The 61396-nt window shown below is 40.5% G+C and overlaps 1 protein-coding gene across 1 annotated transcript; it reads right to left on the bottom strand.

Annotated features, from left to right (window-relative positions):
- Nucleotides 1-4073: 4073 nt before the first annotated feature.
- LOC132818769 (AP-1 complex subunit mu-1-like) lies at nt 4074-57351 on the bottom strand. Its single transcript, XM_060829839.1, has 12 exons — nt 57310-57351; nt 51828-51984; nt 51662-51729; nt 36247-36377; nt 31722-31869; nt 30145-30271; nt 27972-28108; nt 24590-24661; nt 16293-16451; nt 11324-11449; nt 6435-6510; nt 4074-4093 (listed from the first exon to the last, which is right to left on the bottom strand). Exons 1-12 carry the CDS (start codon nt 57349-57351, stop codon nt 4074-4076), a joined length of 1263 nt encoding a protein of 420 aa, XP_060685822.1.
- Between the last annotated feature and the right edge of the window lie 4045 nt (nt 57352-61396).

The following is a 61396-nucleotide window of genomic DNA, read 5'->3' as shown; positions in this document are numbered from 1 at the left end:
TGTGATCTATGGTCTGTCAACAGCAATTACCACATCTGGTCCTCCTAGAATTTTATACATTTTGGAGATCAAATCATAACTGCAGGGGATGCACTAAACATGCAGGAGCACTGCCAGTGATGCTACAGATAGCTGTTTACACTAACCATATCATCTTATTTCTTTGTACTTGATACTCCTTTAGGTTGTTTTTAGCAATTTAAAAGGCAATCTGTTACATCCAACAGTCCTCTATCCCTAGCATAGTGTATTTCTTAGTGCTGCAGATGTTCCTAGTTCAGCATTGAAAATAATGCAATTTTGAGGTGGTACCAGCTTTTCTTCAAATGCCAGCCTATGGGATAAGCTCAGAAGCTATCTAAAGAATAAATGCAATACTGGGTATAAGTATAGTGTTACTGTACATTTGTAATCTTTTGTAATTTAGTTCCTGTGCTCCAAGCTCTCTTGCCAGCTAATCTGAAATTAAGCCAGTCTGTTCATAAAATTGGTGTTAGGTTTGATTAAGCCATGCATTTCCAACAATGCAGTAATGGAGTTTTATCAGCTCATCCTTCACTGAAATGCTAATTCATGCCTTTATGATAGAGACTTTACTAATCTTACATACTCTCTTAGCTAGTTTCCTACATTTTCTTCTCTGTAAATGCAATTATCCAGACACTGCTGACAAGCTCTTAACTCCGAGCAAGGTTCATTCCTCTTTCAGTCCTGTGTGTGCAGATTTACATTGTGGCTCCTGGCTGAAGTGAAAGTTTGACATTAAATTCTCATCCTTGCCTTGATCTCCCCATTCTTATTCTTTTGATATTTATGCTCTATGAATTTTGGCTTTTGACACGTTCCAGTTCAACTGAATTATGATGGTACAGAATGGTCATTTAGCCTATGCCTGCCTGCTCTTGTTCTATTACATATGGCCGATCACTTGTCCTTTTCCCATAACCCTGTAGATTGCATATTGTTTTGATAGAAATACAATGTCCATTTTTTTGGGTCTGAAATTGGAATTACCTGGGTATGCTTCCTCTTCATCATTTTACTCCTTTAAAATACTTAGACATAGTAGGTCAGAGGAGAAAAAACTTTGTCAGTGAATTGGTCTCATACTTTAGTTTTATAATACTCCAGTGAAGCATCTTGGAACATTTCATTACTGAACAATAAAGTATATTTCCTTCTGGTGTAAACTGCACGATATGACCCAATGTTCAAAGAGAACAAGAAAGTTGTTAGGCACCAAGGATTCTCTTGGATAAAAGATGTCAACAGGCTACAAGCACTTGAGCATGCTTCAGGAATTTCCCAGGACAGGAGGAGACCTATGCTATGCTCTCACTGGACATCAATCAACCGCCTTAAAATGTGCTGTTTACAATCAATGGGGAGGTAGACCATTTTGGTTTCTGTAATAAAGTTATTTGGCTACAGTCCAGTTAGATATAGTAATGTCCCAATGAAGTTATCAGGACTGGTTTGGGGCTGATAATATCTGCTATATATTCACCTTGATGTGAATAGTCATATCCACTAAGAGATGATTATATTACTGAACAAGATATCTATCAGACTTTTCTGGGGTAACACAATACCAAGGACTAGTCAGTTTCTGGATGGTAGCAAGTCCACAATATTGGCTATATTTGATCGTTCTCTAGGTCATTCCAGGAGCCAACACCTTCTGAATTAGAAGCGCTATGAATTAATTAATAGCCAATGTCAAGCATGATATGTTATCTTTGAGATTGATGCCACTAACTGGTATTCTTTCTGATAGAGTTTCTTGGCCATCCAAGCACAGCTGTAAGGATTTAATAAAATCTGTACTTCCAGTTGAACATCAAGCATTGTGACAGCACAGGAACTGTCCTCCCAGCATCAGGGGACCATGGTGTGCACCTTTTGTGGTTTCATTAAAGAGATTAGAGATATGGAGGAACAAGGTCATAAAAAGATTTGAAAGCAAGGAAAATGAAAATTGCTGACCTGGTCAAGCTAGTTCAAAGTGATTGGGGTATAGGATATGTACAATACAACGAGTGAAGAACTGTTTGAGCTTGCAGCTGGCATACAAATGCAAACTGGATTCAAATGCCTTTTATGTTCTTTAAAAAAAACACTCACCATTAGGGCTTCTTCTTTGATATAAAAAGATTGTCACTGTTCTTGTGCCTGTTAGGGCACCTTGATGAAGTTATTATGAGTAGAGAGCATGGGACTGTCTACTCTCTGAGGCTATGCAGGTACCTGGGGCATTTCTTCCTTGACCAGCTGTAGAGGTGTGCCACTGATGTGCTCACCAGTTCCTGTTCCTGGCTCTATTCTAGGAAGAAATACTGGCACCTTCTTGCCAGAACTTCACTTAGTTTCACTAGTACCTGCTCAAGAGGAGTCAGTTGTGTAAAAGGGATAAAAATTGTTTAAGTTAAAAATGAGTTACCACTGGTGGTACTGGGAGAGCAGTGCAGCTCAGCACAATGAAGGTAACTGTGTTGGTTGCCAAGGAGATCTCCATATCCATACCCAAGGAGTCAAAGTTGCTTCTAACTAAATTAAGCATTTCTCCTCTTATGTGGTGAGGAACCTTATCTCCACCACCCGTTACCAGTCCTAGACCTCTCAGCCCAGTTGTGAAAATTTTTTCCTGCAATGAGATAAAGAGGGGGATTGAGTACACTTTAAGTAAATGGGAAGAGCTGTTAATGGTGATGCAGGAGAGATGGTGAGGTGAATGAGTACAGAGAACAGGCCAAATATCATTCTCATTCTTCCTGCACATTCCTTTCACCCAGGACACTGTGGTTATCTCAATTCAGGCTGGCTGAGTGTAGTACAATAGCCTCCTTTGGCAGGCTTTCAGAAAAAGAATAGCTGTCCTCTCCACCACCTCATCCACCAGGACCTTCACCATCAGTGAAGCAGGAAATCAGCTTGCCATTCTGGCCCATGTCCTTGGTAATAATGGTAAAGCAGAGTGTGAAGGCTAGCTCATGCCATACAGCATCTTAAGTATTACGGAATTGGGTTTAAATAAGGCGCCATTGCAAAGTCCTGACAATGGGGAGCACTTCTGTCTCTCCTGCCACATAACTCCACATGGAGGACGCTGAACAGGCCAGTTATATAACTGATGAGATAAAGAACATAAAAAAAAGTTGGCATGGGTCTTGGCAGACTGAGGGCTATGACTCTTATTCAAAGAAAGACTGCCAAACAATGTGATAATTCAATCCAATTCACTTATCCACAGGTTTCTCCATCTTCACATGTACCTTCAAAAATAGTTCAGTTCAGCTTAAAAATGGCTTTGAACTCTTTAGAGTTGACAAGTATTACTATTTGAAAACAAGCAGAGATATTGCACCTACCTATAGTGCCATTACCATCAACCACATTCACCTCCCCTTATCCAACTTTAAGTCATTGTCGCCATGATAGGAAAATAAAACTATCCTCCTGGGTTGCATTCATTGTGATCAAATCTCAACAGGATTCTCTTCATTGGCTAATTTAACCATTCCTTAATTCACGTCTGTGCTGTTTTCCATTCAACCCCAAGAAAATAAAACATCTACCAAATTAGGCAAGCACATTAATTAATTAGAAAGAAAACGACAGTGGAGCAACTAATTGCCAAAGCAGTCAACACAACAGAAACACATCACCTTGTAGAATGGTTTGCGTTTTTATCAAATAATTTTATTCATACAGCAAAAGCAACACTTAGAAACACTATCCTAAATAATGGTTCTGGTGCCGTAAAATAATTTAATGTTTTACAGATAAGACTAATTGTATTAGTGGCTAGTTCTAAACAAAAACACACGGCATAAAATGGATTCAAATGACTTTTCTTTAATAAAAGTGACTACCCTTACTCTTTAACTCCTGTTTTAATCCAAAATTGAAAAACAACTTCAGCTGGAATTGTGAATATACACTTCTGCCTTGAGTGAATCATTTCATGCAATTTGAGACAACTGATTTCATGTTTTATGAATTCTTATGAATGATGTTCAGAGATAAAATGCTCTCAATCCTCTGCACAAAGTGGAATTTAGAAATTGTAAACTTCAAATCCGAATTTGGAAATCTAGGGAAAAAGAGAGAAAAAAAAGGCTCATTGATACCCTCCCAATATCAGAGAGTACTTCACAATCAATAAGCTATTTTTGAAGTACAGTCATAATTATGCAAACAAATAACAACTAATTTCCATGCAGCAAGTTCCTACAAACAGTGATATTTTGTTTTACTGTTGTATGGAATGAGTGTGTCACTGGCAAGGCTAACAACCCTTAATTGCCCCTGAAGCAAATGGGGCTATTTCAGAGGGCAGTTAAACAGTCAACCACATTGTTGTGGGTCAGGTCACATCTCGGCCAGACCATAAGGATGATAGATTTCCTTCCCCAAAGCATCAGGAGTGAACCAGGTGGGTTTTTACAACATTGGTTACATAAGTCAACATTAATCAGGTTTTAAAAAAAATTGCTCAGCTTTGCTGGCATTGAGTGAACAGTACATGTTCCAGATTATAGAATGTGGAAGCAGGTCATTGGGCCTATCGAATCAACACTGACCCTCCAAAGAGCATCCCTCCCAGACCCACCCCTCTAACCTGCACTTCCCCATGGCTAACCAACCAACCAACCAGCACACCCCTGAAAATTACAGGCAATTTAACATGGCCAATCCACCTAACTTACACATCTTTGGGCTGTGGGAGGAAACTGACAGAGACACAAATTCCACACACGCAGTCACCATAGGCTGGAATCATATCTGGGTCCCTGGCACTGTGAGGCAGCAGTGCTAACCGCTGAGGATATTGGAGAACACATTTGTTTTTCTTCAGTGAATGCTGCAAAATCTTTGCTGTTCATTTGATCAAGCAAATGTTTGGCTCAGTTTAACATACTGAGGTTTTTACAAAAATTATTTCATGGAATGAGAGCATCACTGGTTAGGACATTATTTGTTATCCACCCCTATCTGCCCTTAAAAGGTGGTGGTTATCTGCCTTTTTAGTCACTATATTCCACGTATCTTTTAGTAATTAATAGGATGTGGGAATTTGAATGAACTGCTTCCTTGAACTACTGCAGTCTGGATACTGCAGATACACTCTCAGTGCTTTTTGGTAGGGAATTTCAGGACTTTGAGCAAGTGACAGTGAAAGGGAAGCAATACAGTTTGAAGTCAGGGAGACAGATGGCTTGGAGGGGAACATATAGATGGTGGCACTTCTTTGCATCTGTTATCTTTGTCCTGCTACATGGCCAAGGTCTTGGATTTGAAAGGTACTCTTTAAAGGGTGAGCTGTTGAAATGAATTTCATAGTTGCCACTGTGCTGTGGCGTGAATGGAGCAGTTGTTGAAAGTGTTAAGCTAGGAGCCAATCAAGCAGGTTCCATATCTTTGATAGCGTCGGGAAGCTTCTAGAATGTTGTTCGAATCAAGCAAGTGAAGTTATTTCATCATATTTCTGACACGGGCCTTTGAAGAAGGTGGGGAATTCAGGGATGGTAAAGCTGTTGAATGTCAAGGGAAGATGATTAGCTTTTCTCATGTTGGAGATGATTGAGATTTGGCACTTAATTCTCTCTCTTGCAGTCGAATACTTTATGCACCTTTTTTTGACTAACAGGATGGCTTGGCTTAGTGAAAAAAGACATGAAAACTATATAGTGCTGCAGTACATGGGCTAGAATGGACTGTGTAAAGTCAAGATTATCTCTTGCTTCAGATTTATCCTACCTTCCTGAGGACCGTGTGTTCTTTACAATGCACGCTACACTGACAATCAAAATCAGAAACTGAATATGCCTCATGCAAACTATGAAGTCAGATTGGGTGGCACGGTGGCTCAGTGGTTAGCACTGCTGTGTCACAGCGCCAGGGACCTGGGTTCAATTTCCAGCCTCAGGCCACTGTTTGTGTGGAGTTTGCACATTCTCCCTGTGTCTGGGTTTCCTCTGGGTGCTCCGGTTTCCTCCCACAGTCCAAAGATGTGCAGATCAGGAGAATTGGCCATGCTAAATTGCCCATACTGTTAGGTGCATTAGTCAGTGGTAAATGTAGGGGGGAATGGGTCTGGGTGGGTTACTCTTCAGAGAGTTGGTGTGGACTTGTTGGGCTAAATGGCCTGCTTCCACCACTGCAGGGAACCTAATTAGAAGTCACATGACACAAGTTTATCGCCCAACAGGTTTATTTGAAATCAAAAGCTTTCACCTGACGAGGGGTCAGTGCTTTGAAAGCTTGTGGTTTCAAATAAATCTGTTGGACTATAGCCTGGTATCATGTGACTTCTGATTTTGTCCACCCCAGTCCAATATCAGCACCTCCACATCATGGAAAATATTAAGCACAGTGCTTGCCAGAAAACATTTTCAGGAAATCATGGTTGCGAGTTTATAATAAATTATTACCTCCACTTTTTGTTAGGCTTCGAATCCAGGATATTGCCTGATAAGTGGACTTTTCAATTATTCGTACATATTTGATCTATAAAAATGAAGACATATTAAATGGGCTTTTGATATATAGTAATATGTAATACTTGAAAATATTATCAATGTTGAACAGCAGTTACAAAGAAAAATCATATTTGTATAATCACTTCCCTCTTAAATAAATCAGAATAGAACATAATCCCAACCTTCAAATTCTAGATCCTATTTCAGGAATAGAAAATTACTCTAAATATAGTTATAATCTACTGAGGGAGATTGCTAATTCTTGGATATACTTATTCTGCTCAATCAAAACAGACAGAGCTTGGAATATAGTTAGAAGTGAGTTAGAGAGAAAACAAGTAGGAGAATAAAAAAGACAAAAAAACCTTTAGGGAGTAAGAGAAGACACACCATGACCTTAATTGGATTTGGACTCAGCGCTGCACTTGAATTCATCTTTGGCTCCCTCCATCAACTTTAACTAGAACGTGGCTTTTCTAAATGTGAAGCCAAACTTGAAACTCTAACAGAAAGCTACACATGGTGAAAAGGAGACTGGAGCGAGACACTGCCCAAGTATATAGGTCAGGGAATTTGGAAGCAATGTTGGAGAATTTGGTACGGGGGGAGGAGGTGCTTTTTGAATCATGGCTCCTAAGCTTTCTTAAACAGGATAAACCAAAGCTTAAGATCAGGGGCCCAGCATTAAAAAAGTGACATCACACATAAACTACTAGTTCATTGTTTCTTGATACCTACTAATTTGACAAATTAGTGATGTGTTGTGGGAGCTAGTAGACCCCATTGTGGTTCATAGCGATCATATCTGTAACAAGTCTTGGTCATTTGAGGAATTTTAGCTCAGAGCTGATGAGCTGGAGTCTGAGCTTGGAACACATCAGGGAGGGGGAAAGTTATGTGGATGCTGTCACACCCCATACATTAAGTACCTTGAACTCAGTCAGCGGTCAGGGACGTGAGAGTGTGACAATGACTGAGGCAGATGGGAGATCTGGGAGGTAGTGCTGAAGGAGCGTTAGTCCTTGAACTTGTCTAACAGATTTGCGGTTCCTGTTCCTTTGTGGATGAGACTAGGGGTTGTAGGATGAGCAAACTGACCATAGTACCGCTGTACATGGAGCTATACAAGAGGGGGGAGAAAAAAGAAATGCTATTGTAATTGGGGAGAGTATAGTCAGAGGAATAGACAATATTTCCTGTGGCCAGGTGCTGCCTGCCTGGCGCATGCATTCAGGATATCTCATCTGGGCTGCAGGAGTATGAGGGGAAAGATCCAGTTGTCATCGTCCATGTTGATAACAATGTTATAGTGGGCAGCACGATGGCACAGTGGTTAGCACTGCTACCTCACAGCGCCAGAGACGCGGGTTCAATTCCTGCCTCAGGTGACTGACCGTGTGGAGTTTGCACGTGTCTCCCCGTGTCTGCATGGGTTTCCTCCGGGTGCTCCGGTTTCCTCCCACAATCCAAAGATGTGCAGGTCAGGTGAATTGGCCATGCTAAATTGTCCGTAGTGTTAGGTAAGGGGTAAATGTAGGGGTATGTGTGGGTTGCGCTTCGGCAGGTCGGTGTGGACTTGTTGGGCCGAAGGGCCTGTTTCCACACTAAGTAATCTAATCGAATCTAATCTAATCTAATATAGGCAGAAAGAGGAATGAGGTTCTGCTGTGGCAATAGGAGGAGCTGGACTAAATTATAAAGCAGAAGCAAAAAAGGTACCTGATTCATGGGCACATTTGCACAACGTCAACAAGATTAAAGAAGTAAATGCGTAGCTCAAAGATTGGCTTGGGAGAAACAGGTTTGAATTCAGTACTGACATCAATTGACATCAGTACTGGGGAAAGAGGAAGATGTTCCAATCGGATGGACTCCATCTGAATCATGCTGTGACCAGGGTTCTGGCAAATTACAAAACTAAGGCTGTGGATAGTGCTTTAAGTAAAAACACAGAGAATGGAAGAGGTCAGGTATCCAGCTTGGCAGATAAGGGGACAACAATGAGAAGAGAGTCAATAAACGCAGGACAGAGTGTTGTAGTTACACACAGTCTGCAACTCAAGGTAAATGAGCTTGTAGCACAGATTGAAATTGGCAGATAGGATGTTGTAGATATCACAGAGACATGGCGACAAGGGGATCAGGACAGGGAATTAAATATCCAAGGGCACACATCCTATTGATAAGACAGGAAGATGGGCAGAAAGGGGTCATCTTGTTAGTAAGAAATAAAATTGAAGCAATAATATAAAGTGGTAGCGTATCAGAATATATATATTCTGTGTATGTAGTGTTAAGGAATTACGAAGGAAGAAGGTACCCGATGGGAGTTGTGTACAGGCCTTGTATCAATAGTCAGAACGTGGCGAAGAAAATAAATCAGGAGATAGGGAAGGCATGTACAATAATCATAGGTGGACAGGTTGGTGGCAGCTCTCAAGAAAAGGAATTCATGGAATTTTTTTTGGAGCAGCTTGTGACAGAACTCATTAGGGAACAAGTAATTCTGAATTTGATGTGTAATGAGTCAGACTTGATTAGGGAACTTAAGGTAAAAGATCCCCAAGTGGGCAGTGACCATAAATATGATAGAATTTACCCTGCAGTTTGAGAGGGAGAAGTTTGAAACAGATGTAATCATAGAATCCCTACAGTGTAGAAACAGTCCACACCAACCCTCCGAAGAGTGACCCACCCAGACCCATTCCCCTATAAAGTCTGGTTGAAGATTTGTAGCTCGGGTGTCCGTTGTTGTGGTTCTGTTCGCCAAGCTGGAAGTTTTTGCTGCAAACGTTTCGTTCCCTGGCTAGGGAACATCATCAGTGCTATTGGAGCCTCCTGTGAAGCGCTGCTTTGATGTTTCTTCCGGTATTTATAGTGGTTCTACTATATATACCACTATAAATACCGGAAGAAACATCAAAGCAGCGCTTCACAGGAGGCTCCAATAGCACTGATGATGTTCCCTAGCCAGGGAACGAAACGTTTGCAGCAAAAACTTCCAGCTCGGCGAACAGAACCACAACCATTCCCCTATCCTAATACTCTACATTTCCCTTGACAAATGCACCTAACCTACACATCCCTGAACACTATAGACAATTTAGCTTGGCCATTCCACCCTAACCTGCACATCTTTGAACTGTGGGAGGAAAGAACATGCAAACTCCACACAGTCATCTGAAGTTGGAATCGAACCTGGGTCCCTGACGCTGTGAGGCAGCAGTGGTAACCACTTAGCCACTGTGGAAGGGAAGTCTCACAGGGAAGACAGTGGAGCTGCAATGGCAGTATTTCTGTGGGCAATTCGGGAGGCACAACAGAAAGTCATGCCAAGAAAGAAGAAATATGCTAAGGGAGGATAAGGCTGACAAGTGAAGTCAGAGACAAAATAAAAGCAAAAGAAAAGTATCCAATATGGTGAAGATTAGTGGAATGCCAGAGGATTGGAAAGCCTTTAAAACCAGTAGAGGATAACTAAAAATGCAATAGGTAAGACTTTGGAGTCCATTATTAAGGATGAGATTGTGCATGGAAAATATAGCTGAGCCAGCATGGCTTTGTCAAGGAGAAGTCATGCCTGATAAATCTGTTAGAATTCTTTAAGGAGGTAACAAGCAGTTTAGACAAAAGACAACTAGTGGACATAATCTATTTGGATTTCCAGAATACATTTGACAAGATGCCACACAGGAAGCTGCTAAATATGATGATATTCAGGGCAATGGTATAAACAAATTATTGGTTCACACACACAAGACAGAGTTGCAAGTAACAGGTCTTTTTCAGGATGGAAAGGCATAGTATCTGAATGTTCTTGTACAGATAGTTCTTTATAACGCAATGGTTACATTCTTGTGCGTCCCCACATTATACAAAAAATTGTGTTTTAGAAATAGTGCTTAAAGTGTTGATGGTGTAATTGCATTAGAGCCAACACATGTTTTAAAAGTTTGCGCTTTAGAAACAGTGTCCCCAATTCGTCAGTCGTGTTCCAGTGAATTCCCATTACCAGAATACATATTCTAACAGAATGACCTGCACGAGACACCTAGAGTATTCTGTATAAATTTGATCCCTGCATTCAACGAAGGATATACTGGCATCAGAGGCAGTTCAAAAAAGGTTTGCTAGGATTATTTCTGGGATGATTTGGTTGACTTACCAACAACAGCCAAACTGGTTATATCTTTAATCATTAGAGTTTAGAAAAATGATTTTGGTGAAACACATTCTGAAACAGATCAACAGGGTAGAACGTTGAGAAGATGCTTACACTGGTATGGAAATCTCAGACAAGGAGGCAGTTACAGAATAAGGGATCTAAAGCTGAGACACAAAGGAATTCCTTCTCCCAAAAGGTAGTGAAAGTATAGGATACTCTATCCAAGAGTGTTTTAGAAACAAGATCACTGGATATACTTAAAGAGGTGATAGTTAGATTTGAAGAGTTGGTAAGATAAAGGAGTTGAAGCCTAGGGCAGATCAGTCTTGATCTTGTTGAATTGAGGGCAGGGCTTGAGAAACCAAATGGCCTCCTCCTTCTTCTATTCCGTGCACTGTTACTGACGTTAATTAATATTAGATTGTACATCCCTGATGGAATGCTTTCTTTTTACAGCATTTCCAGGGTTTCACAAAGGTCTTGAACATTTACTTTCCAAACAGCATTTATTATTTCTGTCAATACTTTCAGAAATACTCCTTGATCTCAGACAGTCATCAGCTCTTTTAATAAAGACACTAAATAAGCATCAACTATGTACCTATCCAATACTCTTGGGGATTAAAAGCTATAAAAATCTCACTGTTGCTTGCATTTAACTTTGGACAAAATATACCTGCAATCCTGATGCTGCTAGGTATTGGATTTTGAACTTCACTCTGATTGGAGGTTTTGCTTCAGGTTCTTCTGCCTCGACACTCGGCAGTCCCAGATGGGCCTTCATCATAAATTCCTTTCCTCCCTGAAGCAATAATGCAAGGCAATAGTAACAATGGATAACTTGAAGGTTAATTTACAGTATGTATTTTGTGTATTAAGAAGGGCAAAGCATGGGTTTGGTTACAATTTCAACAGTTGTGACTGTGATCCTGATGTGAAGAGGTCTGGAGCACAGCAGGTCAGGCAGCATCCAAGGAACAGGAAATTCGACGTTTCGGGCATAAGCCCTTCATCAGGAATGAGGAGAGTGTGCCAGGCAGGCTAAGATAAAAGGTAGGGAGGAGGGACTTGGGGGAGGGGCAATGGAGATGCGATAGGTAGAAGGAGGTCAAGGTGAGGGTGATAGGCCGGAGTGGGGTGGGGGCGGAGAGGTCAGGAAGAAAATTGCAGGTTAGGAGGGCGGTGCTGAGTTCTAGGGAATCGACTGAGACAAGGTGGGGGGAGGGGAAATGAGGAAACTGGAGAAATCTGAGTTCATCCCTTGTGGTTGGAGGGTTCCCAGGCGGAAGATGAGGCGCTCTTCCTCCAACCGTTGTGTTGTTATGTTCTGGCGATGGAGGAGTCCAAGGACCTGCATGTCCTTGGTGGAGTGGGAGGGAGAGTTAACTCTGGGAAATGGGTGTGGATGGGTTACTCTTCAGAGGGTTGGTGTAGACTTGTTGGGCCGAAGGGCCCGTTTCCACACGGTATGGAATCTAATCTCATCTAATCTAATCAATGCTTGTTTGGTGACGCAAAGAAAATAGGTTTAATCTTGCCAAAATTTAATTTGAATCCCTCAATCTAGTTTTAAAGACTGAAAGTGCATGATGGTGTAGAACACTGGAATATGACACATGACATTGAGTGGTAAGGATGCCAGTTAAACCCTCCATCATTTAGTTCTCCTGAGTTTCCTATTGTCATCAGTTTCAGGAAAAGAGGAAATCATTCTCAGTTTGATTTTATGATCCATTAATACCTAACTCAATACCCAGAACTGACTTTGATGGTATTGTCCAGCCTTACCGGCCCTACAAAAAGGATTAGAAGATTTTCATGCATTCAGAAAAGTAGTACTATGAACAAATGTTGGAGGAATATGCATGAACAAGTTGTTTTATGTAGTAAAACAGGAATGACTGATACCACTTACTAATATACATTATTGACAGCTATGGTGGCCAGGAATTTTTAGTTAAATGCATTCAGAACAGCGCTGCCCCTTTTCAAATAACTGGCAGAATGTTTTATTTTTAAAGTTACAGTTAGGCTTTGTGACTGTTTTCTGAATCATTAAGTGCTGGGAATGAAATTATTGATGGATGGCAAAAGTCAATAGTTGAATAAATACTTTGATCATGGTTTGTTGCAGCAAGATCATTTCTCACAGAGCAATAGGGACCATCTGAGAAATAGAAGTATAAAGATTTTATGGATTTCCACAAGGACTCGGTCAATAGTGCCACAAAAGGTGACAGTAAAACTAAAGCGGTTTGCAAATTTTCACAGTAACGAAGAATTTAATTCAATGTTAGTTGACACACAAATAGAAATAGATCCTAAATCAGATCTATAACACTTCAGAAATCTAGACAAATATGGGAGGCTACATTTTGGATAGGCAAATCAGGATACAACTTATGCACTTAATGGTAGGGCCCTAGGAAAGATATTGTGAAACTTGAAAGGGTTCAGAAAAGATTTACAAGGAGGTTGCCAGGGTTGGAGGGTTTGAGCTGCAGGGAGAGGCTGAATAGGCTGGGGCTGTTTTCCCTGGAGCATCAGAGGCTGAGGGGTGACTATATAGAAGTATAGTATCCCTACAATGTGGAAACAGGGCCTTCAGCCCAACAAGTCCACACTGATCCTCCAAAGAGTAACCCACCCAGACTCATTCCCCTACCTTACAACTCCACTCCTGACTAATGCACCTAACCTACACATCCCCGAACACTATGGGCAATTTAGCATGGCCAATTCACCTAACCTGCACACTTTGGATTGTGGGAAGAAACCACAGCACCCAGAAGAAACCCATGCAGACACAGGGAGAATGTGCAAACTCCACACAGACAGTTGCTCGAGGCTGGAACTGAATCCAAGTCCCTGGCGCTGTGCTAACCACTGAGCCACCGTGCCACATGACGTTTATAAAAAACATGAGGGGCATGGATAAGGTAAATAGTCAAGGCCTTTTTCCCAAGATAGGGGACTACAAAACTAAGGGCATAGGTTTAGGGTGAGAGGGGAAAGATTTAAAAGGGACCTAAGTGGCAACCTTTTCACACAGAGGGTGAACTGCCAGTGGAAGTGGTGGAGGCTGGTGCAGTTACAACATTTAAAAGGCATCTGGATGGGTATATGAATAGGAAGGGATATGGGCCAGTGCGAGCAAATGGGACCAGATTAATTTATCTGTTGGCAAGGATGAGTTGGACAGAAGGGTCTGTTTCAATGCTGTACGTCTCTATAACACTATAACCATTATTCCTCACAATAGCCTCAACTTCAGTTTTTTTAAAACTATAGAAGTCACAAAATAGGGACCAGGTGCTTCTCTAAAAGGGAATCAAAGGAAGGCTATGCTCAAGTGGTTCTTGCTGATCGCGGGAATTATGTTGTTCTGTTTCTGAATGTCGATGTGCAAAAGGTTCTGTATAAAATTGTCCACACACAAACCTAATTGACCAGGTCTTTCACCCTTGGAGTAATGGGTTCAATTTAAAACATGCAAACAATAAGCTTTCTGTATTTAAAAATGGAAAGGATAGTTTATGTTCACATTTGCCCTAAACATTACTATAGAAACCATGTTTTTCTGACTCTCTTATGCGCACGTACAACCACCCACCAATAAAAGGTAAAAACAATGACTGCAGATGCTGGAAACCAGATTCTCGATTAGTGGTGCTGGAAGAGCACAGCAGTTCAGGCAGCATCCGAGGAGCAGTAAAATCGACATTTTGGGCAAAAGCCCTTCGTCAGGAATAAAGGCAGAGAGCCTGAAGCATGGAGAGATAAGCTAGAGGAGGGTGGGGGTGGGGAGAAAGTAGCATAGAGTACAATAGGTGAGCAGGGGAGGGGATGAAGCTGATAGGTCAGGGAGGAGAGTGGCGTGGATAGGTGGAAAGAAGATAGGCAGGTAGGACAAGTCATGGGTCCCCTGAGATGGAAGTTTGGAACTAGGGTGAGGTGAGGGAAGGGGAAATGAGGAAACTATTGAAATCCACATTGATGCCCTGGGGTTGAAGTGTTCCAAGGCGGAAGATGAGGCGTTCTTCCTCCAGGTGTCAGATGGTGAGGGAGCGGTGGTGAAGGAGGCCCAGGACCTCCATGTCCTCGGCAGAGTGGGAGGGGGAGTTGAAATGTTGGGCCACAGGACGGTGTGGTTGATTGGTGCGGGTGTCTTGGAGATGTTCCCTAAAGCGCTCTGCTAGGAGGCGCCCAGTCTCCCTAATGTAGAGGAGAATGCATCAGGAGCAACAGATACAATAAATGATATTAGTGGATGTGCAGGTAAAATTTTGATGAATGTGGAAGGCTCCTTTAGGGCCTTGGATGGAGTTGCAATTCCTGCAGTGGCAGGTGTGTAGGTGTAGGTGTGTGTAGGTGTAGGTGTGTGTGTGTGTGTGTGTGTGTGTGTGTGTGTGTGTGTGTGTGTGTGTGTGTGTGTGTGTGTGTGTGTGTGTGTATAGGGGTGTGTGTGTGTGTGTGTGTATTTGGGGGGGGTGGGGAGTGTGTGGCTGACCAGGTAGTCATGGAGGGAACGGTCTTTGCGGAAGGTGGAAAGGGGTGGGGAGGGAAACATATCCCTGGTAGTGGGATCTTTTTGGAGGTAGCGGAAATGTCAGCGGATGATCACCTCCAAAAAGACCCCACCACCGGGGATATATTTCCCTCCCCACCCCTTTCCGCCTTCCGTAAGGCCGCTCCCTCCGTGACTACCTGGTCAGGTCCACGCCCCCCTACGACCCACCCTCCCATCCTGGCACCTTCCCCTGCCACCGCAGGAATTGCAAAACCTGCACCCACACCTCCTCCCTCGCCTCCATCCAAGGCCCTAAAAGAGCCTTCCACAGCCGAAGTTTAACCTGCACATCTACCAATATCATTTATTGTATCTGTTGCTCCCAATGCGGTCTCCTCTACATTGGGGAATTGGATGACTCCTAGCAGAGCACTTTAGGGAACATCTCCGGGACACCCGCACCAATCAACCACACCGCCCTGTGGCCCAACATTTCAGCTCCCCCTCCCACTCTGTCCAGGACATGGAGGTCCTGGGCCTCCTTCACCGCCAGACGCCTGGAGGAAGAACATCTCATCTTCCGCCTCGGAACACTTCAACCCCAGGGCATAATGTGGGCTTCAACAGTTGCCTCATTTCCCCTTCCCCCACCTCTCCCTTGTTCCAAACTTCCAGCTCAGCACTGTCCCCTTGACTTGTCCTACCTGCCTATCTTCTTTTCCACCTATCCACTCCACCCTCCTCCCTGACCTATCACCTCCATCCCCTCCCCCACTCACCTATTGTACTCTATGCTACTTTCTCCCCACCCCCACCCTCCTCTAGCTTATCTCTCCACCCTTCAGGCTCTCTGGCTTTATTCCTGACGAAGGGCTTTTGCCCGAAACGTCAGTTTTACTGCTCCTCGGATGCTGCCTGAACTGCTGTGCTCTTCCAGCACCACTAGTCCAGAACCCACCAATAAAATACTAGGTTTCTTCATAAAGTTTGAAGTTTTCCTGAAATCGAGAGATAAAATTGGAAATATTTTCGTTGAAATGATTCCTCTTTAATGGCAATCATCTGTAGCCAGCTGTCAAACTGCCCCCAATAAACAGGCTTGACTATTAGACAATATATTTTATAGTGGACTTACTTGAATAGAATTTATAGACCAGATGATAACACTGTCCTCAGGTACCCATTCTATGCAACCTTTAGCTGTATTGAACTTTGGAGATGAAGCATCGCTGGGGACAGGGATGATGATGGCAACGTCTGTAGCAGTCAGACGATCTTTGAATTTTCCTTTAACCTGCAACATCATAAATATAGTCAACTGGAGAGGAACTTTCTTTCTGTGTTGTAATTGATACATTTAGGTTTGGTCCAACTTTGATTGCTCAGGTAATTCACTGACCGTCACAAACCAATAAAACTCTTTTCAATCCCTGACCTTATTAGGTTAGTTACAAAGCATAATGCATGATTTTTTAAAAAATAAAAGTGTTATAATTAAATAGTTATATATTTGTCATGTTTGGGATAGCATTTTTAAACTTAGAGTAATGCAAAGAGGATTGTATTTCAGTCAGCTTGGATGAAATAAAATAGAAATTGCTGGTGAAACTCAGCAGGTCTGTTAATGTTTCAAGTCTGGTGGTTCTTCACCTGGACTGAGTGGATCTATCAGTAATTGCAGTTTTCGTTTCAGATATTCAGCATCTGTGGTTCTTTGTTTTATTTTAGTAAGCCTGGATGGTTTGATGGTTAGTGATGAAAGGAAGGCTAATATTGTTTCACTGGGAATAGGTACATGGTACTTATGTGTTGAGACAAAGGCTGGGTCTGTGGAAACAAAGTCCCAAAAAGGTACTGGTGTTGTGCTTTTATCTTACATTACTTGTAAGCTGAAAGAGTAAAGGTCAATTATAACTGATCAATCTTCCAACTTGGATACAAGGCTAATAATGTCTTTCATGATGCCATGAAGAGTAGGCCTGAAGGAGCCATTCATAAAACTCTGTGCATAGGATTTTCCTAGAATAGCTATGCATATCAGAAATAGCTCTTTATAGTCTACCAGGATCTATCAAAGAGGGAGACGCTAGGGGCCATAAAAGTCTCAATAGTTTGCAATGCAAGAACAAGGGTGGAAGCTCACATTCAGACTGAAAAGATCAAATTTGAGGAGAGTTCAAATGTCGCTAGAAAAATGTACCTCTAGCACAAGCTAGGTTAGTCTCTGCGAAAATAAAACCTCATTGCAAAACAGTTCTAAGACCATCAGTTAGCACAATGAGAAAAGAACAAGAAAAAAATAAATTAGATGCTAAGAATCACTTCAGATTGATTCTAGGAACATTGAACATCTACATTCAGTGCAAACTAACAAGTTATTTTGAGATCTGGCTAAAACTAACATGAGCAGTATTTAATTCTTTGGTTCAAAGTATAAGTTGTCTAGTTTATCTGACAGTGGTTGGGTGTAATTTTCACCCTTGGAGTGATGGGTTCAATTTTAAATATGCTAACAATAAGCTTTCTGTATTTAAAAATGGAAAGGCTGGCTTATTGTATACATTTGCCCTAAAGGTTACTGAAGAGACCATGTCTCACTGACTCTCTTATACACACGCATGCACACACACCTACCTACCCACAAATAAAAAATAGATACGGAAAATAAAAATAATACTTCTCAAAAATGGAATCAAGTTTAGTCTCTATTGGAGCGCTGGCAGGTTGTGGCTTTATAGTTTAGTCAATGAAATTGCAGAGATATCCCAGCAGTTGCAATCTACCAGAGTTTAGATTCAGAAATAAGAATGAATATGGAATACAGAGGACAGAGAAGGTCTTTGTTTCTTTTTCAAGAGGCTTCAGAGAGGTACTTTAGCTGTCCAATTAACTGGAAGTAGCCTGATCGCTCTTTGCAGAACACCTATCTCTTTCTCATTGAAAGCTGTGTCGTGCTGTTATTTTATTTTAAAGAAAAGATGGAAGGATGGTCACTACATCATCTCATGTGGACAACCTACAAAGTCAACTTTTAGATAAAGCTTTGGAGCAATTCTTACAGTGTGTTACATGTTCTCTCATCTGCTGTGTGGTCCTTGCATCTTAATGTTTCCTATCAGTTCAACATTCTTTAAGAACATTAAAGTCAAATTGTGAGTAGCCATTGAACACTGATGTGTTTCTCTTGTCTAGAGATATCTCCTTTCGTTTCCTCGAGGGACAGTGGACTGTTTGAATCCACTAGACGAGCCAGATGATCCTAGAAATGCATTTTGAATCAGGTTTTTAAAAAATATTTAGTCCAATTTAAAACAAAAACATTAAAAATACAGATTAAGATACATAAAACATCGTGAAAACATCATCATGACAAAACAAAGATAGTGTTCTGTCAGCAGTGTTTGAGATGCTCATCATGTCTTAAAACTTGAATTCTTGACGTGCCGTTCTATTTATTTTTACAACTTATGATCACTATGGATACAGTTAGTGTCAATCCACTGGTTGAAACTCTTGTCTATGATTGCTGTCCAATTACTCCTCCTGGAAAGCAAGTCAAATTTGGAGATGTCGCCTTGGTGCTGGTGATGAAGAATGATCCCCAAAGCTATGTGCTGTAGGCAACCATTGCATATTCTTCAATAGGAATGGCAAATGGCACCTAAATGGTCAAATATAACGTAAGGCTAGGGAACAGACATAAACAGTGACAATTTAATTAAATGGCTTTTCACTTCACAGCATATTGCAACTGAAAGATCTTGGCTATAGGTACCTCCTTGAAACTAAGTGTGCAATACAATATGTAACTGCAAGAAACATAACTACTTGTTCTTTATTTTGAGCTACATTCAAAAGACAGAATACAAAATCCATGAACAAAGCTGGGCAGATACTATTTTATGTATTGATTTATTCATAAGATTTGGCCATTGTCAGCACCTATTGCCCATCACCAATTGTTTGTAAGATGATTGTGGTGAGCTGCTCTTTTAAACCAGTGGAGTATAGGTAGACTCAGACTGCTGACAGAGAAGGAATTCCAGGATTCTGACACAGAAACAATGAAAGAATGGCAGTATATTTCCACATTGGCTTGGAGGAGAATTTGCACCTGGAGGTGCTCCCTAGTATCTGCTGCCTTTGGCCTTTGAGATGATAGAGGTCACAAGTTTGGAAGGTACAGTCCAAGGAGCCTTGGTGAATTTCTGTAATGCATCTTGAAGATGGTACACACTGCTGCCACTGAGCATCACTGGTGGAGAGATTAAATGCTCCACCAGTTAATACTGGAGGTGTTAGGGAGCCAACCAAATGGGCTGTTTTGGCCTAGATGTTGCTGGCCTCCTTGAGTGTTACAGGAGCTACACGTTTATGGAAAGAGAGAGTTCCATACTCAGAGTCATAGGGACATACATCATGGAAACAGACACTTGGCCCATGCTGACCAATATCTTAAACTAATCTAGTCCCATATCACCCTTCCTATTCGTATACCATCCAAATGCCTCTTAAATGTTGAAATTGTACCAGCTTCCACCATTTCAACTGGCAGCTCATTCTGTAAATGTGCCACCCTCTGCATCAATAAGTTGCCCCTTAGGAATCTTTTAAATTTTTCCCCCCTCACCCATGCCCTCTAGTTCTGGACTCCCCCACCCCAGGGAAAACAGTGTCTATTTACCCTATCCAGGCCCCTCATGATTTTATAAACCTCTATAAGGTCACCCTTCAGCCTCTGATACTCCAGGGAAAACAGCCTCAGCATATTCAACCTCTCCCTATAATTCAAACCCTCCAACCCTGGCAACATCCTTGTAAATGGGCGGCACGGTGGTTAGCACTGCTGCCTCACAGCGCCAGAGACCCGGGATCAATTCCCGCCTCAGGCGACTCTCTGTGTGGAGATGGCCGTGTCTGCGTGGGTTTCCTCCCACAATCCAAAAGTGTACAGGTTAGGTGAATTGGCCATGCTAAACTGCCCATAGTGTTAGGTGAAGGGGTAAATGTAGGGGAATGGGTCTGGGTGGGTTGCGCTTCAGTGGGTTGGTGTGGACTTGTTGGGCCGAAGGGCCTGTTTCCACACTAAATAATCTAATCTAAATCTTTTCTGAACCCTTTCAAGTTTTGCAACATCTTTCTGATAGGAAGGAGACAAGAATTGCACACAATGTTTCAAAAGTGGCCTAACCAATGTCCTGTACAGTCTCAACATGACCTCCCAACTCCTATACTCAATACTCTGATCAATAAAGGAAAGCATACCTTCTTCACTATCCTATGTACCTGAGATTCTGCTTGCATGGAATTGTGAACCTGCACTCCATGATCTCTTTGTTCAGCAATACTCCAGGATCTTAATGTTAAGTGTATAAGTCGTGCCCTCATTTGCCTTTCCAAAATGCAGCACCTCACATTTATCTGAATTAATGTCCATCAGCCACTCCTCGGCCTCTCTGATCAAGATCACATTGTGCTCTGAGGTAACCTTCTTCGCTGTCCACAACACCTCCAATTTTGGTGTCATCTGCAAACTTACTAACTTTACTTCCTATGTTCACATTCAAATCATTTATATAAATGATGAAAAGCAGTGGACCCAGCACTAATCCTTGTGACACACCACTGGTCACAGACATCTTGTCTGAAAAGCAACCCTCCACCACCACCACCCTCTGTCTTCTACGTTTGAGCACGTTTTGTATCCAAATGGCTAGCTCTCCCTGTATTCCATGAGATCTAACCTTGTTAATCAGTCTCCCATGGGGAACCTTGCCGAACACCTTACGGAAGTCCATACAGATCACATCCACTTCGCTGCTCTTATCAATCCTCTTCATCACTTCATCAAAAAAACCTTAATCAAATTAGTGAGACATGATTTCCCATGCACAAAGCCATGCTGACTATCCCTAATCAGTCCTTGCCTTTCCAGATACATGGAAATCCTGTCCTTCAGGATTCCTTCCAACAACTTGCCCACCACTAATGTCAGGCTCACCGGTCTATAGTTCCCTGGCTTTTCCTGACCACCTTTCTTAAATAGTGGCATCATGTTAGCCAACCTCCAGTCTTCTGGCACCTCACCTGTGACTATTGATGATATAAATATCTCAGCAAGGATCCCAACAATCACTTCCCACAGAGTTCTAGGGTACACCTGATTGGGTCCTGGGGATTTATCCATCTTTATGCATTTTAAGACATCCAGCACCACCACCACCTCTAAAACAGACATTTTGAAAAATGTCATAATCTATTTCCTCATATTTCATATCTTCCATTTCCTCCTCCACAGTAAACACTGACACAAAATATTCATTTAGTAACTCCTCCATCTCCTGTGGTTCCACACATTTGTTACCTTGCTGATCTTTGCGGAGTCTTTTTCTCTTCCTAGTTACCCTTGTGTCCTTAATGCATTTATAAAATCCCTTTGGAATGTCCTTAACCCTATTTTGCCGAAGGTATCTCATGTCTTTTTTTTTGCCTTCCTGATTTCCCTCTTAAGTATACTCCTACTGCCTTTATACTCTTCTAAGGATTCACTCGATCTCTGCTATCTATACCAGACATATGCTTCCTTCTTTTCCTTGATCAAAACCTCAATTTCTCTAGTCATCCAGCATTCCCTACACCTACCAGTCTTGCCTTGCACCCTAACAGGAACATATTTTCTCTGAACTCTTGTTATCTCATTTTCAAAGGCTTCCCATTTTTCAGGCATCCCTTTACCTTAAAACATCCGTCCCGAAATCAACTTTTGAAAGTTCTTGCTTAATACTGTCAAGGTTGGCCACCCTCCAATTTAGGATTTAAACTTGGAGATCTAGTCTATACTTTTCCATCACTATTTTAAAACTATTAGAATAACGGTTGTTGGCCTCAAAATGCTCACCCACTGTCACTTCGGTCACCAGCCCTGACTTGTTTCCCAAGAATAGGTCAAGTTTTGCAGCTTCTCTAATAGGCACATCCCTCTACTGTCTCACAAAATGTTCTTGTACACACCTAACAAATCCCTCTCCACCTAAGCCCTTGACACTATGTCAGTCCAAGTTTATGTGTGGAAAGTTAAAATCCTTTACTATAACCTCCTATTATACTTATAGATAACTGAGATCTCCTTACAAATTTGTTTCTCAATTTTCCACTGACTACTGGGGGGTCTATAGGATAATCCTAATAAAGTGATCATCCCTTTTGTATTCCTCAGTTCCACCCAAATAACCTCTCTGGATGTATTCCCAGGAATATCCTCCCTAAGAACAGCTTTAATTTATCCCTTACCAAAAGTACTACTTCTTGCTTTATATCCTTTCTGTAGCATTTGTATCCTGGAACACTAAGCTGCCAATCCTGTCCATCCCTGAGCCACATATCTGTAATTGCTATGATATCCCAGTCTCATGCTCCTAACATGCCCTCAGTTCATCTGCCTTCCCTGTTAGGCCTCTTGCATTGAAATAACTGCAGTTTAATTTATTGGTCCTACCTTGTTCTCTGCTTTGGTCCTGCCAGCCCAGATTGTTTGACTTTATCTTTTTCCCAACTGTAGCAGTCTCAGACTGATCTCTTTCTTTCCTATCTCCCTCATTCCCCACTAACTGGTATAAATCCTCTAGAGTAGATCTAGCAAACCTACCTGCCAGAATATTAGTCCCCTTCCAATTCAGGTGCAATTTGTCCTTCTTGTGCAGGTCAATTTTACCCCAGAAGAGATTCTAATAATCCAAAAATGTGAACTCTTCTCTGCTACACCAGCTCCTCAGCCATGCATTCATCTGTTCTATCCTCCTGTTCCTAACCTCACTAGCTCGTAGCACTGGGAGTAATCCAGATATTACTGCCCTTGAGAACCTTCTTTTTAAATTCCTGCCTAACTTTTTATATTCTCCCTTCAGAATCTCATCCTTTTTCATTCCCATGTCTTTAGTTCCAATGACATCCTGTTGGTCCTCTCCCGTTTGAGAATATTCTGCACTCTCACTGAGGTAGCCTTGATCCTAGAACCAGGGAGGCAACACGTCATTCTGATTTCTTGCTGCCAGCCGCAGCAACGTCTGTACGTGCCCGTGACTAGAGAGTTCCCTATCACAATCGATCTCTTAGAACCTGACGTACTCCTCATTACATTAGAACCTGTCTTGGTATCACAAACATGACTGTTCATGTTACATTCCCTGGAGAGTCCATTCCCCCCCTACATTTTCCAAAACAACATTATTTGTTTGAGATGGGATTGCCACAGGGAGACTTCTGCACTACCTTCCCCCCCTCTTACCTTTCCTAGCGATAACCCATCTACCTGATAATCTGCAGCTTTTTCTCCCTTCCTAAAACTGCCATCCATCACATCCCCTAGCTCGTGCAAATTCCTCATTGCCTCTAAATGCCATTCCAACAAATCCATGTGATCTGCATGTGATAGGATTTGCAACCAAAGACACTTCCTGCAGACATGGAAACATGGTAGCATGGAAGTGTTCCTTAATTTCCTACATCTGACAAGAAGAACACATCACTCTACTAAAGGCCATCTGTGTTCCTTGACTTGTATTTTGTAGTTGATGGACAGACTTTCAAGAGCCAGATAATGAGTTACATTCTGAAAAATTTCTAGCTACTGCTCTTCTCCTGGAGCTGCAGTATTTACATAGCTGCTCAGATCAGTTCAGTCTCTGCTCAATGGTAACGCACAGGGTGTTGACAGCAGGGATTTGGTGATGATAATGGCATTAAAAGTCAAAGGGTGGCATTGCATTCCCTCTTATTGAAAATGATCATTGCCTGGCACTTAAGTGATAATTAATATCCTTGCCACACATCAGCCCAAGCTTATTGCCCAGGTATTGCTACATTTTAAGTGAATTGCTTCAGTAGTTGAGCAAATAGTGATAAAAATTGTGCTATCATCGCCATACAGTCCCACTTCTGACCTTCTGATGGACGGAAGATCATTTTGATGAATCACCTGAAGATGGTGGGTCGTTGGACACTGCTGCAGGAGTTCCTTGGGACAATGTCCCGAGATGTTTGAATATAAACTACAGCTATCTTTCTTTGAGCCAAGTATGATTTCAACTAACAGGAATTTTTCCTGCCGATTCCCACTGACTCTAGTTTTGCCATGGTTACTTGACAACATACACCATCAAATGCTGCATAGATGTCAAGGGCAGTGACATGCATATCATTGGAAGTAACGCATGTCAATTCATTTATTTCACAATTCACAATAATGTAAAGGGAATTAAGGAGAGAATAACGGTGAACAGAACTTTCTTTTAAATTAAAGAATATTTAATTATGAGTTTTCTTTTGACACCATCAGGTCTCTTTTTCTGAGCTTTATAACCATAAAAGGACTAATTAAACATTCTATTTATGCCATAAACCAAACATTCCTTTACTTTCCAATCAATTTCTTACCTTTGCTGTGATTTCTATTCTGCTGTGTGCGTATCTCTGCACATTTGCTTCAACAAACAGATATGGTTGGACCTGAACAGACATACACACATCAATACAATACATTCTCAAGCAGTTTCTTCAATTAACTAAATAGATTAAATTAAGTTAAATCGAATGCTATTTTCCTATAAATATTTGAATCTATAATGTTTGTTATATGCACATATCTTTCATTCGTTCTGTTGGAATTTTGCAACAAATTAATTGCTCTTGTAATGACCAATTCGGTTACTACAAGAGGGAGGCCTGGATTTTTGCGACCAAGGCATAGCTTACAAAAGAAAGGTCCTGACTTGCTGGGCCCACCTCGGTAGAAATGTTGCAATTTCTGCTCCAGCTGTGGGATGGAGTCAGGCCTGCTGACCCCAGAAGCTGAGCTTTGGTGGATAGAAAGATGGCTGAGTGCCAAAATGGGCTGACATCATTTACCATCTCAATTTAGTAAGACTCAAACCCAATGTATTGAAGGCAGTTAGGACCCTCTAGCCCTCACCCTCAGATCCTGTCAACTATATGCTTTATTTGTTCTGTATATAATGTGCACGGGAAAAATGGTATGGGAATCATTGGTGGGGTGGGAAGGGTCATGGGTTGGAATTGAGGGTGCGTGGGGGTAATGGAAGGGCCGTTGAATTTGCCTTTCAGACAAAAGTTCCTAAATCCAGGCTAGTGTACACAACACCTCCAAGGGGGCATGGATTATGATTGATGGAGAGGCTGATCTAGTTCCACATACATTCTAGGGCTTATGAGACGTGTACCTGCACAATGAAGCCATCTAGGCTGCAAGTGCAGAGTACAGGCTCACAACTTGAATCACTGAAAACCTGGGCATTGGCAGTGGAGGTTGCAGTCCCAGAACTGGGTTACCACTTGTAATTTTAAATTGGCTCAGAGTCAACTCCATGAAAATGCACATCCAAGGCTTTGCAGTTATGAGCTCAGACAGCATCTCAGTCAATAATATTGTTCTTGTATTACTTTTATATCAGAATAAGACCCAGTAATATGTGCTGTCATATTAATAAAATTGGATCCCAAATATTAACAGATGAGCCTTTCACCATTATGTTGAGACCAGCATTTAAATCTAAACATTCTCTTAGGTATTTGAAGTAGCAACAATCATCATTAGATTGCCACCCCATTAATCTTCCATCTGACTTGACTCATATTTATTGGCATTGGCAGGTGTGCGGAGTAGGGGGGAGGTGACAACTGGGATAGAGGATCAGTGACAGTAACTGAAAGGTCAGTTCTGGAGTTCCCAGCAGTTGGACCAGGTCCTTACCACCTAATAACCCTGGAGAACTTTTTGGGTTATTCAAGAAGGAATTCCTGACCTAATTTAAAGTATGTGAACACTGTAAAACAAGGTGATTTAACAGATCAGAAGCGGTGTACAGGGATGACCAGGTGTCGCACTCAGCTTCGCACTGAGCTTCCACTCAGCTCCTGATGCTGAACAGCCACGAAGAGGACCTTCAACACATCAGCATTTGATGATAACATAGAACATAGAACAATACAGTGCAGAAAAGGCCCTTCAGCCCTCGATGTTGTGCAAACCTGTGATCTATTCTCAGCTTGTCCCCCTACACTATCCCAAAATCATCCACGTGCTTATCTAAGGATTGTTCAAATCTCCCTAATGTGGCTGAGTTGACTACATTAGCAGGTAGGGCATTACATGCCCTCTCAGTTTACAATCTTTGAGCACAAGTAGCCACTGCAATCGTACCACATTTGTGGATGGAATTACCTGGAGGTTGGTTGGGTGCAGACCAGAGTGGAGATGGAGTGGGAGAGGGGAAAGATGGTGCAAGAGTGTGTAGGCAGGGAGGTGTTGCATCAACCCAAGATTGCAGATGGTAGGACACTTCCTTTCACTGTGTGGCAATTTCAGGGGGCTTTCTTGCCAATGTAAATGGTGTTTAATCAACTTGCAGGAGTTTTTTTTTCGAAGAGCTAATAGAAAGAGTCTACAAGGGCAATGCTGTTGATGTGACAAGAGTGGACTTCCACAAAATGCTCAATATAGTGCCACACAACAGACTTATGAGAAAAGTTATAGCTTACAAAATAAAAGGGACAGTAGCAACATGGATAAAATATTAGCTGAGTGATAAGAAATAGAGTAATGGTCAATGAATCATTTTCAGGCTGGAAGATGCTTTGTAATGGAGTTACCCTTAGTTTAGCATTGGGACATTTGGTTTTCTTGATGTATAGTAATGATCTGGATCATGGCGTGTGGGAGGCAGGTTCACAGTTTGCAGATAGTATGAAACTTCAAAGCATTATAAAGGACAGTTGTAAAACTTCAAAAGGACATAGACAATTTGGTGAAGTGGGCAAATGAAGTGGCAAATAAAGCTCACTGCAGAGAAATGTCACATGTGACACAGGGAAACAATACTAAATGGGATCCAGGAGCAGAGATGCCTGGTCTATGTGGTTACAGATCATTGGAAGTGACAGGACAGGTAGAGAGAGCAATGAGTAAAGAATACAGTATCCCTAGCTTTTATTAATAGAAGCATAGAATACAAGAACAAGCGTGATTTTAAACATGCACAAGACCACTCGTTAGACCTTACCTGGAGTATTGTGAACAGTTTTGGGTACCAAACCATATGAAGGATGTGAAGGCAGTGGAGAGAATGCAGAAGAGATTTACAAGGGATAAGAAACTTTATTTATGACAATAGATTGAAAGGTTGAAATGTACTTCTTGAAGAGAAAGTGATGAACTGATGAAATTTTCATTATTAAGGATTTGACAGTAGACAGGGACAAAACTGGTCCCACTCAAAAAGCATCAAGTGATTTGCAAAAGAAGCAAATGCAATGTGGGAAAGAACTTTTTTCACACAAATGGTTCAGGTCTGGAATGCACTGCATGAAAACATGATGGAGGTAGGTTTACTAAGGCATTCAAGAGGGCATTGTATGATTATTTAAATAGAAACAATTTTCAAGGTTGTGAAGAAAAGACATAAAAATGGCTTAATTGTCATTAGAAGAGCCACTGGAGTGGGCTGAGTGGCCTCTTTCTGTGCCATATCTCTTCTGAGATTGTGTGTTCCTGACCCCAAATCAGCCTCATCAAGAGTGGCCTGTGGGGGTACTGTCATGGCAGTAATCTGCCAGCTATATGTGTACAGGTATATTGGTTAAGTAAAGATATTACAAGGACAAGATAGATATATAGCAATATGATATGCCACAAATTCATTGAAGTTCTTTCACATGCCCAGTTCTTTTCTCGGATACATCTTTTGTTTGTTATACTGCATATCACTATTATAATATACTAATAAAATTATTCATATCTTACTCGACTGGTGACTCGATATGACATCAGCTCAAAATCCTTGTCTGGTGGGATGAAGGAGATGACACGTTCATTTTCAAAGCGAGACAGCCGAACGCAAGAATGAAATTTTACGTCCTCAAAGTCCACCACATTTTCTCCTTTAGAGCAAAAAGGGTTTATTGATGAGGATTGAAGCTCTTAATTCATTTATCTATGAGTGAAATGCTGTTAAATCAGTTTAAATTGTTTTTAAAATGAAGCAATTTTACACAACATGAGTTTCAACGTTTCTGGCAGAAATGTCTTCTTGGACCTGGATCATTATATTATATAGGTATTTGGATTCCAGAGCTGAATATATCGGTCTATTGATTTCAAAACGTATAGCTTTAAAATTGAAATGTAGCTATGAAAATAAAGTTCTTTCTAGTACTATACTATGATAGAAATTACATTTGCCAGCCAACAACCCAGTCTAAAGGTTGGTCAGAAATTACTCGACACCAGGTTTATTTGAAATCACAAGCTTTTGAAGTGCCTTCACCTGAAGGGGCAGTGCTCCAAAAAGTTTGGGCTTCTTTCTCTAAATAGAAAGCAGGAATTTTCAGCAGTGCTTCGCCCGAGGCCCACTGAAGATGTTACTAGTAGGGTGACGAAACGTCTGGAAATGAACCTTCCAGCTCAGCAAGCAAACCTACATCTAAAACCTCAACCTGAGCTACAAATCTTCTCAAAACTCACTAATATCTGGTGTTGCTTTTGGCATGTCCTGCTGCAATCTTTATTGAAGCATGGTTATTTTCCCAATGTTTTGAGAATGGTTGGGGGGGGGGGGGGGTGGAATATGAGGGACTGTAAGAGTGTAGATTGTATTCAATTCTACTGATGGCTCACCGTGCCTCATGGATGGCCAGTCATCAGCCACTTAACATAGTGGTAGTACCACACAAGCAATGGAGTGTACCCAGAACTTGAAGATAGAACAATGGACAACACAGTGGTCACTCCTATCCATGTTGTCATTGACAGATGCATCTGCAACAGATTAGTGGAGACAAGGTCAAGTAAACTTTTCCTTCTTGTTGGCTCCCTGGCCAATTGCTGCAATTCCAGTTTAGCAGCCATGTCCTTTGAGACTCAGTCATGTTTGACTAGTGTTGAACTGGACAGGAAGAACACATCACAAGGAATTCCAGCATAATTTACTTTACTTTGTGGAACAATGATCCATCAAGTTAACATTTTCAGCTGTTTGGTTTTGATTGCGGTAAAACTGTCTGGTGATAGTCACTTCAAGGTGAACAGTTAATACACTGCAAGAGAGCGGCATCTTAAAACAGAAACAGGCCCCCACAAGGAGACAGGTGGGGCAAAGCTAGAGGACTGCTGTACTGAACCAGGCTCTAAGAGCCACAACCTGCAGTATCATAAAAGTGAAACAAAGGGGCCATCACTGATTCCCACAACCTGTTATGACCCACCAATGCAAGCAACCTCCAACATTCAATTCCAGAATATACTTATATATTCATACACAGGGACCTATCCTCTTTTAAGCAAATGGAATTTGTCTATATTGCGCATTTATTGAATTAAACAATAACATTGGAGAACAGCACCTTCCTGATGCATTCTCCATAGCAACGCCTCAACCAAAGCTGACCTGCCAACCAGTCAGCATCCTTTCTTGTGCAGTACAAATTGTTGCTCGCCTTGAAATTGGCCATTCTTGTGCCTGTCCTAGTAAGTGCAGGTAAAACAAAGCTTCAACAACTAGATTAGATTAGATTACTTACAGTGTGGAAACAGGCCCTTTGGCCCAACAAGTCCACACCGACCCGCCGAAGCGCAACCCACCCATACCCCTACATTTACCCCTTACCTAACACTACGGGCAATTTAGCATGGCCAATTCACCTGACCCGCACATCTTTGGACTGTGGGAGGAAACCGGAGCACCCGGAGGAAACCCACGCAGACACGGGGAGAACATGCAAACTCCACACAGTCAGTCGCCTGAGTCGGGAATTAACCCGGGTTTCAGGCGCTGTGAGGCAGCAGTGCTAACCACTGTGCCACCATGCCGCCCACAAACAGGGTATGTGAATGGGAAAAATTGTAAAAATGTTGCTCTTGGGAGACATTCTATGCCTTTTAAATTACCATTTTCTTTCATTTCATGTTGGATACTTACTTGGGTTCTGGTTGAAAAGAGCATTGTCGTTAAAACATAAAGTGACTTCGGGCATCCCACTCAAGCAGCAGTTTATCAGAATCTGTCCCAAAATCTCACTGTGAACCACACAGCCACGAGTATTAACCTGTAAAAATTCACTTTTAGATTTCTGGAGTTCTTCAGAAGGCTCGTTAATGTTACTGTTTTACTGATGGCTATGACTTTATATACGTTTGGAGTTATGGAGATGAGGACAGTTTCCATATCTCAAACCATGGTAGTGATGCAGCGGTGGTGACAGGATTAAAGAGTTAGGCTGGCAGGGAGCAGTGTGCAAGTGAGGAGACAATAAAAGAGAAAGCTGGAGAGGGCACAATGTGAGACAGTGAGAGGACTAAAGATTGAGCTTGATAAAGAGCAGCACACAGAGAGAGGTTAAACAGCAAGCCTAACAGGGACAGTGTCTGACTGGCTTGAGGATTAAAGAGTGAATACAAGATAAACCTGTAGTAGAGTGAGAGGGAACAGTGGGACACAGTGAGGGGGAAGTGGTCACCCCAAAGGCAGATGGGGCTAAAGGCAGTAGCTGATTGACCACCTGGAAGGGTAGCAAAAGGCAGACAGCTTTGGAATCTTTGTGCCACTCTCAGATACTGACTGCTGGAAGTGACAATACCCTGAAGTGGTGCAATCCAGACAATGGCATCATTGGGCTACGTAGGAAGAAATAGCAAAGCATAGAAATGTAGTGTTTATGGAAGATTTCAGAGTTAGAGGAACACACAAAACAATTCTGTAAACAACTGACAGCTCCCTGTGTCATCTGTGTGCTAAGGGGAGGGGCATCACAGAGAGCATGCAGAATATTCTTCAGAATATGCAAGATGAAGGGACTGAGTTAAAAGTTGTTATACATGTTGGTAACGATGACAGAAATGGCAAGAATAGGAATATAGGAATGGGAATATGCTATTCAGTCCATTAAGCCTGCCCCACCATTCAATAAAATCAATGTCGTTTACTCACTCCATAACTCTGCATGCCACTCATAACCATAGGTGTATGAATCACAACCTCAAACATACTCAAAGACTGAGCTTTCATCGTCCTCGGGTAGAGAATCCCCAAGGTTCACAACCCTCTGACTAAAACTATCTCTCCTCAACTCAGACTCAAGAGGCATCCTTTTCTTTTGAAGTTGTTCTAAACTTTTTGAAGGTTCTGGACTCACCAGCTCAGAGAAAACATTTTAACTGCAATTTCCATGTCTTTTGTTAGCCAGCTTTGGAATTTCAACCCTGAAGAGTTGTGGAGGCGGAGCCATTGAAGATAGTCAAGTCTGAGAAAGACAGATTCTTGGAGTATAGAGGACTTTGGTTATGTGAAACAGGCAGGAATGAGAAGTTGAGGCCAAGATCAGATTGGCTATGATCTTATTGAATGGGAAAACAAACTCTGGGGGCTGTATGGCCTAATTTTGCTCCCATTCTTTCACATTCTTATTGAGTTCATCATTTTAACCAGGCAATGTCGGTACATTTAACTCAACTGTTCTATATCAATACCCAAGGTTACCTTCCAAAGTACGCACTAACCAGGAAGTTAATAGATTCAATGATATCCATGAAAAGTTCATTCCTCCGATACTTGATCCCTTCAGATCTCCAGGATACTGCATTGGTGACAGCAGCTGGGGGCTTAGGTGCTCCCTGCTTCAATTTGTAACCTTCCTGTGTAATATATCTGTGTCAAACCACAAAATGACAGAGATGAAATGCTTTACACATTTTCAAACAGAATGAACTATTACAATAAACATTTGCTTTTATAGTGCCATTAACTTAAAAATGCCTTAGAGATTACAATGAATAGGAAAAAGGAGGAAAAGGAATAGATAAGTGAAACGATGCTGAGCCATGGATGGAGAGATGATAGTGGTTAGGACAGAAACAAGTTAGAAAGCTTGGGTTTCACAAGGTTTCCTCGTAAGTGAGCAGAGACAAAGAATTGTATCAAGGAAGATCCAGAAAGTGGATTGAAGCAGCTGATACTCTGAAGTTTTAGCAGGAGGAGGGTTGGAAAATGCAGAAGAGGTCTTAGTTGAGAAACTGAGGAGTGAGGTGGGGAACATAAGGCAAAGTGACGATCTAAAAAATGCTATAGAACAACAAAGGACAAGTAACCAAATCAAATTTGTTTATTTTTCTCCAAATTGGAGCCTGGTGGATGTCATTTGGTTATCTCTTCCATATCCAAATCTGAATGAGAAGAACTCTGTTTTCAGCAGAATAGAGATTTAGATTTAAGGGGAAACATTCTGTCCATTTCCACCTTTATGTGCTAAGGGGTTCTTTACAGTGTACTGTTTTTAGAAAACACATTCAAGTTCTCTTTTATTCACTGGCTACATCCCCTCACCTTCTCACTTCCACCCATCAATGCTTGCGTTTTCCTCTTTGTATAATATTGAAAGGTTTGGTTACCTGGGAAGACCAATTTTTTTCCTATTATATCAATTTCTTTAATCCCACCACCCTTCCTCAAAAGTCATTCAAAAAAGGTACCTGAACAGTGTCCACTGCAAAATGCCCCTTACATAATCCATTGTTTTCATGTTAGTAATTCTTTAGCATGGACAATCTTCCCTTCCTCATTTTCCTTCTCAGAGTTCAGTATGTATTAATAAAAGTGTTACAGGTGAACAAAATCCAAGGAGTCTTTCGATATCAATTTAGCTGAGCTAACCTGATCCAATTCAATCTAGAACATTTCAATTCAGTGTTCTGATCTATTCCATATTATTTTTATTCCTGAATTTCATAGGTCATCTGACTTTGCTTGACCATTATTAACCTACCAATGCATGTTTTTATAGAAAACAGCTATAAATTATTGTAGACAGATAATGGGGAAAAAAAGCTTTGGATATTGGAAGTCTGAAAAATAAAAATAAAGTGCTGGAAATGATCCAATGAGAGGTTATCAATTTGAAATTTTAATTCCCAACAGAAATATCATGATTAGATAGACTTACATAGTTTGAGTGAAAGGCTTAAATTCAGTCAATTGAGTAACTAAGGAAGAATTTATCAAGTTGGAACTTAAAATGTAAGTTACAGGCAACCTGTGGTTCAGCTGGTTAGGGCAAGAACTTTCAGAGTCATGCTGGTTAAAAATTATTCAGATTCAGTCTCTGGCGGAGTTGAAAACAAAGGAATGAATTTTAGCCTGGGGAGCAGGCCCTGTGCAGTGGGAAATAAGATTCTAGTGAGATTTGGAAAATGCCTTTCCCAAATAACCCCCAGAATTCAATTACAAACCTGCTGTCAACTTTTTGTGCATTCATAGGTGGCTTGGTTGACAGGCTGGAGGTCCTTTTGAAAGGAAGCCAGCTCCACACAAAGCTGAAGCCTATAAGAGGCAGCCAGGTCTATGAGAGAGTGAGTGTGTTTGGGGGACGATGGTGACTCACAGAAGGTTGAGTACCAAAATGACCCGGACAGTCTCAGTTACAGGGTTTGAGTGAGGCAGACGCACATATGGGAACCTAATCCATGATGGAGGGATGTTTAGACAAAAGTTGCAAGGGTGAAGGCTGCCTGGTTCTTTGGGCTTAGGGAAAAAATTCCTGCTCCTAACGAACAAGCTGTTCTGGAAAGGCATTTGCCCTCAGCTCCTCCTCTTACTTGGAATGAGGTTCACCCGGGAGAAATCAAATTGAGGGCCAGGCTCGAGGAGAGAATCCAAAATTTGAGCAAATCAGTATGAGATCAGAACTTCTGTAGGGTCACTTGCCCGAGGACAAAATCAGAAACTGGAGCAGATCGGAGTTGGGACGGAGTTAAGAAAGTGGCAACAAAAAAAGACAAACCAACTGTGACTTCATAGGAAGGCTGGGAGTTGATTAGTTGGTGAATATAGCGACTGTGTTTCCCTGTCTACAAAATGGCCCAAGCATCTGGGAAATTGATTACTACTGTTTTTAAAATGTCAGGTTTGAATATTTTTCCAATAATTAAGTGACATCAACAGAAGTGGAGAGTAAATGGTGATTTTTTTTCTTAACAGCTATGTTGATTTAGTAAGTTGCAGAATAGTAGAGAAATATACTGAAAGAACAAAACATGTTGAAGAATTTCAGCTTGCCTTCATCAGAAACACAGAGGGAAGAGGCACATAGCCTGGACTGTATGCATTTCCCACAGCAACTCCTTGTCTCGAGTTGACTTGTGAACCAATCAGCATCCTTTCGCATGCAGTATACATTGACATTCCCTTTGAAATCTGGCATCCTTCCCTTTGTCATGATAAGTGCTTTGACAACAGATCCTTTCTCATCAATACTTAAAATGGTTATTAGATGAGTTACTAGCAGAGGTAAATTGGTAATGTCTAAGTTAGGGTTACTATCCACATATGCTATTATACAGAGTGTGGCGAGCGAGATTGCAGGTACAGAGAGGCACATGGAAATAGTCAAAGATCTCACTGAAAGGCAGACCTGGATGTGGAATATTCCTGGATATTAAGATGTTCAAAAATTATAAAGAAAGAAAAGAACAAGGATTGTATAACTGATTAAAGAAAACATCACAGGACTGGAGAAAGAATTGTCCATTGTAATCATGGACAGAGTCTATTTGACTAGTGCTATGGAATAATTGATGCAAACAAAACAGAAATGGTGCAATTACTTGGTGGTAAAGATCCAAGAAATGAACTGGCCACAAGACTGAAAGAGCGGCAATAAGGATGGACTTTAACAGACTGGGATATTAGTAAAGGAAAGAAGATTGTGGGACAAGAGTTTATTTAGGAGATTTAAAAAAAACAGCAATAAGTCTCCAGTCCAAAACGAAAGAAGGTATTGCTAGACCTTGTTCATAGATAGACCAAGTGGCAGTAGGGCAACATTTAGGGGACCATGATAACTGTATCAGAAGATTTAGTTTAGCCAGGGAAAAGGACAAGGAACAAATCAGAATAATAATAATTAATTGGGGAAAGGCAATGTGAAGCTGGTGATTTAAGCTGAGGATCATCACACCTCAGATGAGGGGAAAGGTTGAGAAGGAAAGTCCTCCAAAGTAACCTCAACTGGTGCAGGAGTTGAATCCACACCATTGACATCCTCCTGTCATACAAACCAGGCATCCAGCTAACTGAGTTAACTCACTGTCAAAGTCAAGTCACCATAGTCCTACTGGACTATAGACCTGCTGTCTTGGAGAGAGATGACTGCTGGTGGTTTAACATGAAGGTCACCATACCTCAGGCAAGGGGTGAGGTTGAAAATGAGAGCCCTTCATAGTATCTTCAGCTGGTGCAGCAATTGAATCCACACTGTTGGCATCACTCTGCACCACAAATCACCCGTCCAGGCAGAAAAATAGTAAAAGACTGATAAATGGAGTGAGTAGGCATAAAAAGGAAATTTATGCAGGGAGGAAGAGGGAACGGCTGAGGTACTGAATCAATTTTTTGTGTCTGTCTTTACCAATGGGCATGTTGCTCAGGTTATAGTGAAAGAGGAGGTAATTCACACACAGCTTTACTTGAATATTTAAATTACTAAGGTCCTGTTTGCCCTCCATCCTGCCTCAATCAAGACCTCTCTTTTTTTAAACCCCTGACATGATATCAAATCATTCTTTGTTGCCAGCAAAAATCTCAGATTCTTGATCCTGTTAATTATGTAGTAGTTTCCACTAAAATTATGCTTAAATGGATGATATTTGTAAACAGGAGATGGTTTGGTTGTGATGTTGCTCTGAAGTCAGGTACTTAATTAATCACAAAAGCTCATACATGAAGAACAGCTATTAAGGCAAGGCACCATGAAACTGTACTCCAACAGAAACTTAAAGTGTGAGTTTAAAAAAGGGTGAAAACAAAACAATGGAAGGTTTAAGCATTTTTTTTAAAAAAGCAGAAAGAAAAGACCTAACTGAGTCTAGTTTCGTTCAGCCTACTAGCATGGACAGAATTATAGTAAAATTATTTTAAAATTATCATTTCAATTACAAAGAAACATTTCAAATCTCATTATGGATTTTCTTAGAATTAAATTTTTTTGCTTTCTTTTTTATGCAACAGAGTGGATACACTGAACATACGTACTCCTGCAATATGGCTGTTTCAGTGACCTGCGGGTAACCAAAGTCCATCATTTCATCAAGAAGTTCGTACATTAGAATAAAGTTGTCCTGTATACTCTCTTGTTCAAGATCTCCAAAGTACTCAATGAATATCTAAAATTATAAAAGAGAAACGTATCTTTAGAGGTGCATTATAGATTAAGGCACCAACTGTGCACTACAAATCTCACTTGATTGTTGCATTTAAAATTTCCAACAATTAACCATGCACCTTCAAAAACACTTTTCAAGAGATATTTAATGATACAGAGAACCCAGCTGGAAATGCTAGATCTATGTCAGGTGGCTGGTAAAATCCATCTTAATTAATTGAATTCTGGATGGGGAGTTAACTTTTGAGAAGGGCTGGGTGCCCCTCCCTGTGCAAAATCTCTGATTACAAAACAACAGATTGCAGTCAGTGTTAGTTTCTTGCATGTTGCACCACAATTCAATTTATTAATACTCATCAATTCTGGTTTTGACCAGTTTAAGTGAACTCTTTGAAGAATAATTTGAAGAGCAGACCATGACCATGGGCTGACTAAACACTTCAATGCCTTTTACCAACATTAAAACCATTTACACTACCGATTATCAAACCTTTAATTTGAACATACTGAAAAACTAAGCTTCCACAGCAGTCTGGGGTACAGAATTCCAAAGATTACAAGAATAACTCATTCTAGTCCTAAATGGAATTCCCCTTTTTTTTGTTAAAAAGTGTTCATTGGTTCTACTCTCCCCCACCACAGGAGATATCTTACTTGCATTTATCCTATTGCTTTAAGTATTTTGAACATTATAATGAGATCACCTTTTATTCTTCAAAACGCTAAAGAAGACATGCTCAGTTTGCTCAGTCTCTCCATGGACAGTCCCACCGGCCTGGGAGCAAGTCTGGTGAACCTTGATGGCATTTGCTCTCTATAGCAATATATTTATTACACAAAACATTGCAAAAGATTGTTCACTTGTGACCTGTTTACATTTACAATTGGTTTGCTCATTCATCTAGGTCTATAATTAGAATATTTCTTAAAGCCTATTTCTAGAGTAACAATTCTAGCCACTACTTCCAAGCCCCTTTCTTTTCTTCACCGCTTAATTTTCTGCAATATTCTGTTATGATAATGAGGTTCAATTCAAGTTGATGCAAATAGTTGATACAGTGAGTTAGAATTACAAAATCATTCAATAATTGAGCTAAAACATCAACATGTGGCATAATTTATTATGTCTGTGTTGTCTCCAGCTGAATGTCTACAGCTGATGAGACAATGCTCAAATTATCCCTCCTAACATATGAGACCAAGACATGGATAATGTGTTATTGCAAGATCCAAAAGGCATTTATTACAGGTCATTATTATGTATAACTATTCCATTCACAGGCATATCCATGCCAAGGCCATCATTAACCTATTCAGTTACAAAGATAACCATGTTTCAAATGTTTGCAGTAAATATGGAAATAATAAAGAACTTAAACAGGTTGAATCCTATGCTTTTTGCTTACGTTTGAGTTGCACTAGGCTTTTTGAGGGATTTCCACTATGATTTCTGCTGTTGTCCTTTCAATTCCACCATATTAACTATTCATCCAATCCCGATGGTGTCTGTCACTTCTAATTATGACCTCACCTTATCAGATAGATTTGTGGACCCACTCTTGATGCAGTGAATATCCACCTGTGGATATGTCTGCTGTGCACCCGACAAGCATGATAATGTGGCTTTGCCCCTCAATTGCAAAGTAATGGCACAGAAGCTACAGAAACACATTGTAGAGCTGACAGTCCCTTGCACAGATAACCCTAATCTATAAATTCTTTCATCATTATACCACATCCTTCATCTGTCCATACAAACATCTCATCTGAATACCCTGAAGTCAATACTTTCCTGTCCTCAGTGCCCACTATAGATCCACAATTTGTCATTGTGCAAGGGGGGAGCATCAGACAAATGCAAACATGAAACTTTATTTACAGACAGCAAAAGTGAATGCCAAAAGTGATAGAGGCTGCAATTCACTCAAAAAAGCAAACCCAGGTTTCTGCATTATGACCAACGAACATTTTACAGTGCATGATGGTCAGCTGCACCCAGCTCTCATCCATTGGAAGGTGGTATCAACGAGGTTCTGTCTGGCTTTAGTTCCAAACACAGTTGAACTGTCATGGACAAGGAGCTTCTCCGCCCCCGCCCCCAATCTGTCTCAAAACAGCTCCTGTTCTGCCAGTTCATCAGCAACTGTTAAACTGTCTCATTGCCTTGTCAACCTGAAGCCTACTTAAACTCCTGCTGCAGCTTTTCAATATTAGTTACCAGTGTGCCAATGTGAGAGTGTACCTCCTAAGTTGCCTACAAGTATATTGGACAGGTGCATGATGGCCATCGGAGGTTGGCCCCTAGCATGCAAAAGCAAGCATGGATATGCATCTCCCGTCTCTGGATCATGCCGAGATGCTAATTGGTCATAATAATATGGAGATCCTTTGGAACAAGCAATGAGCTGAAGTTGACAGGTACTCAGTCGGATTTCCATCAAGTTTTTTTTGATGGCCAGTTTATTTGGAGTGTTGGTAAGACAGAGGTAAAAACAATGACTGCAGATGCTGGAAATCAGTGTTGGTAAGACAGACAGCTGAATATTAATTATGTGAGATGTGCTGTAAACAAACAATAATTCCCCTCAATTAGCAACGCGAGCTATTTAATGAGAAAACCATTTTGCTGCTTGTCAAAAGAATAAAAGACATAGCAAGAAGCTCCCAACATTAAAATACGCTGCATTTCTTCCCTGATTCTGCTACAAATCACAGCGTAGACCATATCACTCAGACTCCATAAGCTTCTGTCCTACTCAACAGTTTACCATGAACAGCTTTCAATGAAATACTGCATTTATATATTAACTGAAATTCTATCTCAAATTTTTTCTCACATTGCTATGTACTTTTATTTATTGTATTTTCCCTCTAAGGGCATCTTATCTTGCAAAATGTTGAAGTAACTGTGAACATTGTCAACAAACAAAACATGAACTATGTTTAAATGTTCTCCACAATATGGTCATGGTCAGCTCTGAAAATATATTCTGTAGTACCATTAAAAAAAACCCACTGAAATTAAGAGAATACTAAATTTCCAACTGTCACCTTCTATCGTTGGGACTTGTAATGATTGTAATGAGGTCAGCCAGGTGGACCTCAGAAGATGAATTCCCTTATTGGTGCTGCTAATCTGGACCAATCAGGGAACCCTGGCTGACAGACATAAGCAGGAGTGTTCCCCTTTTCCATGGTTACGTTAGAACCTGGATGTCTCTGGAGAATGAGCACGCGGTGTCCACCAATAGCCTGGAGCTATTCAGGGAGAGGTGGGCACCGCAGGGAGTGGAATGTATTATTTCCCCCTCCAACTCTATTTTGATTTAATCCCAGCCCTCCCCTTCACTGTTTGATCACACAGCATTGCCCTTTGATGCGAAGGGCACTGCTGGTCACTGGCCACTTGGGTGTTTTCTTTCTTCCTGGTGGTGGAACCTTAATAAAGATTTGTGCACCTTGTGTCTTTCACTATGTCTCACACCTGAACACACACAAAAGAAAAAAGGAAAGGAAAGAAAGAAAAAAAAAAGAGGTTCTGTGTCAGAGGTTCTGCTCAGTCAGAGCTGGCTCTGAGGGAGCTGGATCAGTGTCAAGGACTCCCCACATCAATAAATGGTGACTTGATGACGGGTTACTGGCCTCTGGAGGTACTGCAGTGAAGATGAGAGAAAAGCACATTCCTGGAAAAAAAACTCTCCACAGTTGTCTTTGAAATGATGTAAGCATTTTTGGCATGATGCCATTATTTGGGAAGTTTAATTCATTCAATCCTGTTGTCAAAGACTGTGCCCAGAATGTAAAAAGAATGTTTTTCTCCAGGCAAATTACCTTGGGGCAAATGAAATGCAACAGCTTGTGGACTCAGCCTTTTTGGTTCTCGGAACCTAACTTTCCATGAGGCAGCAGATATTGAACCCTTTCAAGAGTTGACAAATTTAGATAAGGAATATTATGAGCCCAAGCCTCCTCTAATTCAGAGACACTGCCAGTTTTACTTGGCAATTCAAGAACCAAAAGGAATCTGTATTGGGAGTTTTGACAAGGTTAAGTCAACTGGCGGAGGCAGGTGACTTTAGTTTAACCCTTAATGAGATGCTGAGGGATGATTTAGCATGTGGGATTAACGATGCAATCATGCAAACGCACCTACTTACTGAAGCCCAACTGTATTTCCAAACAGGCACTACAACTGTCTTTACCATTGGAAAATGCAACAAGTGGAACATATGAGTTGCAGGGCATGCCTGTTGAATTGGATTTTGATTAGCAGGGATCTGTGAGAGCAAAAGGAATCAACAATACTTGGAAAAAAAACAGTTTGAACTGACAGTAATCAGCCTTTATTGATAATACTGCAGCAATTATGGCTGAAACTTGAGGAGAGGGAGAGATACAAGTCGTTCTGAATTTCTCTTCCAGGTTTTGCACCTTTACAAAGAAAAGAGTAACATTTATATACTTTAAAATATGCTAAGAAGCGACAAATTATCACGAAACATTTATCATCCATAACACTAAACTTTTGCCTTATTAGTCATTCGCGTCATTCCATAACTTTGTTTCTGTGTACGGACATTTTGTTTAGGCTAAAATCTGTAGTTTAAAATGTATAAGCAACAAACCTTTAAGAAGATTATTGAAGTTTTATCAAGATTGTAGAACTTGCTTACATTCCGCTTGTCATGAATGCTGTTTCTAATCTTTTGCCACAGTCCTTCTTAACTTATTAATCTATAATTAGATTTGGCCAATTTTTCCCATCATGCAATGTTAAATATCCCCGACAATACCATAAGCCAATGGAAGTGGACACCCTTACCAGTCCAACTGAGATTGGGGAACACCACTTGAGTGAAGGCAATCATATAGCCTTGCTCAAGACATATCCCCTACAGAGGGACTCTGAGTCAGCCCAAGCAAAACCCTAAAACAAAGCCAAGCCTCAGCCAAACCGATAACATTTTCTTCAGGATGCTAAATGGCAAAACATTGTAGTTGCTGTGGGTATGCAGGTTCGAGACGGAAGGAAGTTTCACTAGGCCTGCATTGAGAAAGAGAACTCATAGCCAGTAGCCAGGAGAGTGCACACCCTGGAAAATCCACCTGTATCTGGCTTGAAATAGTTAAATTGCTTAGCAACATCCAAATCAGAGCCAACAAAATAAATGTCTAGTTAAATGGTCACCTGGTTCTAAAGGAGTTTAATAGGACACATTTGTATCAATGATTATAGAAGCAGTTTTTAATAAAATTTACTCTGAACTCAACCCTTAAGTTTTCAGAACACCTTGGCTAGACTGAGAACCTATACTGGGATCCTTTACAGGTTAAGGGTACAACTTCAGTTCCGCTCTCACGAGAAGCAGCTGGTTCAGTAGTAAAAGGCTCGGCCCAAACTTGATGGAGTGTAATTGGTTGAAAAATCATCTGGATTGTCTCAATCCAGCCATTTAGAAAATGGCTGCCTGATTAAAAAATCCTAATTAAATACTGCAATATGTTTCAGGAAAGTCTTGGAACTATCAAAGGAGACAATCCCACCTTGTCTATTGACCAGGAAACAATTCCACGATTCTGCAAGGCCTGTGCAGTGACATTTGCCTGATGAGCAAACGTGGAGGCAGAAATCAATGGGCTGGAATCATCAGACCAGTCCAGTTTGCAGAATAGGCAGCTGTTTGTGTTTGTGAAGTCTGATGGGTCGGTTCACCTTTGCAGGAATTTTAAACAAACGACAAAATGCTTTTTGTAGATGGATAAATACACAATGTCTTGTATGGAGGATTTATATACAAAACTGGTGGAGGTGGGAGGTTGTCCTTCACAAAGCTAGACATGAGCCAAGCGTAATTGCAATTGCAATCAGATGAAGATTCACAGATATAGGTGACAATTAATATCCATTAGGGTTTATACGTCAAAAGGCAGTCTCATATATTGGTATCAACAGCCTGTGCCATTTCTGAGTGGACGATGGAGAATTTTTATGAGGTCTACCCTAGGTTGCCATTTATCTGGATGACAAGTGAAGAAACAGCTATCGCCCTCAAAAGGTGTTGGCACATGATGATCCCCAAGCGAGGTCCTGTATTGACATGTGATGACTCCCCATACAGCAGTATTACCTCATAGGTGGCTGAATGGAGAGTAATGCCCACTAGCATGTGCATCTAGGCCTTTGGCTAATGCAGAGAGTAAATACACCCGGAGAGAGAAAGCTAGTTTGGCAGTCATATTTGGAGTCAGGAAGTCTGATCAATACCTTTAGTGAAGTGATTTTGTATTAATAATAATCCCTGCCAGACCTACTAAAGCAGGATAAGGCAGTGCCACTAGAGCTTCAGACCAAATCCAGCAGTGGGCTCTAATACTAAGCAGTACAATTACAAGCTGGCACACCATCTGGGAAGCCAAGTAACAAATGTCACTAGATTGAGCTGCCTCCCATGGGCAGACATGCCACCAATGGTACCACCACTGGAAGAGTCTGTAAATGTTTTAAATTTTATGAACACACTTTAGTATTAGACTTTAGATGCAGAAAGATCTGGTCCCGTCAGAACTGAAACAGCTGGTGGTGATGGGAGAAACTAAAGTGCCGTCACAACCAGAACGGAAACCTTGTTGGACCCGGGTAGACCAGATCACAGTAGACAATGGCATATTATTATAGGGACCAAGAGTGATTGTCCCGAGCAAAAGTCGCCACCAGATACTGGTTGAATTCCACCAGATCATCCAGCGGTTTCCAAAACGAAGATGTTGGTGAGAAGTTATGTCTGGTGGCCAGGATGGCAAACATAGCCCCATTGGTGGACAATGCCCAGAGTGCCAACAAGGACAGATTACTACCAGCAGGCCCCCTACATTTATGGGAATGGCCAGGTAAACCTTCGACTTGGTTACATGGTGGCTATGCAGGTCCTTTCATGGTCTCAATGTTCTAATCGTTATGGACAGCCACTCAGTGGCTGGATGTTCAGTGTTCATTTGTCAAACGCGGGGATGACAACAGAAAAGCTGAGCACATCTTTTGGAATACACAGACTCCCGGAGGTGTTGGTCACAGACAATGGGCCATTGCTTACCAGCAGGGAATTTGAAAATTTCCTAAAGTTGAATGGTATTCAACATACAAGGATAGCTCCGTACTTTCCATAATGCAATGGTCTGGCAGAAAGAACAGGTCAAGCTTTGAAGGCAGGATTAAAGAAACAGCCTACAGCTTCACTAGATACCAAACTGCCCGGTTCCTATTTGATTATACGACCTCATGTAACTACAGGGATAGCTCAGCAGAGTTGCTAATGGGAAGAAGACTGCAATAAGTTATATCTGATCTTCTGGACCTGGTGGGGAGGATAAAATGGCATCAGGAACATCAGTGTTGGACACAAGAATCTGCTAAGTGAGAGAGACAGTTTACTTCAGTTTGGTGCAGGAACCACAGGAATGGCCCAGCATGGGTAACAGTCATGGTCAGTGCGAGATTAAGTCCATAGACGTGTAAAGTTTGGCTAAGTGCGACAGTCCTGAACAAGCATGGGGACTACATGAAAACTGCAAACTCAAACAGTGTGGGAGCAAAACGTGCCCAGCTCCTGACACTCTTTCTAATTGTTCTGGAACCTGTGGGTTCACCCTCTCTATCAAGGTTGAAGATACTTTGGAATCTGAGACAGACATAGCAGATGTTGCCACCTCCACGCCTGTGCTGCTTGAAGGAGGAAATAAATTTCTTCCAAGATGCTCCAGACACTAGAAATGAGTTATTGTGCCTGACCCAGAACTAAAATGCCCCAGGAAGACGTATAAAGAAAAAGAATTTGCCTATATCCTTGGACTCAGAAGTGGAGAAATGTAGTGATTGTAATGAGGTCAGCCAGGTAGACCTCAGAGAATAAGATTTCCCTTATTGGGACTGTTAATCTGGTCAAATCAGGGAGTCCTGGCTGACATATGAACAGGAGTGTCAAATATCCTGCTCACTCGAGGGATCAGTGATAAGGACTAACCAGATGTAAATAAAGGGTGACTTGGTGACGGGATACCAGCCTCAGTGGAGTTATTTCAGGATTCAGCAAATTTTCATCATTATCACCAACTAACTGGTACATGTTCCATGGCTATGCCTCTTCTAATCAGAGTCAACCTGCTAATCAATCAATACTCATCCCATACCATATAAAATATTTTATTTAGAGTCATAGAGGTGTACAGCATGGAAACAGACCCTTCGGTCCAACCCGTCCATGCCAACTAGATATCCCAACCCAATCTAGTCCCAACTGCCAGCACTGGGCCCATATACCTCCAAAGACTTCCTATTCATATACCCATCCAAATGCCTCTTAAGTGTTGTAATTGTACCAGCCTCTACCACTTTCTCTGGTAACTCATTCTATACACGTACCACCCTCTGAGTGAAAAGGTTGCCCCTTGGTCTCTTTTATATCTTTCCCCTCTCACCCTAACTCCCTGACCCCAGGGAAAAGACTTTGTCTATTTATCCTATCCTCAATTTTGTAAACCTCTATAAGGTCACACCTCAGCCTCCGACGCTCCAGGGAAAACAGCCCTAGCCTGTGCAGCCTCTCGCTATAGCTCAAATCCTCCAACCCTGGCAACATCCTTGTAAATCTTTTCTGAATACTTCCAAGTTTCACAACATCCTTCCAATAGGAGGGAGACCAGAATTGCTCGCAATGTTCCAGTGGTTTAACCAATGTCCTGTACAGCCGCAACATGATCTCCCAACTCCTGTACTCAATACTCTAACTGATAAAGGAAAGCAGACCAAACGCCTTCTTCACTATCTTATCTACCTGCGACTCCACTTTCAACGAGCTATGAGCCTGCACTCCAAGGTCTCTTTGTTAAGCAACACTCCCTGTGACCTTACCATTAAGTGTATAAATGCTGCTAAGATTTGCTTTCCCAAAATGCAGCACCTCGCATTTATCTGAATTAAACTCCATCTGCCACTTCTCAGCCCATTGGCCCATCTGGTCCAGATCCTGTTGTAATCTGCAGTAACCCTCTTTGCTGTCCACTACACCTCCAGTTTTGGTGTCGTCTGCAAACTTACTAACTGTATCTCTTATGCTCGCATCCAAATCATTTATGTAAGCGACAAAAACTAGAGGACCCAGCACCGATCCTTGTGGCACTCCACTGGTCACAGGCCTCCAGTCTGAAAAACAACCCTCCACCACCACCCTCTGTCTTCTACCTTTGAGCCAGTTCTGTATCCAAATGGCTAGTTCTCCCTGTATTTCATGAGATCTAACCTTGCTAATCAGTCTCCCATGGGGAACCTTGTCGAACGCCTTACTGAAGTCCATATAGATCACATCTACTGCTCTGCCCTCATCAATCTTCTTTGTTACTTCTTCAAAAAACTCAATCAAGTTTGTGAGACATGATAGACATGTTGACTATCCCGAATCAGTCCTTACTTTTCCAAATACATGTACATCCTGTCCCTCAGGATTCCCTCCAACAACTTGCTCACCACCGAGGTCAGGTTCACCGTTCTATAGTTCCCTGGCTTGTCTTTACCGCCCTTCTTAAACTGTGGCACCACGTTTGCCAAACTCCAGTCTTCCGGCACCTCACCTGTGACTATCGATGATACAAATATCTCAGTAAGGAGGTGCAGCAATCACTTCTCTAGCTTCCAGAGTTCTCTGGTACACCTGATCAGGTCCTGGGGATTTATCCACCTTTAACCGTTTCAAGACATCCAGCACTTCCTCCTCTGTAATCTGGACATTTTGCAAGATGTCATCATCTATTTCCCTATAGTCTATATCTTCCATATCCTTTTCCACAGTAAATACTGATGCAAAATATTCATTTAGTATCTCCCCACTTTCTATGACTCCACACAAAGGCCGCCTTGCTGATCTTTGAGGGGCCCTATTCTCTCACTAGTTACCCTTTTGTCCTTAATATATTTGTAAAAGCCCTTTGGATTCTCCTTAATTCTATTTGCCAAAGCTATCTCATGTCCCTGTTTTGCCCTCCTGATTTCCTTCTTAAGTATACTCCTACTGCCTTTATACTCTTCTAAGGATTCACTTGACCTATCCTGTCTATATCTGACATATGCTTCCTTCTTTTTCTTAACCAAACCCTCCATTTCTTTAGTCATCCAGCATTCCCTATACCTACCAGCCTTCCCTTTCACCCTGACAGGAATATACTTTCTCTGGATTCTTGTTATCTAATTTCTGAAAGCTCACATTTTCTAGCCATCCCTTTACCTGCAAACATCTGCCTCCAATCAGCTTTCGAAAGTTCTTGCCTAATACCATCAAAATGGGCCTTTCTCCAATTTAGAATTTCAACTTTTAGATCTGGTCTATCCTTTTCCATTTTAAAACGGATAGAATTATGGTCGCTGGCCCCAAAGTGCTCCCCCATTGACACCTCAGTCACCTGCCCTGCCTTATTTCCCAAGAGTAAGTCAAGTTTTGCACCTTCTCTAGTAGGTAGATCCACATACTGAATCAGAAAATTGTCTTGTACACACTTAACAAATTCCTCTCCATCTAAACCTTTTACATTATGGCAGTCCCAGTCCATGTTTGGAAAGTTAAAATCCCCTACCATAACTATCCTATTATTTTTACAGATAGCTGAGATCTCCTTACAAGTTTGTTTCTCAATTTCCCTCTGACTAATGGTGGGTCTATAATACAATCCCAATAAGGTGATCATCCTTTTCTTATTTCTCAGTTCCACCCAAATAACTTCCCTGGATGTATTTCTGGGAATATCCTCCCTCAGCACAGCTGTAATGCTATCCCTTATCAAAACGGCCACTCCCTCTCCTCTCTCGCCTCCCTTTCTTCTTTCCTGTAGCATTTGTATCCTGGAACATTAAGCTACCAGTCCTGCCCATCCCTGAGCCATGTTTCTGTAATTGCTATGATATCTCAGTCCCATGTTCCTAACCATGCCCAGAGTTCATCTGCTTCCCTGTTATTTTATTTACATTGAAATAAATGCAGTTTAATTTATCAGTCCTACCTTGTCTCTGCCTGCCCTGACTGTTTGATTCACTTCTGTTCTCAGCTGTACCCATCTCAGATCGATTTCTTTCCTCGCTATCTCCCACCCTCCCCCCACCTCCCCGCCCCCCCCCCCTTACTAGTTTAAATCTTCCAAGCAGCTCTAGCAAATTTCCTTGCCAGTATATTAGTCCCCTTCCAATTTAGGTGCAATCCGTCCTTCTTGTACAGGTCACTTTCACCCCAAAAGAGATTCCAATGATCCAAAAATGTGAATCCTTCCCCCATACACCAGCTCCTCAGCCATGCATTCATCTGCTCTATCCTCCTATTCATGCTCTCACTAGCTCATAGCACTGGGGGTAATCCAGATATTACTACCCTTGAGGACCTCCTTTTTAAATTTCTGCCTAACTCTATAATCTCCCTTCAGAATCTCAACCTTTTCCCTTCTGATTTCGTTGGTTCCAATGTGGACAATGACCTCCTGCTGGTCCTTCTCCCCCGTGAGAAAATTCTGCACCCTCTCTGAGACATCCTTGAACCTGGCACCAGGGAAACAACACACTATTCTGCTTTTTCTCTGCTGGCCACAGAAACATCTGTCTATACTTTGGATTACAGAATCCCCTAACACAATTGATCTCTTGGAAGCCGACATACCCCTCGTTGCATTAGAGCCAGTCTCAATACCAGAAACTTGGTTGTTCGTGCTATGTTCCCCTGAGAATTCATCACCCCTTACATTTTCCAAAACAGCATACCTGTTTGAAATGGGTATATCCACAAAAGACTCCTGCACTAGCTGCCTACCTCTCTTACCCTTCCTGGAGTAAACCCATCTATGTGACTGTATCTGATACTTTCCCCCCTTCCTATAACTGCCATCCATCAAATACTGTTGCTGTTGCAAATTCCTCAAGGCTTCTATCTGTCTCTCCAACCAATCCACTCGATCTGATAAGATTTACATCCAACAGCATTTACGGCAGATATAATCCGCAGTAACCCTTAAACTCTCTTTACACTCCCACATCTGACAAAAAGTACATATCACTGCAAAAGCCATTTTTGCTCCTTTCACAATCTACAGACCCAGAAAATAACACCATCTTATTCCTCTACAAACACTGCCCCAGGTTAAATTAATAGCTATGGCTTATATTTTAACTTTAATCAAGAGACATATCGCCAAAAACACACAATCAAGAAAGAACCCACTGTACTCACTAATACAGCCTTTCTCTTGGATAGACTTAAAACAAAAATTAACATATCTGATTCTGTGCTGGGAACTTTGCCCAACGGTTCCTCCAAGATTAGTTGTGAATTTCACTGTTTGTTAATTTTCCCAGATGCACTCCGATGTCCAACAAGACACGAATTCAAACAGCAAAGGCGGTAACTGTGCAAGTTCTCTCTCCTGCACCGACCTCACCATGTGCTTCCTTTGTCTGCTCTTCTCCCTGTTGTTTTGACTTTTTTTTCAATGTTCCAAAACAATGCAACAGCATATAAAACAGTAATTGCAGCTTTTGGAATTCGAGGAAATCACCTCCAACACCTAAAATACCTCAAAAAAAAGGAGCAGCTCTTACAGCTAGAAATTTTTCCTGTCCTCCATCTTGTTCTTTTTTCAAATTATCCTTATGAGTGTAAAGTGAAAAGCTTTGCCAAAACGATGTCATTTTTTCAGCAATATTACAGCCTTTTTAAAATTCAACACATGGAAACACTTCAAAGTCCAAAGTACATACCAATGCACAGATAAGGGGACACAAAGTCAATGACCACAGATATGAGCCGTTAGCTTCTGGGTTTATCTCAAAAATAGCATTTATGCGTGGTTTGATTACCAAGCTTGTTTTCATGCAACAATTTGGGATCAAAGCACATGTCTCAGTAAAAACAGTCAATAAAATAACACTGAATTGTTAAAAAAAAGGAGTTGCAATACAATTACCATTGTGATATGAGTGCGATATAAACATTACAGCAGCCTATGTGGAATATCAGCATTCGAGGGCAACCCACACTTTGCATTAAGCATTCTATTGTATTCAAATAAAACTTTTAAAGGTTATACTTAAAAAAAATGGAGATATGAATGGCTTGGTCAAGATTTGGACTGAGATATTAGAAACAGTGTTTCAAATCTTGAGATGACACCAAAAAGAAAGTAAGGTTAAGATTGTGAAAAGTGGAGAATTCATACAGAATATTAATCATGGGAGACAAACAAACATACTGTAAATAAAGACCATGAAATCATTTTTTAGAATAACAGAAAAATAAGATCAGGAACAATTTGGTTGCATTAATAGAGTACATATACATTACAATAAAGTCTTTCTTGAAAATCTTGTACAGGAAAAACACAATGCTCAAGATACGATGCAATGTTCACCCTGTACCTGAGTAAGTTGGTCATATCCTTTAGTTAGGACCGTGTACAATCTTGCTCATCAAATCACAGAAGTTATTAATGTCTGCATGGGCAATGCAATTAATTCTGAATTTCAGAGACTGAAGTTAAAAAGCTTAGATTTGTTTTCAAGAAAAACAAAGTTGTGAGCTGACCCAAGTATTCAAACTTATGAAGCAATGCTTTATTTCATATCAAATAGCAAGAAAGGAAGAAAAATAACAAAAGCCATCCGCCCAGATTTTACATATAGCAGCAAAGCAACAGCACTAACCACTGCGGATCCAGAAAGAACCTATCCACAAAGAACTTGTGACCTTTCTGGTGAGTTTCACCATTCCAAAACACTAACTTGAATCTCATACCAAGTAAAAGGAATCTCGCAACAGCAGTATCAAACAGGGTAAGAAATAAATCACATTTGAAGAATAGACAGTAAACCAGCAAATTAAGATGTGTTAATAATACCTCACTTTTATGAATTTTACAGGAAGACATTTAGCGATTGAAACATATAAATTGGATAACAAATTATCATGAACAAACTTTTAAAGTAATTATGTTGAAAGAAAATTATGGATTTAGAAAAAATATTTTCACAAAATTAAAATTAGTTTCCCAAGACCAGGGGAGCTTCTTCAGGATAACTTATGACTTAGTATGCCATTACAAAAATCAGATACAACTTGTGAACAAAATGTGTGGGTTTTTTTATAGGTTTAAACATTACATTACAGAATTAGAGGACTATTTCCCAGCCAATACTTGCTCGAAGATATTGATTTGTAGGAAGTTGCAAGGAGTGGAAGAGCAGAGATTCACCAGCAGCAAAATCCTGGTTTGCAAGTTTTATAGATATTAGTGTTAATGATTGCCAACAGGTTTTAGATCTGGAATCTCCAGGCTAATTATCACAATCCCAACTTTTTAGTTCAGTGAATATTAAACAGATATGTGGAGTACATTAATGAGGAAAGTCTCTAAAGTAAATAACATAAAAAATTTGCTTCTTGGATTAATTTAAGAGAAAAAAAATTGAGAAATGTGGTGTAAAAAACAATTGGATAGTATTAAGCTAATTCAAAAAGATTTTGGATCCTTTTCTCTATAATTTCTTCTAATTTCACTGGAAAGATAACTACTGTATGCATGATCTGAATGACAGGATATTTAGTATTCATCACATTCAATTTCAAAACAGAAAAAAATTAAATGGAATAGCAATTTTTAAAATGCTACAAAATTTCTTAGATTAATATATTAAACAGCCTTGTGATGCTATAATGAAGTTACTGTGACATCATAAACAAAGAGTCAGGAAGCAAAGAATCAAGTTTAAAACAACATCAAGTTAAAACAACAAGTATGTATTCTTTTTCAAATTATGCATATTTTATTTTAAAATTGCTTTGTAATTCCACTCATGCATTCATAGCAATTGTCAGGAAAATTCATTTCAAGTTTCCTCAGTAAATTATGATAGCTGGAAATAGCTTCTCAATCGAAGTGAAGTCAGTTCCAACTCAGAATAACATTTGTAAGTGTTGATTTCAGTTTAACTGAGAAATATAGCAAGTTTTTGATGAGAATATACTGGTTAGTGATTCAATAAAATACTGGGATCTCAAAATGCCTTATTTAATGTAACCATTGTTGAATTTTCTGTTTTTCCATTTATATCAAATTGAATATTGTAAAATCAGCCAGAAAACAACAGACACAATAAATGTGATGTGTTTTATAATTAATGGTTTCCAGAGGAGTATACTTTTTGTTTCAAGGCTTGGAAGTCACCTTTCAAATACACATTTAAAACAGATTACGTTATTTTTTGCTTACCTGTTTAACTTTGAAAAGGAATGCAAAAGATAATGTAATATTGGTATTTCTTTTCATTGTACATACCACTGAGTTTCTTGTTAAGGTTTTTGGCTTTGATTATGAGTCATAAACATAATGGAACAGCTTAATGTATATTTAAGGATGCAGCTTAATTTAAGGATACTGTAAATATTTTTGTATTTAATCCACAAAAAGTAGACATCATCTTTCTCCAAAATTGGGCTTAAGGATCCATCCTCCTCTTTGCTTAGAAGTAAAGGCATGAAATTCTCAATCATCGACATTGTAACATTCCCTCGATAATTGCGGGAAATGAGAACCTGCGTAGGAAATTGTTACAATTCATTATTAAGGAAGTAATAGCAGGACATTTGGAATGTCAAAATACAAATCATCAGAGTCAGCATGATGTTTTTTTTTAAATCAAGGATAAATCATATTTGACCAATTCACTAGAGTTAATACAGAACATAGAACATTGGAGCACGGGAACAGCCCCTTCAGCCCATTTCTGTGCTGACCAGGATGCTATTCTGAATGAATTCCATTTGCCTGCACATGGCTCACACCACTCTATTCCCTGCCTGTTCTTGTGTCTGTTCAAACACCTCTTAAATGTTGCCATAACATCTAACCACATACCCTGGCACTTAACACTGTGTGTAAAAGTTTTGTCTCGCTTATCTCCTATAAACTTTTTTCCATCTAATCTTAAATCTATGGCCTGTAGCACTTGGCATTTCCATTCTGAGGAAAAGACTTTAACTATCTATCCTATCTCTGAAGATGTAAAAGGCAAGGTGGATAATAGGGACCCTGAAGATGTACTATCCAGAAGGCACTCAGTGAAGTTCTTCACAAAAGGTTAGTACAAGAGGTATGATCACAGAGTTAGCAGAATATATTACCTTGGATAGAGGACTGGCCAACCAACAGACAGTCAGGATAAATGGATCTTTTTCTGGTTGGCAAGATGTAATTAGTAGGGTACAACAGGGTTTTTGATCCTTGGACCCCAATTAATTACAATCCATATTAATGACTTGGATGTAAGAATAGAAAGTACTCTAGTGAAATTTGCAGATGATGCTAAAGTACTTCGGCAAGTAAGTTCCAATAAAGAAAGAAGAAATTTACAAATGGATGTGGTTAGGTCAGGTAAATGAGGTAAAATTGGACAATGATGACGTTTAACATGAATATGTGTGAGGTTATCCATTTTGGGTTAGAGGAATAGAAAGGCTAATTTTTACATAAATAGAGAGAAACTTCAGAGTGCTTAGGTGGAAAGGGATCTAGGTGTCCTCGTGCATGAACCACAAAACTAGTGTGCAGGTACAAGTAATAAGGAAAATAAATGGTATTTTGGCGCTTATTGTTAAAAGAAATGTAGGGAAGTGTTGTCGCAATCATATAAAGCATTAGTAATATCTCAGTGTCATACAGCATGGAAACAGACCATTGGGTTGAACAAGTCCATGCCAAAATGAATATTTTTTGTCTTTTCTATTGTGAATACTGTTGTTGTCAAGGAGAATATTGAGAAACAGGCTAAGAGACCAGGTGGGATTGAGGTTCACATGGAGGGTGGTGTTAGAAATTCTGGAAAGTGCAAAAAAAGATAAATCCCCTGAGCCAGATGGGATATATCCTCGGATTCTCTGGGAAGCCATGGAGGAGACTGCTGAGCTTTTGTCTTTGATCTTTATGTCATCATTGTCTTGAGGAATAATACCAGAAGACTGGAGAATAGCAAATATTGTTTCCTTGTTCAAGAAGGTAAGTAGAGACAACCCTGGTAATTATAGACTAGTGAGCCTTATTTCGGTTGTGGGTAAAGTGTTGGAGAAAGGTTATAAAAGAGATAGGATTTATAATCATCTAGAAAGGAATAAATTGATTAGGGATAGTTAATATGGTTTTGTGTAGGGTATGTCATGCCTCACAAACCTTATTGAAGGCGACCAAACAGGTGGATGTGGGTAAAGCTATTGATGTGGTACACATGGATTTCAGTAAGGTGTTTGATAAGGTAGGCTACTGCACAAAATACAGGGGCATAGGATTGAGGGCGATTTTGTGGTTTGGTTCAGAAATTGGCTAGCTGAAATAAGAGAGGGTGGTGGTTGATGGGAAACAGAGTTCCCATCCTGGAATTCAGTTACTAGTGGGGTAATGCAAGGATCTGTTTTGGGTCCAGTGCTGTTTGTCATTTTTATAAATGACCTGAATGAGAGCATAGAAGGATGGGTTAGTAAATTTGTGGATGACTCTAAGGTCAGTACAGTTGTGGATAGTGCCAAATGTTACAGAGGGACATAGATATGCTGCAGCGCTGGGCTGAGGGGTGGCCAATGGAGTTTAATGGGGAAAAGTGTGAGGTGATCCATTTTGGAAGGAGTAACTTGAATGCAGAGTACAGGACAAATGGTAAAATTCTTGGTAGTGCAGATGAGCAGAAAGATCTCTATGCCCTTGTACATAGATCCCTCAAAGGTGCTGCCCAGGTTGATAGGCTGTTAAGGAGGCATACGGTGTGTTCGCTTTTATTAGTAGAGAGATCATGTTTTGGAACCATGAGGCTATGCTGCAGCTGTACAAAACTCTGGTGCGGCCGCACTTGGAGTATTGCATGCGGTTCTGGTCACCGCATTATAGTAAGGATGTGGAAGCTTTGGAAAGGGTTCAGAGGAGATTTCCTAGGATGCTGCCTGCTTTGGAGGAAAAGTCTTACATGAAAGGTTGAGGGATTTGAGGCTGTTTTCTTTAGGGAGAAGAAGGTTGAGAGGTAACTTAGCATAAGAGATACAGTTAGTAAGTTTGCAGATGACATCAAAATAGGAGGTGCAGTGGACAGCGAAGAGGGTTACCTCAGATTACAACAGGATCTGGACCAGATGGGCCAATGGGCTGAGAAGTGGCTGATGGAGTTTAATTCAGATAAATGTGAGGTGCTGCATTTTGAGAAAGCAAATCTTAGCAGGACTTATACACTTAATAGTAAGGTCCGAGGGAGTGTTGCTGAACAAAGACCTTGGAGTGCAGGTTCATAGCTCCCTGAAAGTGGAGTCTCAGGTAGATAGGATAGTGAAGGCGGCGTATGGCATGCTTTCCTTTACTGGTCAGAGTATTGAGTAAAGGAGTTGGGAGATCATGTTGCGGCTGTATAGGACATTGGTTAGGCCACTGTTGTGAAACTTGAAAGGGTTCAGAAGAGATTTACAAGGATGTTGCCAGGGTTGGAGGATCTGATCTGCAGGGAGAGGCTGAACAGGCTGGGGCTGTTTTCCCTAGAGCATCGGAGGCTGAGGGGTGACCTTATAGAGGTTTACAAAATTATGAGGGGCATGGACAGGATAAATAGGCAGTCTTTTCCCTGCGGTCGGGGAGTCCAGAACTAGAGGGCATAGGTTTAGGGTGAAAGGGGAAAGATATAAAAGAGACCCAAGGGGCAACTTTTTCACGCAGAGGGTGGTACGTGTATGGAATGAGCTGCCAGAGGTGGTGGTGGAGGCTGGTACACTTGCAACATTTAAGGGCATTTGGATGGGTATATGAATAGGAAGGGTTTGGAGGGATATGGGCCAGGTGCTGGCAGGTGGGACTAGATTGGGTTGGGATATCTGGTTGGCATGGACGGGTTGGACCAAAAAGTCCGTTTCCATGCTGTACATCTCTATGACTCTAGTTGAGACATAAGATAATCAGAGGGTTAGGTTGGGTGGACAGTGAGAGCCTTTTACCTCGGATGGTGATGGCTAGTATAAGTGGGCATAGCTTCAAATTGAGGGGCGATACATATAGGACAGACATCAGAGGTAATTGCCTTACTCAGAGTAGTAGGGGTGTGGAACGCACTGCCTGAAACAGTTGCAGACTTGCCAACTTCACAGGCATATAAATGGTCATTGGATAGGCATATGGACGAGAATGGAATAGCGTAGGTTAGATAGCTTCAGATTGGTTTCACTGGGTGGCGCAACAGCAAGGGATGAAGGGCCTGTACTGCACTGTAACATTCTATGTTCTATTAACTCTATCTATACTTCTCATTATTTTATAATTTTTTAATCAGACTGCCTCTCAACTTCCTGTGCTCCAATGAAAAAAGTCTCAGCCTATCCTGCCCTTATAACTCAAACCTTCTATATCTGGCAACATCCTAATAAATTTCTTCTGAACCTTCTCCACCTTGATGTTATCCTTCCCCTTACTTGAAGGGGGATTGTAGTTGCATTGGAGGCAGTTGACTAGGTTGATTACAGAGATATGGGTTTGGTCTTATGAAGAGATGATTGAGCAGTTGAGGCCGATACTTTCTGGAGGTTAGAAGAATGAGAAGAGATCTAATTGAAGTATTTAAGATGAAAAAGGAGAGTGACAAAGTAGATGTGGAGAGAAAGTTTCTTCATATGGGGAGATCCAGAACAAAAAGGTCATAGTTTTTAGGATAAAGGGGTAGCGGATTTAAAAGAGATAAGGAGAAATCTCTTCTTTCAAAGGGCATGATTCTGTGGAATTAACTACACAGGATGTAGTGGTTGTCAGGACAATGAGTAAATTTAAAAGGAGGAGATTGACAGATTTTTAATTAGTAATGGGTTGAACAGTAATGGAGAGGGAGTAGGAAAGTAGAATTGAGGCTAAGGTGAGATCAGTCATGATTGCATTAAAATAGTCTAGCAGGCTCAAGGGGCTGAATTGTCTGATCCAACTCTTAGTAGGATTTATGATCGACAATTTACAATTGCCAATTTACAATTCACAATAAATTTGGAAAATATGTAGAATAGTTTGTTAAATTCATTTTACTGGTAGCCATATAATTCTCAACCTGATAAAAAGGAAATCCTCTGCAAATATATATTCAGAAACTGCTGCAAATATTGATATTTTGTTCACCGGAATATCAAGTCATATTTCAAGTTAAATAAACACTTAAATATTATAAGATTGCTTATATTTATATGGCAAATTATGTTGAAGCATTTTCATAATAATTAGCAGGCAATGACTTTTGTAGATGGACACCGTATCAAAAATAAGTATTTTTAATCTCTTTCTAATGGTAGAGTACTCATCTGCTGCATTTTAGGGTCAAGTCTGTGGCTGCAGTTCTCCACCATTAAATTCAGCTGTGTTTTAATGAGAAAGTAATGAGGAAAGGTCAAGCCAAAGAGGAGGAAAACCAAGACCAATTACTTGCCTGCCTGCTCATCTCCAAAAAAGAAAATTGGTATCAAGTTGTTCATTGGGTGAGACTCTGAACCATTTACTTTGATACAGCATTTAGATAATATGTGAAATAAACATTCCACTGAGAAACAAAGCCATAGTGATCTCACTATACACTTCAGTGAACATATTTCAGCATTTTTCATTACATTAGTTGTGCAACCAGGGGTTAAATATTAATTAGAATGGATGAAGCTGTTACAAACAAGCCAAATCTACACAGTGGTTAAAATGTAGCCTTAATGATATTTAAAAAAAATTCATGGGAAATTATTAACAATAATTCATAAATTTCTACTATATTACAACACTTTTATGCAGGCTTGCTTTTCCATCAATAGGAAAGACTGAAATATACTCAAGGCCTTGCACGTTTTAGTAAAAGCATAATAAATGTGGCATAAACCTACCTGTCCTTTGTTATCCAAAAAGTAAATGGCAGAAAATGTCATGCCTGCAGAGTTTCCAGGTCTATGGTAGATAAACGAGGATTACTGGCTTTTTAAGCACTTAGTAGGTATACTCACAACCTAAAAAAAACAAGTGAAGGAGGAAACACTAACTTTTACATTTCATAATCAATAGGACTCTGACAGGAGTGGGTCATGGCAAAAATGAAAGCAAACACATAGTAGCAAACAGAATGTTACTTTGGCCTATTGATTAACCAGAAGGTGTAAGCTTGAAAAACATTAGTGCTGTTCAACACTAACATGTGTCTTAGTAACTGACAGAATTAAATGCCTAATAAGGAAAGGAAACATCACCAATTTCTCAGTTTGATCCAATAGGCAAGTCAATTTGAAAATAGGTTTATAAATGTCATGCAACTATATTGAGAGTTCAGCTCCAAGTATGTATAAAATTGTGAGGACTGTAAAACTGAGAACTATGTCAAAATTGTTCATGAATTATCATAGTTGGAACAGAAACTATTGAAAGCCAATCATTATTTTCATCACAGTGTACAATATGTTTAATGAAAAGGAAAATGTTTGCCAATTATAATTTTTATCAGCAAAATCTTTCAGGTATGAACAAAATTTTCTAAATATCAAATAACGTCATTTGAGAAAAGGAGGTAGGATGCATTTAAGCCAAGCTTAAGTTGGATATGCATCCAAAATTTAGGAGATATTCCTCTCGCTAATTAAAGCAATTTGTTGTAAATACAAAGAAAAATATTCAATTTCATTTTGTACGATGTCCTTTTTATTAGAAGTGGACTTTAACCCTCTTAGTGTTCTATATAGATTTTAACCCCTCTCGGATTCCAATTTCCAGGATTTAAATTCACGATTGCTATTAGTCTAAAGCAGATTTCTATGGCCATTATCAATTTTTGTGTATACATCAAATGTAGGGACACAAAGTGAATACTTAAGCTCTTGAGATAGCACAGGGAATATAATAATACATTTTAAAAAAAGAATTAAAATGCTGGGTTTTCATTGTTGAAAGGTGGTGACAGCACAATAATTAGCTCAAGAGAAGGGAACATTTCAAGAGGTTTTACTGGAATCAACGAATGAACAAAGATTATAGGTATAGAACAGTGAAAAAGAAATTTAGTAACGATATAAGTAGTTTCTCAATGTACAGAATCGGCCAAATGGGACTAGATTTATTTAGAATATAGCGTCATGGAGTTATCGAGATAAGCCATCCAGATACCCTTTAAAAGTTCTAATTGTACCATGTCCTCTGGGAGTTCATTCCATACACACACCATCCTCTGTGTGAAAAAGTTGCCCCTTAGATCCCTTTTAGATCTTTCCCCTCTCACCTTAAACCTATGCCCTCTAGTTTTGGACTCCCTCATCCTTGGAAAAAGACCTTGCCTATTAATCCTATCCAAACCTCTCAATTTTATAAGTCTCCATAATGGTCATTCCTCAGCTTCTGAAGATCCAGGGAAAATAGCCTCAGCTTATTTAGCCTCTCACTATAGCTCAAATCTTCTAACCATGGCAACATGCTTGTTAATCTTTTCTGAATCATTTAAAGTTTCATAATATCCTTCCTATAGCTGGGAGACCAGAATTGCACACAGTACATCAATAGTGGATGAACCAATGTCCTGTATAGCCACATCATGACCTCGCAACTCCTATGCACTGACCAGTAAAGACAAGCATATCAAATACTTTCTTCACTATTCTATCTATCTGCAATAAGATATAAGGTAACCTTCTTTGCTGTCCACTGCACCACCAATTTGATGTCATCTGCAAAATTTCTAACTGTACCACCTACGTTCAAATCCAAATCACTTATATAAGTGACAAAGTAATGGACCCAGCACTGATCCTTGTGGCACCCTGCTGGTCATAAGTCTCTAGTCTGAAAAACAACCAACCACCACCTTCTGTCTTCTACCTTTGAGCCAGTTCTGTATCCAAATAGTTCTTCCTTTATTCTAGGTGATCTAACCTTGTTACCAATCTACCATAAGAAACATTGGCAAATGCTTTACTGAAATCCACATAGATCACGTCCACTGCTCTGCTCTCATCAGTTTGCTTTGTTATCTGGTCAACATGGACGAATTAGACTGAAGGGTCTGTTTTCATGCTGTACAGTTCTACGAATATGTTCCTAGGTATACACAATGAAAAATATTGCTTCACACAGCAGCCTCCACTAATACTTCTTTCTAGGTCCAGAGAAGTGTTAATACATCAGAATTGCTTCCAAACCATGCACACAACAACCCAAACCTCGAGACTCCGATTTCACATCCGCATTGTTGGTTAGATAAATGCTGGATTCATGTACCTTACTTAACCTCGGCCACTAGCTAAAATTTCCAATTGCAGTCAACCTTGTTGGTGCAATGGCATTATCACCTCTCACGCTTAAAATTAAATTTGAAAACATTCTTACACTGGAAGCAGAAAACCTATAATCAGCGAATTTAAATCATAATTGCTTTGATAATTTACATGTGGTGGGTGGGAGCAAGTCAGTGGGTATTTATTAATTTTAAAGTAATTTATCAAAAAAGTTTGAGAACCACTGCTGGGACAGCAGTTCACAAATTGTGGTCTGTCGAGAATTTTAAGGGGATGCCTGAAATAATCTTAGTAAGAGAGAAAAACAAAAGTGAAGCCAAGTGCTTTGTATAAATTAACAAGCTACTCGTACTGATCCGAGATAACATATACTATAGAACAATCAATCGAATTAGAATGCCTCCCGGAAACTTGCCACATTCACCAACATACCAAGAGATAATAGGCTTGTAAACATAATCCTCTGTTGTATGACAGAATGTACAACTGAGAAAAAGCAGAAATATTAAATAGGTTTATCTGTAAAGCATTTTCAGAGACAGTAACTCTTTTTCGGGAAAAGAAATTTGACTCATTTCAAAGATTAGAGAAGCCACAAATAAGACTACTGAGCTAACTATCAGTCTGCAATGGCTTGCTTTCTCAAAAAATGGAACTTCATGAATTTCATACAGAATCTCAATTGTTGTTTCAAATAAAGTCATGTTCTGATTTGAGAGGTGGAGGATTTGGTATTGCTGTAGGTCTTCCTCATTAGTATTAATCTTCAAAATCTTCTAACAATTTCAGAGGTTCTCACATTTGTTGTGTATCAGCATGACCATTTCTTATACCCCATTCCCTTCTTTGACTGTAAGGCTCCAAATAAATCATTGTACTTTATTGGCTCTTCTAAATGATGAGTATCTTTCTTCAAGTTTTGTTTTCTCCTCCACAGCACCACATTTGAAATAGTCACCTGAGCGGATATCATAAGCAGTTGGCTACATCTGATAAAATGGAAAAATCTTGTCTCACTTGAACGCTGAAGACATGCACTGTACCTTTAAGGTGGAGAATTTGAACTCCGGAAGTTGTGAATTAGTCAGGAAAGTCAAGTTAACAGGATGAAGATGAAGGAAACAGGTTGTGATGTATACAAATATGCTAAAACATTGCCACATTTTGATAGAAAGATGTCAAAGCCTTCTTTATTTCATTTAAAAAATTGGCTAGGCCATTGAACCAGACTAAGCTGGTAGGCAGACTAGTGAGCTATTTGCAGCGCTGTCAGATGAGAGGTCAAGAGATTATGCAGATGTCAAAAAGGCTACTTTGAGGGTCTATGAATTGAACCAGAAGTACATAGACAATGGTTCAGAAACATAAAGGAAGAACCAGGTCAGACTTATGTTGAGGTCAAAAGAATTAAACACAATAATTTTGATAGGTCTTATCTACTTTTAAGGCCCGCACCCATCTACTAGGCTCTAAGAGAGATGAGTCTGGTGGAGGAGCTTAAAAACTCACTTTCAGAGATGATAAGAATTCATGTAGATGAACAGAAAAGTTCAAGTAGTAAGAATGGCAGAGATGGCAGATGAATATGCATTGGTACATAAAGTGAAATTTAGCTTCTAACAGGAATTTCATCCTGTGAGTGACAGAAATTGAGAGAAGGGGAGATCCTTCATGACAAAATCAGAAGAGTAGAGCAAACTGG

Source organism: Hemiscyllium ocellatum, chromosome 9 (genome assembly GCF_020745735.1).
Source record: "Hemiscyllium ocellatum isolate sHemOce1 chromosome 9, sHemOce1.pat.X.cur, whole genome shotgun sequence".
In the NCBI taxonomy this organism is placed as follows: domain Eukaryota; kingdom Metazoa; phylum Chordata; class Chondrichthyes; order Orectolobiformes; family Hemiscylliidae; genus Hemiscyllium; species Hemiscyllium ocellatum.
This window is presented reverse-complemented; position numbering and strand designations above follow the sequence as displayed.

What these genes read in the sequence shown, in the direction of transcription:
- LOC132818769 (XM_060829839.1), bottom strand. Translation starts at nt 57,351, where the DNA reads ATGACATTTTCTGCCATTTACTTTTTGGATAACAAAGGACAG. An exon ending in TAGCAGCATCAGGATTGCAG is followed by an intron (nt 6,511 to 11,323) that starts GTATATTTTGTC and finishes TCATTTTTATAG; the next exon opens with ATCAAATATGTACGAATAAT. An exon ending in AAGCCTAACAAAAAGTGGAG is followed by an intron (nt 4,094 to 6,434) that starts GTAATAATTTAT and finishes CTTTTTCCCTAG; the next exon opens with ATTTCCAAATTCGGATTTGA.